At 48.3% G+C, this 62597-nt stretch overlaps 1 long non-coding RNA gene across 1 annotated transcript; it reads right to left on the minus strand.

Moving 5' to 3' along the window:
* Positions 1 to 1184: 1184 nt before the first annotated feature.
* LOC113599412 (uncharacterized) lies at positions 1185 to 60729 on the minus strand. The gene is made up of 3 exons (XR_008294043.1): positions 60380 to 60729; positions 21382 to 21512; positions 1185 to 1908 (listed from the first exon to the last, which is right to left on the minus strand). It is a non-coding gene; the product is annotated as an uncharacterized LOC113599412 (long non-coding RNA).
* Positions 60730 to 62597: the final 1868 nt, after the last annotated feature.

Genomic DNA, 62597 nt, shown 5'->3' on the forward strand with positions numbered 1-62597 from the left:
TCTGGCTTGAAGAACACCCTAACACCAAAATTCTCCATAATTGGAATCCCAGTCATCTGTATTTTTTGACCCTCCAGGGAAGGAGCCACATCTCACACAAAAAAATCCTCGCAGGTGCACAATAGGGCCAGGACTCCTCACTGAAGATGACAGAAGCCAACAGTAGGCACCTTCTGCAGCAAAGGAAGACTATTTGACAGCTCACAGCACCAATGGGGAGAAGCCGGCTCAAAAGCAGGTAGAAATCCAGGAATCCAGGAGTCTGAGTAGAACATAGCTGTGGCCACTCCTGGAGCCACGGCCTCCATCTGCAGCCCCCATGGCCACCAAGATGAATTCTGACCTGTCCCCACCTCTGGGCATCACTCAATCCCGAAGTCACTGCACGGAGCAATAGCTGCATGATTGACTGAGCATGGGCCACATGGCCATTCACATGGACACCTGACCCCTTCCCTTTCTGTACTGGCAAGCAGTGAGGGGGGGGGGGCGGGAATGGCTTTCCTTCCCACCTAGCCTCCAAATCGGAAGAGTATTCGGATACTAGGCATTCCCAGAAGACAAATATCTACCGTATACCTCCTTGATCTTTATGACTTCATCTGACTTCCACAACAACCCTGAGAAGGTAGCAGAGCAGAACTTCTTCCCCATCTTACCAACAAGGAAACTGGGGCTCAGAGAGAGTAACTAACTTGCCGCACTGATGTTAGGGGGACAGATGAGCTCTTTCTGCTACTCAGAACCACCTGTTTGTGGTTTGATGCTCTAAAATATTGACAATGAATGTCTCTCATTTGAGCAATGAGTTATTGGAAGAAGATCAACTATCCCAATCATCAGATACAGTACTTCATAAACTTACTGATTTGCACATCATTTGTCTGATTTTGGTTGTTGTTAATACGTTTCCCTCCTGGAGAAAATACTCTGCACGGCGAGCTCATCTGTTCTGCCATTCGATGCATTAACACCTCAATGCGTGGACTAAAACTTAGAGGTGAAAAATCTGGCCCTTCCAGCCAAGACCAAATATCATTTATCTTAACCTTGCATATTAGGAAGACTTTTAAAATGCAACTTTGAAATACATTGGAAACAAAGGTGTTCCATCCCATTGTTTAGATGACTCTCTTTGTTCATTCAGCTGCCATAACAAAATAGCACAGACTGGGTGGTTGATAAACAACAGAAGTTTATTTTTCTCGCAGTTCTGGAGGCCAAAAGTCCAAGATTGAGGCTCCAACATGGTCGTGTTCTGGTGAGGGCCCCCTTCCCGGTTCATGGCCATTGCCTTCTCACGGTGTCCTCACGTGATGGAAGTGCAGAGGGAGCTCTCTCAGACCTTTTTTGTGAGACGCTAACCCCATCCCGAGGGAATGCTCTCATGGCCTAATCACCCCAAGGGCCCCCACCTCTTAATATCATCACACTGGGGCTTAGGGTTATAACATATGAATTGATGGGGGACACAAACATTCAGACCATAGCAGAGAGCAAATCTTCAAGGAAAAAGTTGGAGCTTGTGAAATTTTAGAGCCGTGCTAAATCTCAGAGGCGGCTTGCTCCCTCTACTCTGCCTTCTTCTGGACTTCAAGCAGACTGGGAGGGGTCCAGGGTAGAGGATCCAGGGAACCTCTCTGGTGGAAAAATCTTGGAGCAAGGTTGCTAGCAGAGGATGAAGGCTTGGTCTCCAGACGAAAGGACACTTTGGCATGGACTAAACCACAGCCATTAAGGGCGCCTGGGTGGCTCAGTCGATTGAGCATCTGATTGTTGATTTTGGCTCAGGTCATGATCCCAGAGTTGTGGGATCAAGCCCCGTGTTTGGGCTCCATGCTGAGTGTGCAGCCTCCTTAGGATTCTCTCTTTCCCTCTGGCCCTTTTGCCTGCTCACACACCCTCTCTCTAAAATAAAATTAAAAAAAAAAAAACTGTTCTCAAAAAATAAATAAAAATTTTTAAAAAATAAAACATAATCCATTAATATTTCATCTCCTTTAATCACCAGCATAGTGGGTGATGAACATCCTTGCCTAATTCTGAACCAAATTCTAGCTTTCAGCCCCAAGAGTTTAGTGAAATTTAACAATCAGAAATGGAGCGTGGATCCAGGATGTCTGAGGCACACATTTTTTACAATAAAATTAATTGTAAGTAATTATATATTCTCACTTATGTTTGTATATGTGTAGGGGGAAAAATGTAGACTATAATGCATAGTATTGTCATTTCCAGGAGTAGTAGGATTATAAGGGAACTTCACTTTCTACATTAAAAATTTTTCTGGGGTTTGAGTTATTTTCAATGAGCAAGTATTTCTGTTGTCATCAGGAAAAACAAACACACAATAAAGATAAATGTCATCTTTAAACGGTGGTTTTCCAACCTGTCAAACCAAGCTGATATGGGCACATTGAAAGATCTCTTACCACAATATGGCCACATCAACATGGCGACATCCAAGAGCTCCCTTGGGGTCACAGAAGGCATTGAACAACATTCTGACCCCCACCCTCCTGTCAAGCTGTGGTCACTGGCTCATCCCCCTGACTTGTCCCAAGCTTACTGGGACCCCAGGAGGAAGCCCTTGGGCAATATTTTTAGCTGGAAGTCTTAAAATCTCAATGGATCCAAATGGATCCACGAATGGAACCAAGATAGCTGTCATCAGGGCAAAAAGCCCATCCTCTGTGATCATTTCACCACATTCCGGGGACTCTATAGAGAAATGTGTATAATGTATAAATAATAGAAGGCTGAGGTTGGGGGAAGAATCAGGGAGTTCCTAATGACCTGACCAGAAGATGAATGAGGGAAGAAATAAGGTGAATGTGAAGTGATCTAATTCTGGATGGTTATTAGAATTATGAGCAAACTGCCCCAGGCTTTTAAGTCAAGTCATATTGCTACAGAGTTACTGTTTGCAGATGCACAACAGGAAGGGAGAAGCTTTTCATGCTCCCGCATCTCGGCCGAAATGTCAAGAATGTTGTCCAGTTTAAAAACTGACTTAATAACATTAGTGTCTCCTGCCTGAGCCGGTCACAGACCTTCGTGGTGCAAAATGTCAGCACGCAATTTCTCTCACCCAGACAACGCATGTTTGTCTCCAAGTCACACAGGAAGGTAGGTGTCAGCCGAAGGAGGTGGGTAACAGCCTAAAGGTGTGTCAAGCCCCAGGCCTCTGCTCCAGGCCCCCAGTGGAAGGGGTTGGCAGGGGGTAGGGAGAAATGCCAGCTGTCTGAACAATTCAGGGGTCTGCCCCTCCTCCTCAGGCAGAGACAAAGGCCGAGGGATGCAGGGCTGGTGCCCAATCCACCTGTCTGCACACCACCCACCCCCAGAGCCAAGTTGTGGGTAAGAGGCTAGGATGTCAAGGCCACAAAAAGGCTCCCAGAGCCAGCAAGGACAGAACTGGGGACCAGAGATAAGAGCAAATATGTGAGGGGCCTCCTGTCCCCAGCACTGGGGACAGCTGTGACAAAAACCAACAACAACAACCTGTCCCTACCCTCCTAAGCCTCATAGCCTGTAAGGAAGGGGAAAACCAACAGGACACAAATACTACAAATAAAAATATGTGGTAGCAGCTCCAAGGAAAAGAGAGGATATTCTGAGAAGTCACGGCCAGGGAACGTACTGAAGACTGGGGATAAGAATTCCTCAGGGAAGTGGCTTTGCATGGGAACCTAGGACGGGGAGGAATTCAGTATTGCAGGCCTAAGGAATGGCACGTGTCAAGGCCCTGGACTAGAAAAGCCTTTCAGACAATCAGGGAATAGAAAGGAAAGCAGTGCGACTGGAGCATTGTGGGCAAGGGCAGGAGCAGCCCGGGCAGGGCTGCCGGGGCCCAGGAGGCAGCACAGGGTGCAAATGCCAAGAGCCTGTGCTTTGGAACCCAGAGGTGGGTTCAAATCCTGACTCTACCAGCAACTAGCTGTGCGATCTGGAGTAAGTGACTTTACCTCTCTGAGCCAAATTCTTCAAACACACAAAAGGGGAGAATAATCCCTGTGTCTCAGGGTCAATGTCAGGATTCTGTGTAAGATGCAAGAAGTGCCTTTTTGGCACATTAATGGCCCAGAGTAAATATTCAATGGATGAAAGTTAGTGTTGATGCTGACACCATCCGATGGTTTGGGAGTGGCCGGACTGTATCTTTCCGTTGTGCCAGCTGCCCTGGTATAACTTCCTAATGCTCACTCTGACCCCTAACGTCCCAGCCCAAGCCCTGTGTCTTTGATAGAACTGTCACTTTCAGTTATTCTGCAGGTCAATCTCCTGTTCATTTCTTCTCCCTCTGCTTCATACCTGGGCCCACTGGGGCTCCCACCTGCACAGCATCCCTCCTGCTTCTGGCCCCAGCAGCAATCCGGGCTGTTTCAGGCAGCCCCAGCCACCTCTAGAGCTGGCATAAAGCCAGAGCCACAGCCCTGATTCCAGTGGCTCAGCCATGATCGCTGGGCTCCACAGCTGCTCAGAGGTTCAGGAGTCCGGACCACCTCCTGCCCCGCCCCACTCCACACTGGCCCCTCTCAGGCCTCAGAGACCTGGCTGTTGCCTGGCCTAGAACCTCAAGGTTTCCTGTCCCAGCACTGTGATTACATACTGGTGGCCTGGGCCTGGCGCCTGCTTAAATCCTTCCTACCTGCCTCCTGCTCAAGGGCCACAGCACAGTAACATCTCATAGGGTCACAGCCACCTACAGGAGCCCCCACCACTACCTGCCTTCCTGCCACCCAACCCACTAGCCTTCCCAGGACCACGGGGACCAGTGTCCCATAAGCACTGGTCCACACTTCGGACCAAGGCTTCGGGTCACCTGGCCACTTGGCCTGGGCCCAGATGCCCCCTCACTAGCCATGCCTTTGCCTAAATCCTATCCCCGTACATCATCCCTGAGCCCACCTGAGTCCGAAGAACACAGTGGATTTCTACATTGGCATTCTCCCTTTCTCCACAGCCCTCTTCCAAATCCAGAGCTCATCCTCTTAAGGACATCACTGTGAAAACCCAATCCAACTCTGCAGAAGAGACTCCTGGGAAAAATAGTTTTTAAAACCATAGATTTTAGGGTGCCTGGGTGGCTCAGTTGGTTGAGCATCCAACTCTTGGTCTTGGCTCAGGTCATTATCTCAGGGTTGTGGGATCAAGCCCCATGTTGGGCTCTGCACTAAATGTGGAGCCTGCTTGGGATCCTCTCTCTCTCTCTCTCTCTAAAAAAACATAGATTTTTCTTATAGCTAAATCTGTTGAGCATGCACCAACTGCAGCTTATATGCCTTACTTGTATCATCTTGGTTAATCCTTATTTTAAAAAAAACAAAAAAACAAAAAAACCTCTGAGGTAGGTACCACTATTAGCCTCATTTTACAGACAAGAAAACTGCAACTCAGAGAAGGCAAGCTACTTTCCCAGAATCACACAGCTAATAGGTGGGATGCTGAGATTCACTCCCAGGGCCATCTGACTTCAAAGCACACACTCTCGACCACGATACCACACTACTTTCCCATCATCAGAGACACCAGCCACCCCAGACACAATGCCACTTGGCCCATCTCTGTGCAGCTAGAAGAGTGAGGCTCCGAGAAAGAACTTGAATTCTTGAGGCCACACAACTAGTGGCAAAGCCTAGATGTTTCCAGGCTCACCAGCCCAGGGCTCTGTTATCCACATCAATGATTCCAGCGGTGCAGGGTAAGCAAAGTATATATGGCCAATGATGGTGGCCTCCAGGGTCAGAGAAATACTTTAAGACTTAGACAGAGTAGGGGTGCCTGGGTGGCTTAGTCAGTTTAGCGTCAGACTTCGGCTCAGGTCATGATCTTCACAGTTTATGAGTTCGAGCCCCACGTCAGGCTCTGTGCTAACAGCTCAGAGCCTGGAGCCTGCTTTGGACTCTGTGTCTCCCTCTCTGTCTGCCCCTCCCCTGCTCACTCTCTGTCCATCTCTGTCTCTCAAAAATAAATAAAAATGTTAAAAAAATTTTTCTTAATGTCTATGAAAAGATTTAGACAGAGTAACTGATGTCCACAGCTATGCTAAATTGAAAAAAAGAGTTGGGGCGCCTGGGTAGCTCAGTTGGTTGAGCATCCAACTTCAGCTCAGGTCATGATCTCGTGGTTTGTGGGTTTGAGCCCCGCATTGGGCTCACTGCTGTCAGCACAGAGCCGGCTTCAGATCCTCTGTCCCTCTCTCTCTGCCCTTCCCCCACTTGCACTCTCTCTTAAAAATAAACATTTAAAAAAGAAAAAAGAGTTAAGCTCTGCTCAGAGATATCCTGGGGAGACGAGGGTATCACTTCCAGAGTGTTCCTGCTTTGAAAGCCCAGTGTTGGCCCTTTAGAGGGTCCTGAAGGTTCCAGTAAACTCAGAAACGCTGCTGTGTGTCCCGACACAGGGTGTGGCTGGACTGAGCAGCTCACAGTCCATCTCTTGGAGCCCAATTCTTGCCTCTCTCTTACTCCATTTTTCAGAGCCCGGGAATGGGAGTCCAGAGGCCTATATTTTGGTCAACGCCAGTGATGACAGTAATCGGCTCCTCTCCTAAGCCCCTTTCGCAACACTGGCCCCACTCACAGCCCTAGAAGGGTCAGCCTATGGTGCCATGTATTCCACTGTGCTCCATAGCTGATTGGCCACAGACGGACACCTGACTCAAGAAGGCCCAATGTGGATTATCTCCTGAGATTTTTGGATGAGGTCCCAGAGCCTGTGGTGTTAGCTCCGGCAGTGGAGCTGAGAGGTCAGGAGACACAGGGCCCATGCTCCCACCGTTCTGAAAGAACCACAATGGGCTTTGTGCAGACAGACGTGTGACCAGAAGTCGGGCTGTGGAAAAAGAGAATGAAGACACCTTGCAGAATGAGACGTCATGAAGTCCCTCTCCAGTGGTGAAGCCCGGCAGGACAGCCTCACCATCCCCCACAAAAGCGTTGGACGATGCCTCCTATCTTCCCCAGCTGCCAGCACCCACACCCACCACAGACATGCCTTCAGTTCCAGAGTGGCCGCCCCTTGCTTCCAAACTGTTCGACCATCAAAACAAGGAAATCCTTTCTCATTAACCACTCCTTCCACACCTCTAGCCACAAGTCCGTTAGACCATGACCCACCCACCCATACACATCCCTTCTTTGTACCTAGCCAGACAGCTTTCCTGGGGCCTTGGCGGTAAGGTCTTCTTGAATCATCTGAGCCATTCTAGCTGTCTGGCTCACGGTGGTACAAGGAACAGCATTTGCAATAGACGTTTTCAGCTGCTTGGAATCTTTTCTTTTCCCAAATTGTCCCATTCCCCTGCTGGGACTGTCAATCATATGGCCCCACCTCCACAGCCCAGGATGGCCAATCAAAATGCCCCAATCCCGCTACTCAGTGACCCTGGGAGGGGTGGGCATGTGACCCAAGTAGGCCGACCCTCCCAGGTGCTGATGAGGAAGCCTGACGTACCCTAGGTAAAACAGAAAGGCACAATGCAAGTTTGGGAAGGAGGTTTCTCTTTCTTACATTAGCTATGCCCAGAAGGTGTCTTGGGGCAACATGGAAGGGGTGGGGGGCGGGAGGGAGGCATGTATTAGGACAGACCAAACTAGTTTGCAGGAAGACCTTAACCATGAAATCTCAGAGGCATAATACAATAAAGGTTTCTGTCTTACAAAGTACTTGACAGTCTCCCAAATTCTCCGTAGCAGAAGCAAAAACAAAGATAGCGCAGGTGCACCAGCTGGCCACCGCCTTAACCCCTAGTGACCTACGTCACTTCCCCTCAAAATCTATTGGCCAGAACTAGTCACGTGGCCTCCACCCACATACAAAGCAGGCTGGAAAATGTGTGAAGAGGGCTTATTCGAGGAGCAGCAACCGCTGGAAGCCCTATGAAATCAAAAACACCTTCAAATAGGACTTGAGTCGGAGTTCTCACTTCCTTTGAATTTTCTCCAAGGCCTCCAGTAGTGTGGCTTTTAATGGAGAGCCTCGCACCCAGGAGCCCCGGTGAACATTTTGTTTATCCTGCCCTGAGGAAAAATCACCCAGTTTGTCTCTGCAGCCACACCCCCCCCCAGGCAAGTTGTCCCACACCGAGGCACCGCCTCCTCCAGGACAGGGCCCCACAGCTCCCCCCACCGGCTCCCCCCACAGACCACCAGAGCCCTGGCCCCCTCCCGCAGCCCTGGGAGTCCTGGGGGCTGGGCCGCAGAACTACACCAAATCATCTAGGCCGAAGCATCCGTGAAAAAAAGGCCCTTCCTGAGCAATTAGGCCAACACAAACAAATTGGCCCAGAAAATCAAGGCTCCCACAAGCGCAGGGACTTGATCTTGAAGGAAGACAACATTTCCAGCCTTGTACCTCTTCATCAACACAATTATGCAGAGGCCTTTGCCGACAGTCCCCCTGCCAGTCTCTACCCAAGCCCCAGATACTGCTCAATTGGTAACAACCTAATTAGCGGAGGAAGGAGAGCAGGGAGGGAGCGGGGCCGTCACAGCCTCCTTTCCAGGAGGCTGCGCACCTTCAAAGGAGCCTTTCCAGGCAAGTGGAGGGCTCTCCTGAGCCGGGAGCTCAAGGTGAGAGGGAAATGGTGGCTCCGGCTTGTAAATCAGCACCGCCTAATGTAAACAGTGTACTCTTCCCGCTTCTAATGAGCCCATTTTCTCCCAGCTGGAAGGGGCCAGCACTGGCAGGGAGGCCTTTGATGTGATGCACTGGAAGCTTGATGCCTGCGCTGAGGTATTCTGTAACAGGCCGAGCCCTTTCATCTCGGCAAAGAGAGACACCCCTCACATGGCAGGCCCACCTGGAAGACAGGTCTTTTACAATAGCGATTCTGGAATCAGCTGTCGAAGGAAACCAGATGGTTTTGCTTTTACTCCTCTTGATCAAATTAGCCCGGAAGCTGTGTGGCTTCCTGGAGGCGGAGAGGGGTGGGTGCGGGTGGGGTAGGTGTGGGGGGGGGGCGGTGAGGGGAGGTCACAACGGAATAGCTTATGCAAATGTACTCATTTAGAGAACCACGAATGTTCTTAAGGAAATCATCTGACTAAATTAGGAAAAATTGTTTTTGATCAATGAGGAGACTTAGACCAAACTCCCCCCATTGACTGCACCGCTTCCCCCACCCCTTGGCTTGCCAGAGGGCACCCCAGGCCCCGGGGGATGGAGAGGCACCGAGGTGGGAGCAGGTGAGAGCCCTTCTCAGGCTGCCTCAGGAGACACGGAGGCCAGGAGACTGCACAGAGGTGGAGGTGTCACTGAAGAGCTGGGACTTCCCTGGCTCTCCTGCTGACACCGCACCTTCCACGTCCGCTTCCGCCTCCCTCTGCTTGGGACTCAGGGCTAGTGGGACTCAGCTCCCGTTGGACAGACCCCTGAGACTTTCCATGCTGTCCTCCCACGCCCCTCCTTTGGCCTCTTGCCCCAAGTAATCCTCTCTCTTCCCGGCCCCACATTCCCCATCATGCCCCAAAGCCAGACCTCTCCACGCAAGGCTGTGTTTCACCAGGAGACCTCCCGCCCTGCGTATCTCGTCTTCTCCCCACCACAACCCTAGAAAGTAAGCAGGGCCTCAGACACCGTGCACGGAGACTGCCCATGCCATACTTCTTGTTCATTTGTTTTGCACAAGAGGCTCAGAGGGGCTATGTAATCGGCCCAAGCGTGCCCAGATAGTAACTGCCAGAAAGAGTTGTAAACAGAGCCTGCCTTAAAGCTGCCAGTGAAAACCAGCAACATCCCCCTTCACCACCACCCTGCCCCCCACCTCCTAGCCCCCATGCTCTCACACCAGCTGTTCAGGCAGCAATGCCCTAGAAGCCAGGGCAGGGACCAAGGTGTTCATTCACTCAACAGTAGTGGGATGTTCCAGCAGATCCTAAGCAGGGCCTGGGGGAGTGATCAAGGACCCTCACACACACACACACACACACACACACACACACACATGCACGCGTGCGCGCGCGCGCGCACACACACACACACACACACACCTTTCCATCAACTGATTTACATAGCAGCGGAGGACACTTCTGGAAAAGGACTCCAAGACTGTCAGCACCTGGGGCATAACTATACAGGCGATCTGCAGGTGTGCCTAGGAGTCTGGAGCTTTGCCGAAGTCAAATCCCAAGGAGGGCCTATGGGGTCCTGGGAGAGAATCCACCCCAGGGAAGGGCCCAAGGACCAGGCAGGAGTGGTGTTTCTGGGTGGCTGCTTCTCCAGCCTGCCCCAGCCGGCCACCCAGCGGAGAGGGAGAGGCTGTGGGGCCAAAGACCACAGGAGGTGTAGAGGCTTGACGCCCAAGCACCCCTACTTTGGGGCCCCAAAAAGCAAAACACAACAAAGGAGACAAAATTCCCCACGATTGGCAGCAGAGTGACAGGTACGGTTCCAAGAGGGCAGGGATGGTGGCCTCCAGAGAAGAGCATGGGCACAGCCCAGAGCGGCACCCCTGCCTCGGAAGCGACAGGGTTGTGGCGGTCCATCCAGACGGAGGGGGCGGAGGCACAGCCATGGCCAGATGAAGCACTGCCAGGAGGTATAGGGGGGTGGGGGAGGCAGAAACAGTGGCTGTCACAGCGCTGTGGTTAGAAGAAGCCGGAGGGCATTGTGGGAATGCAGCATGACACTGCTGTCTGCTGACGCCCCTAGGGGTGTCAGAAAAGACAGGACCCGAGTTCTTGTTCTGCAGTCAGGGGCTGCGGGGCACAGGAAAGCCAGGCCTCCATGGTAAGGGGCCCTCATTTGTCCCCCGAAGGCTGGGAGGCCCATGGGATGTCCTCATTACCCAGCTGGTGCTGAACAGCCATTGCGGACCTACCCCTGCACCCAGGGCATACAGGCCTGAGGCCGGCACCATTCCTGCGCTCAAGGGGTCCCCAGCCTAGTGGAGGCGAAGATGAACCAAAAATTTTAGGAAATGCTCCCCAGTCTCTGCCGGAAGCACTGACCCTGAGAGAGCAGGACAGAGCAGTGCGTGCTACCTGGGTCAGGCAGAGGGGGGCTTCTGAGAGGCGGTGACATTCGAGTTGGGCCTTTATGTGAGTAGGAGTTCATGAGGTGAAGCTGGAGGAAGAAGCGGCCAGGCAGTGAGAAGACCCAAACAAAGGCCTGCAGCCGGGAGGGCACTTTCAGGGTTCCAGGGGAGCTGGAACACTAAGCGTCACGCCTGGCGAAGGGAGCAGGCGGCCGGTGGGCTGTGAGGCACCTCAGGCCATGCGGAGCCATCTGTGTTTTGTCCACACTCAGAACCCGAATACCCCCCACCTCTTCTCCCTCCTTTAGCAGTGGAGACCCCAGAAAAACACCCCGGCTCCTCATGACTGCATTCAGGACACCACTGACGGCAGGGACACCAGCGTGACCTGTTGTAGGCCCTGTGAGGTTTGAGGAAGAAAGGAAGGGAGACCAGGGCAGAGCTGCGCTGCGTATCTGCTCCTGCCTTCCAAGCCTGCCTCACTGCACGGACACCGGCACCCCCTCCACTCCCCCTGTGCAATCTCCAGACCCCTGAGAAGAGAGAAGATAAACAAACACCATATACAGCAAGGCAGCAGCTATCTGTCCCTTTGGTCAGATGAGGGAACCGAAAGCAGACAAGGAACGAATTTACTCCAAGTCATGTAGCGGATCTGAGGCCAGAACCCCAGGCTCCTGACCTCTGGTTAACCGTCTGTCCGCTAACCCAATCCACATCCCCCTAAGAGCTATGGGTTAGAGTCTGTCCTTTGACCGTCAGAAGCTCCCAGAACAAAATTCGCCTATGAAACAGGTACTAAAGGACACAGGGGTCACCCCAGCCCTCCCTCAACGCACAGACACGTACCATCTCAGCCACGGCGTCCACCTTTAGAAGAGCGGAAATGATCACAGCCCCTGCTGGTTACCAAGCGCTGGGCCAGCACTTTGCCAGCCCTGCCTCATTCTGTCCTCACGGCCATCCCAAATGGGGGGAACTGTTACTGATCCCATTTTCCAGATGACGGAAACAGGCTCTTCTCGCAGTGAGCGTAACTGGAATTATCACTTGGTACCACATCAGCCCAGTTCAGCGTTGAAGGTGAATGTGGCCTCTGGGAAGCCACGTGAACACAAGAAAGCCCGGGGGCGCCGAACCCAGGGAATGGGTCCTGGAATCCTACCAGGATTTTGAGCATTCAGCCAGCCCTGCAAACTGCTAGGGAGACAGCTCCTGCACTGCGGTCTCCAATTCCAGCTGCCCAATTAGTTGACTGTCCTCACTGTAACTCATCTGAACTCAGGTGACATATCGGCTGCTCCCACCCTAGGCCACACGCCCATCATTCCCCACCGGAATCGCGGCAGCAGCCACCTAACTTCTCTCTCTACCTCCTCCTACCACGACCCCTCACTTCGTCCATTCTCCAAAAGGCAACCGGGAGAAATCTGTTGAAGGCACACTTGATTGTGTCCCTGCTTAAAACCCTTTAATAAGTGGCCATTATTCTAGAAAATAATTGAACTCCTTCATATGACCCCAAGGGTCCTCTCTGATTGAGTCTTACACCTCTCCCATACAGCTAAAGTGCATTTCTTTCCATTGGTCTACATATGTCCCGCTCTCTCACCTCTGGACCTTTGCACATGCTGTTCACGCTACTCTGAACATCGTTCCCAACTCTCTACCAACTACTGTAATCCTGTAGGGCTCAGCTTAAATATCAGTACCCTTAAGTGGCCTTCCATAACCATCGCTCTCCCACCCTTGGTCTCAGATGAGCTCCCTGTTCTACCTTCTAGTTCCTGCATTTCCCTTGTGGAATCCTTACTGGCCTTGTTCTTAACTTCTTATATAGATCTATCTTCCTTGCTAGACTATAAGCCCCAGAAGGCAGAGACTGTGTCTGCCTTGCTCCTCACTGTAATGTGCCTCCCCTTTTCTCAATGAGCCAATGGAGACACTGAGACTGTCTTCAGTGACACTAAAGACAAATGGCACTTTTTTAATGTTTAATTTTCCGAGAGAGAGAGTGCGTGCGTGTGTGTGTGTGTGTGTGTGTGTGTGTGTGTGTGTGTGCATGGGCTGGGGAGGGGCAGAGGGAGAGGGAGAGAGAGAGAATCCCAAGCAGGCTCTGCACTGTCAGTACAGAGCCCCATGTGAGATCATGACCTGAGCCGAAATCAAGAGTCAGACGCTTAACTGACTGAGCCACCCAGGCGTCCCAATGATGCTTCATTTAATCTCACGGCAATGCTATGAGGTAGAGACCATCATTGGCGCCAGTTGAGGAATCTGAGAATCAGAGGGTGGAAACGACTTGTCCAAGGTCCCACAGCTAATAAGCGGCAGCAGTGAGAATTGAATTCAGGTCTGAGTCCAGTCTGGGCTTTTAACCTATACCATACGCTGCCTCCTGGGAAAACCCAACTGGATAGACAGACTGTAAGGATCTTCTGTGTGCAAGAGCAAGTTCACCAAGACATAAAATAAGTATGGAGCTGCCTCTCAGAAGTGGAAGGAGAAAAAGTTGAATTGTTACACCCTTAAAATATATTCACATAAAGCCCCAAGCAATCACTCTTAAGGAAGCCAAACCTCTTTCACCTGTTATCTGAGCCAGAGAAGGGAAGTAAAATTTTCACTTGTCAAGTGTGTAAGCTGGGAAGATAAGGAAGGTTAGAGATGAGTATGACCTCCAAGACGGGGGTGCACAGTGAGGGGAAATGAAGATTTCATCGTCTAAAATGTTTGGGTCCCAGAGAGGGAAGCGCCTTCCTCCTTCCATACCCAGGCGGTGTGCTCAAGGCAGCTCAAGGCAGCTGTGCTCAAGGCATAGTCCGCTTGGCCAGGGGGAATCAGGCCTCTCAGGATACAGATAGAAAGCAGAGACACTGGTAAGGTCTCTACATGTAGCAACATTTTCTGTTGTTCCTCAAATACGTGAGGCCTTTTAGGGTACATAGCAAGTCTGGGCATGGTGTGGCATTCTCTGTGGGTTCTCTGATGTCACCCCCCGTCCCTGGTTTATAGTTTGTTGGTTGGTTGGTTGGTTATAAGTGCATCAGGAGGTCACAAACTCAAGCAAGTGTATTTTGATTGACCTAAGCCAACTTAGGTCATTTTAACCCTCTGACCAATGGTTGTTTAGGAATGGGCATAGGATGCAGTTCTAGCCAATGAGACATAAGGGGGGAGGCTGCCCGAGGACCTCTGGGATCTTTGATCTCAAGGGGAGATGCCTAGCACAGCTGCAGCCTTCTTGTGACCACGAGGGAAATAGCTTACAAAAGAGTCCCTGATGAGGGCACTGAATGGCAAAAATAACCAGGTTTGAAACTCCCCTAACTCTAGGCTTCTTCTTATGAAACACTAAACTATGCATCTTCCCTAAACTTTTTTTGGTTGGGTCTTCTGTTCCTCATAGCTGAAAGTGACCTAACTGATTCATATTGCGGAAAAAGCACTGATCTTGGAGTTCAAACTGGTTCAAGTTCAAATCCCAGTTCTGGAGTATGACCTTGAGCAAGTCATCAGATCTCTCTGAGCTTCATCTTCCTCCTGTCTTCCTGTAGGAATACAGTTAAACTTATTCATGACAAATACTTATGGATACCTAGTCTGGAGGCTGCAAATATGAATGGCATGGTCCCTGCCCTAGGGGGGGTCAGTTGGTGCCCTGACATTTGCCCAGATAATTACCATCTCTCCTTTAATATATGACAGCATTGATTATTAGATGCTAATTACTAACTACTAATAAGAAAGGAAAAAATATTGCCAATGAAACTAAGGTACGATACTTTTTTATCACAGAAATATTTTATTCTTATCAAAAGAGCTCTATTCGACCTCATCAGATGTGGTTTTTTTTTAATTATATATCACTCTGGGGCATACACATAAAAAGAAAACCATAAGCAAAATTATGTGCTTATGGTCTCTAAACACATTCAGAGCCCAACCTTTCTGAATCACTTTTCTACTCAGAATGGTTTATGGCCAGGCTATTGTCATATAATGTCATCCTCTGACATCAAGAGCATAGATGATGGTGCGTTCCTTCAAAGAGAACTCCACTGCCATCTCTGGGATATTCTTCCCTGCTGCTGACATCCACTTTTACAAGTTCCAGTTCTGGACTTGTCTTGGTCTTACCAGAAGGTTGTCAACCGAAGATTTACAGACAAGAACCCAGACTCATATTCCTTCCTTGAATGGCCTCTAACTGGCTTATGACTTTTACACGGACAGGTGGATATGGTCAGGACAAGTCACAAAGAATAATGATCACTGTCCAGCATGCACAGGCAGTGGTAACCACATCACGACTCTTACTTCTCCAACAGTAACTATGACAGTGTCATGCCTGGTGAAAATGCATCCCGGGGCTCAGTTGGATAAGTGTCTGAGTCTTGATTTCAGCTCAGGTCATGATCTCACGGTTCGTGGGATCAAGCCCCACATCGGGCTCTGCGCTGACAGTGTGGAGCCTGCTTGGGATTCTGTCTCTCCCTCTCTCTCTGCCCCTCCCCTGTTCTCTTGCTCTCTCAAAATAAACAAATAAATAAACAAAAAAACAAACTTTAAGAAAATGCATCTTGATTTCAGAAATATGAACGTGTGGAAAATCTTAGAAGCAATGAACTCCAGTAGTTTGGTAATTGGGCTCTAGTGTGATCTGGGCTAACTAGACTTACACAATTCTAGAAGCTGAAGGAAAACCTACTCCTGTGGCAGAGGTAGCCTTTGAGCAGGAGCCCAAAGCATAAAGAGGAATGCACCATAAAGCCAGGGGAGGGCATCCTGGGCTGAGGGAACAGCCTGTGCCATAGATGGAAGCATGAAGAATCATGGGACACCTGGCAAATAGTCAAGACTTCGGTGAGTCTTACGTGGGAGGAAATTAATAAACTACAAGGGATGGTAAGATAATCACGTGATCAGATCTGCATCCTGGAGTGATCCCTCTGCAGAAGAGACAGACGCTTGGGACTGTGGTGGGGGAAGGGGGGCTGTCACATAATGAAGCTGGACCCAAGGTGGGGGCAGGGGAGGGGAGCCAATTTCTAAACATGGCCTCCAACCAACAACTCTTTGCACCCCTCTATGCACAAACTGCTCTTCATGTCAAGAGGTGGAGACTGATCCCCCTTCCTCGAATCTGGGTGGATATGTGACTTGCTTTGATCATAGAATTTGGCCCTAAGAGAGCTGGCACCTTCTACTTTTCCCTCTGGAAGCCAGTTGCCATGTAAAGAAACTCAAGGAAGACCACTGGCCGTCTTGGGCACCGGGATACCGCCACGTGAGTGACCTCTGTTACACTGGTGGGAGCAGAGCCACTCAGTTGGACCCGGTCAACCCACTGAATCAGGAGAAATAATAAATTCTCATTTTTAAGCCACTAGGTTTTGGTTTGCTTTGTCACATAGCAATAGCTAACTGACACCTGGAGGGATGGAGAGGTGGAGAAGGAGGGGGGAAATAATCATGAGGGTCAGGAGAAAAGACTTCATGAAAATTGTGTACGCGGAGTGTATGCACCGTGCCAGACCTGCAGCTAGGGCCTCTGTGTGGGTGGGGGGAGCAGGTGGGGAGCCCCCTAGAGTTGCTGCTGCAGACTTGGAGCAGAACCTGAGCCTCTGTATCTCGGAATGCACGGGCAATGTTAAAAGGCAAAATTCCTTGCTTCTGATGTGATTTGACAAACAGCTGCACACCCTCTCAGGGCAAGCTGCGGTTGAAGCCAGGGGCAGGGATTCTGCCTGGGGCTCCTGTGGGGTTCACGGTCCGGTTCCACAGAGAAATAAAAGAGATTTGGAGGAGGGAGAGAGCACACACAGTTGTAAGGGTCGAGATAGGCTTTGGGGAAGAAGAGAGCGTTTCGATTGTTCCTTCGAGGACAGAACATTTCCACAAGGGATGCTAGATGGAGAAAGCATTCTGGGAAGGGGGAACAGCAGGTGCAAAGGCACGGAGGTGGGCGGCGCACAGGGGCACGTGGGGAAACTGGGAGAGGTGAGATTGGGGCTCGCGGGGAGTGCAGTGGCTCCGCTGAGGCTCCCATGGGCTCCCTCACAGAGCAGGGTTTGCAGTTCTGCTCACGGCCATTACTTTTCCCTGTCACCCGGAGCCTTAGAATTGTCAAGAGTCTGGCCCACCCCACTATGGATCTTCCTCAACCTTACCTCAAACATCTGAAAACATCCCTGATCCATGCAGAGAGGGGGGGACTTGGGGTCAGGAGCCACGGCTTCTGGTCCAAACATTGTAACCTACTAGCTGTGTGACTTTGGCAAATTACTTAACTTCTCTGAGCTTCTGTGTTACTTGTAAAGTGGGAATCAATAGCATCACCTGCCTCACAAGTTGGTCGTAAGGATTAAATGAAATGAGGCGTGTGACTGTGACTTTTTTTACATGGCTTTTTTTTCTTACCCATTCCTTTTGGTTCTACACAAAGGAAGTCTATCTAAATAGTCCTGTGTTTTATTTTGGTTTGGGTGTTTTGTTTTGTTTTGTTTTGTCTTTTGCTTTTGGGGCTTTTTTTGTGCTAGGCCCTTTTCCCTCCCCACCTGGATGGGTGGGTTGAAGACAGGAACAGTCTTATGTAGCCCATTCTGTCCCTCTCTTACTCGTCAGGGTCTTCCAGCTGGCAGAGCAATGCATTCTGCCCCCCTCTCTGCCACCCCCAGTAACCCACGGTGCTCTAAGGCAGAGGAGCCTGCTGACAGGTCCATGGAAGTCAAGAGAGGATACAAAGGGTGAAGAGTGTTGTCATATGTTTGAGGGAGAACAGAAAATAGCTGGCATATCACCAGCAGGAGACTGGTTCAGTACATCATAGCATACATCGTGTTGAGAGGGGTGCCTGGGTGGCTCAGCCAGTTGGGCATCTGACTTCAGCTCATGTCACGATCTGGAGGTTTGTGAGTTCGAGCCCTGCATCGGGCTCTGTGCTGACAGCTCAGAGCCTGGAGCCTGCTTCAGATTCTGTGTCTCCTTCTCTCTCTACCCCTCCCCTGCTCATGCTCTGTCTCTCTCTCAAAATAAACAAAAACTTTTTTTTAAATAATAAAAAAAAAAAGACAGACTCACACAGGCAGCACAATCAGCTGCCCCTATAATAGAGACAAACGGCCTTGACGTCAACAACAGTTATGACGATCGCCATCACTGCTTACTGAGCAGTTACTATGTCCGAAAGCCTGGGCCAAGTGTTCTGTGCATATCCACACACTGAATCCGTGCAATAGGCATCAGAAGTATATTTTATTATCCTCTTTCTTCAGATAAGGAAATGGGGCACATGAGCTTAAGTAATTTTCCCAGAGACATGCAGGCAGAGAGCTGGAACTTGACCCCAGGCTACCTAAGTCTGAAGTCTTTGCCCTTTTTGTTTGGAGGGACTGTCCATAAGGGCACATCTGTGAACCTGCACAGGAGGGAAAGAAAGGTCTGGCTGTAATGCAAGGATGTGAAACAGACTCAAAGTCAGCCGCATAGAGACTTCCAAAACCGTGATGAGCTCCCTCTTGATGGAACAGCCACTCAGACACTTAGTCCTGGTAGATAGCACGACATAATGGAAAATCAACTGGCCTGAACTCAGCCTGGAGTCCCATGAAACAGTTGTGTGACCCCAGGAGGATCCGCCTCCTTTCTGGGCCTCAACTTCTTCCTCTGTGAAGTGAGGGTATAAGGCAGGTTGACTTGGGCAGAGCCCCTTCCAGCTCTAATATGCTGAGATTCTAAGGGGCTCTGACACCCCAAGTCTCCGCTGAGTTGTGGTTCTGCTCCCCCTGAGTGGAGGGGAGCCCCGATCTGCCCAGCAGAGTGCACCCTTAGCCCATGGGCAGTGGTTCTCGCTCAGAAACGAGGTTCCGGTCTGAAAACAACACAACTGTGTCCACCGGCAGACGTCCCTGGCTCCGCTCCCGGGCCTGGCCGGGTCCAGGAGACAGTCAGACATGGACACATTGATACATACTAAACTCTTGCCCTAAAATCTCTGTGATGCCTGAGGGTGAACTCACATCAGCCCCACTTTGAGGACAGAACAGTAAAGGAAATGGAGGGACATTGGGCAGCTGAGAACACAGAAGTGACGCTCCCGTGTAGGAGGGCTCTCCCAGCATGGCCTCCTGCAGCCCCACTGCCCCCCAAAGGCTGCATATCACAAACACTTGCGACTTTCTGCACAAACACCTTCTCTCTGGCTGGAAGCAGCCCTCAACTGATGACGGAGACAATACCCAGTTTCCTTAGCCAGGAAGCGAGATAGCTCTGAGACATGGGCAGACTGTCTTCCAGAGTTCCCAGGGGGCTCAGGCTCCAGGTGCCCACAGTGGAATTGGCCATCCTTCCCCTTCCCTGTCCCCCACCCATGTTTCCTGGGATCAGCTCCTGAATAAACTACTGGGACTTGAATCCCTGTTTGGGGACTTGGTAATGGGGCAACTGACTAAGTGAAACTACACTTCCCAGAATTCCATTTCCTGGATGTTTCCGGCCAATGTGGGCCACAGAGGAATTCTTGCAGAAGACTGGGAGGGCAGCAGGGAAGCCACAGCCATTTTGGAGCTCGCACACTCTGTGACTGGGCCCCGTTGGCATAAGGTCCACACCTGCTGCACTCTCCCTGGACCTCCCCTCAGCTTCTCTGACCACCAGCTCATGCACACATGTTCAGCGCTGTGATACGGGGCCCTGGCTTCTGCAGGACACCCCACACCATCAGGGGCAACAAGAACCGACCCCAACTTCCCAGAGTTCTCATAGGGTTCCAGCTCATTTCTGCTGTCCCTTACTCTCCATCCATCCTCCCTTCCCGTCTGCCTGCTGGATTTCAGCCTCCAGTATCAGGCACAGCGATCACAGCCTTACAGAGACTCCCACAATGTGTGAGGTCCGGTCGGTCCTTATAATAATTCCCTTAAATGTGGGTATGTATTGCTCCAGAAGAAAAATCAGAGACAAAGTGTGTCAGAATCCAGGCAAACCCCCACTAGGAGATGCATTTTGTGTTTCGCTTCTTCGCGGTGACAGGTGCACCTCTCCGACAGGCTTCACCCATACACCTTGTCTCAGATTCTGCTTCTGGGGGAACCCAAACCCAGACAGCCAGGAACTCCCAGGATATATTGGGATGAATCGGTTAGACCTGGAGTCCCCACAGGTGAACTGAGACAGAGCCAGGGACATAGCACCCTCAGGACAATATTGGGATGCCATCTTGACCCCGCCCCCCTGGCTGGCAGGGCCCATCTGCTATACAACCAAGCTTTATACTCACACCTCACATTTCCTCCTGTTCTAAGAAGACAACACTGGCACACTCTCGAGCACCCAACAAGAAATATTTCTGTGAAAATGTCAACAGCATTATCACTTTCTTTCTAAGTGGTGGCATATTCCCTAGTGCTCACCATCAAGAACCTTGGTGCAGAATCAGCCTGTTCTCCAGGGTTGAATCAGAAACCGAGTTCCAAAGAGTTAGAAAGAGCCACACAAACCCTCCATCCAGTGAAAAGAGTTAAAGGCTCAGCTGGAAGCAGGCTGGGGTTTTCTGGGCATTCTTAGAGGTCGGGACCCATGAAGCTTGGGAATCCTTTCAAGCACCGTCTCTAAGCAAGGCAGTTTGTTCCCTCCTCAGCTTTGTCACGGGGCTCTGCACAAACACGCACTGGCCCAATTACCCCCAGGCCATGTAACACTGCTCCAATTGACCCTGAGCTCCCCAAGAGCAAGATGCTGATGGCAAGCCACAATCCCTGGCCCCCCAAGGCAATGCATGGGGGATCATAGTGAAGGAGACCAAAGGAAAGGTGCTCTTATGGTCCCCGAACACTGACCCTGGAAGAACACTCTGAAAACTTCTCCAACCTCTTCCTTGTGCAGATAAGGAAACTGACACCCAAGAAGGAGAAAGTTATATGCAAACTATGATCTCCTTGAAGCAGGAATGATGGCTTGTTAGTCTCTGCTTTCTCAGAACCAGCACTGGACCCAACACAGAGTAGGCATCAATCATTGATAAATAAATAAAGGAAGGAAGGGAGGGAGGGGAGAAGGAAGGAAGGGAGGGAGGAATTCATCTAGTCATAATAAACCTAGAACTGGAGGCCGCCCAGCTGGCTCAATGGGTAGAGCATACAACTCGATCTCAGGGCTGTAGGTATGAGCCCCACACTGGGTGTAGAGATGACTTAAAAATAAAATTAAAAATAAATAGAAATAAATAAACAAACCAAGAACTGGAAGTCAAACCTCCTGACTACCAGGTCCTTCCTCTCCCTTCATGCCTCCCCCAGCCCACCCTCAAGCTCACGTCTGATCAAAAATACAATTGCGCTTCCATTGATTACCCACAATCCTCTTGGAATATTCACCCAGAATCCCCTTGGGTTGCTCACCCAGATTCCTGGCTCCTCATCTGGGAAAGTAGAACTTTTGGGACAGCGATCAAAGGCATTTTAAGGGCAAAGGCGTGAAAATCCTGGTTGCTAAGGCAGCTTTTCCAAGCCCATCGGCCGAGAGTCTCCAGCTGTGAAAAGGAGCATAGAATTAAGACAGCTTTCAGTCCTCACCACCACCTCCAGCCCTGCGTTCCCCACATAATGGTCAATGGGAGATATTAGCATCTAAATTATTTTAAGGAGATGTAATAAGATTCACCCAGCAGGCCATTAATGACGAAAGAGATTATTACTGGAAAAAATCCAAGACTGACTTTGAGCAGAGTTGGTTCATCTAAATGACCCTTTCCCTGCACCTCAGATGATCCTGGTCCCCAGAGATTATACAGATTTGAAAAAGTAACTGCCAAGGAACACGCTCACGTTTATGCAAGAGGATCTTACGAAAGGAATCTCTAGAGAATTAGGGTCAGGCGTGCATAGCAGTGAGATAAATGGGATGTTCCCTGAATCGTAAGAATCCTCTGTGGCAGAATTTACAGGAAGCATCTCCAGTCTCCATATTTGGCAGGCGTCCAGCCAGAGTTGTCAAGTATTAGATTAATTTTAATTCAATGCAAAAAACCACATTAGTGTAGTGTTGCAATTGAGAGTTGAAACATACAAAAGCCAAGAGTCCTTGAAGTGAATCATTCCAAAGCCTGAGCATCATTTCAAGCGTCCATCAAAAAAAGCACATTCTTCAGAGCATTCCCCAGCTATCTGCCACCTTCAAATCGTACTACTTAGCCAGGTAAATGGGCCACTTGGCAGTGACCTGAGGATGGAGCTGGTGATAAGTGTTACTCCGCAGGTCCTGGTCACAGGAGTTAAAGTTCAAACTCCTTGGCGCAGCATTCAAGACCTTCCGCGAGCTAGTTTCAAATGCCCTCCATAACCTCATCTTTCAGTACCACCTTCCATGGTTTGCAGGCTGCAGCCACGCCAGCCCTTTGATGACCACTGGTAATCTTCCTGCCACATTTCACCTGCTCTGTTCACTCAGTGTGCTCCACTCAGAGCCCTGGGAGAGAGAAGCCCCACGCACCATCCACTGCAAGGTGGGGCTTACCTCCCAGCCTCTGCTTATTGTCGAGGAGGAAGGGAGCTCCTGACACAGAGGACACAGGCCACTAGCTAACCATCAGCAAATCAGATTTCTCTTGAAAATTGGAACTAAGAGACACAAGTGACAGTTAGTAGGCAGACAGTCTTGAGCCCGCAAACGGAGAAGACATTTTGAGGCAAGGTACAATGATGAGCAAGCGAAGAGTCACCTCACAGAGAGAGCAACACAAGAACCACAGGATGGAGATGGAGAAAGGATGGGTCTGGCTTCCTGCCTCTCTTTCAAGACCCCTCCCCAGGCCTGCTGCTGTTGGGGCCTGTGAGATGTCCCATCTCCTGATGATTATTTCTCTCACAAACCATCCTGAGCGAGTGGCTTTCGTGGGATCCATGGATTCTCACTGGGAACACGAAAGAGCAGACCCCTCGATGTAGGTAATGCCAGTCATCCAACTGGTCACCCAGTGGATGCTTATATGGATGGCCCATATACCACCCCCTGCAAACCTACATCCAGCAGTACCCCTCCAGCCTTTTCTGCTGAGATGGCCTCACCCCTGGCAGGAAGCCCTGTGGACGGTATATTAGTCAGAGTTCTCTGGAGAAGCACAAAGTCAACCATTACAGGTGGTATCTATTTTTAAATGTCCCTGCTACATGGGACATAGGCTCCTGGTCACACCCCTCTGGCCTGTGGAAGCTCAGTGTGGTCACAGCCACTCCTACCAGCCTTACAGCTGTAAATTATGTTTAAGCTCATGCTGATCACCACTGCACTGTGTCTCAAACTCCAGGGGCAATGTAAGGTCTTCTTTTTAGACTTAGGCTTAGGATAATCCCCCCCCCACACACACACACATATATACACACACCCCACTCTATGGATGGGGTCACTGGGGAGAAATGCCATAGCATTTGAAAAACGTTTTCAGGAGAACGATTTCTTGATTGTCTTAGAGCATATGCCAAAATGGGGTACCATCTTGGCACCCTCTTATACTAGCTCTGGTGGTTGCTATGTATTATAAGACCTCCACCAGTGGCCATGCCTCTGGGCCTTTGCTTATGCCCACCTTCAACCAAGAATGTCCTCTTTTCTCTTCTCTTTTCTCAACCCCCATGAAACCAGGTACCATGTGAAAGCAAAGCAAAAAAAGAGAAACCTGAGCTTGCATTCCTCGCTCCCAAAGTCAAAGCCCTGCAGTTACCCAGGCCAGCCCCCTTAGATGACAATTTGGAGACCATCTGTTCTATCAGCATTCCACCTGTGGTCTCAGCCCCACCAACAAGCAGCTTACCAAAGTATTCCTACGTTGTCCTCTTCCCAAGAGGATTTCAAGAAGATGCGATTTTTCTCCATCACTTTCCAGTTCCAGTGATGCCCCTTATACAGCTGCCATCTGCCCTGCTGCCCCCCCCCCCCCATAATCCAGTTCTGAGTGCCTGCGTGGGGAGGGCTGGCCTGACCCAGCTGGACCTTATGGTGCCCAGGGGAGCTCGGGGAAGCCTCACTCGAGACTCTGGAACACCGGAAGTAGGGATGAATTCAACAGAAGCCATGAGGAAAACTGAGGTCCAGAGAGCCAGGCAAGCTATGACTTCAAGAGAGGCTGGGAGAGGGTGGGCTGAGCTCAGGGGCCTGTCTGTTTCCTCTGTGCAGAAACAAGAGGGATGTCAAAGGTCACCAAATCCAAGCTTTGGGACTCTCTAAAGCCTCACTTGACTCCTCCAGTGACCAGAAAAGGAAGAAGGCACTCACATCTACTGAGACGCACAATATGCCAAGGACAGGACTAGGTGCCTTATACACGGTGCCCAAGCACAGGTCCCCACAGCTCTGTGGTGTTCATTCCATTGTCACTGTTAACCTCACAGGACAGAGTTCAAACTGTGGCCCGGAGGGATTAAATGAATTGCCCATGAACACTCAGCTGAAGCCAGGATTGGACTCCAAAGCCCACACTCTTCTCCACTGCACCCTAAGATTTTTTTTAATTAAATATTTATTAAGCAACCACTGTGTGTTAAGCTTTGCATTGGACATCTCCACTTGTAGTCATCACGTGCAATCTTCTTGGCCACCTGCAAGATTAGCATCATCAGTCTCATTTTACAGACGAGGAACCAAGGCCCAGAAAAACCAAGCGCTTTGTCTAGGTAGTAACCCACACCCGTTAACCAAGTCCAGCACTCCCTGCATGGTTCCCGAGCTGCTGGGAAGCAGTTCACTACCTCACAGTAGACCAGCCTCAACTGGAGAAGCTCTGACAGAAAACCACAGAAGTCTTGGGACAGAGATTATATGGCCCTCAGCCCACGCAGGTGGGTGTTAGATTCCAAGACTTAGAAGAATCTGATGGCACAGAGATATGCCCATTCTTATTTTTCTTAATGTTTATTTATTTTTGAGAGAGAGAGAGAGAGCAATCAGGAGAGGGCAGATAGAGAGGAAGACAGATTCCAAGGCAGTCTTCGGGCTCTGGGCTGTCAGCCCAGAGCCCAATCAATGCAGGGCTCAAACTTCTGAACTGTGAGATCACAACTTGAGCTGAAGTCGGACACTTAACCAACTGAGCCACCCAGGCACCCTGAGATATGCCCATTCTTAAACCAGCATTCCAGACAGGAAGGAGTATGTGGTCACCACAAGCGATATGCAGCTGTTATGGGACAGGCGAAGGCCTGAAGCAAGTCAGTTTCCTTACTTGGGTCCCATTTCTCTCATCTGTGTAAGAGTGCAGTGATCACAGGACGGCAAGTAGCCAACAAACATGCCCCATTCTTTCTTTCCACATCCAAGCCAGACATTGCTAATTGAGTACCACATCATCGCTCCAACACAGCCGTCCAATCTTTCTTAACACAGTGTTCCCAGCAATTGTTACAGACTATTTATTCGACTATGAAACTATTTGCCAGTCCTAGATACACTCTATATTTCCAAATGTAAATAGAAGCATACAACATACCCACCTTTCCGCCAGTGATGGCCGGCCACATCCCTCTCACATGGAAGCACTCTGACTCTGACCCTTCTGCCTCCCACATTCACTTAAAAGGATGACTGTAATTACATTGAGCCCACTCAAACAATCCACGATAATCCCCCCATCTCAGGATCCTTAATTTATTTATGTTTTATTTTTTAATGTTTATTTATTTTTGAGAGAGAGAGAGACAGAGCGTGAGCAAGGGAGGAGCAGAGAGAGAGAGAGAGAGAGAGAGACAGAATCTGAAGAGGCTCTAGGCTCCGAGCTGTCAGCACAGAGCCCAACGTGGGGCTCAGTCTCATGAACCGTGAGATCATGACTTGGGCTGAAGCTGGAAGCTTAACTGACTGAGCCACCCAGGCGCCCCAGGATCCTTAATTTAATCGCATCTGTAATGTCCCTCCTGCCACATAAGACAATATTTTCACAGGTCCTGGGGGTTAAAACGTAGACATCTTTGGGGGCCACTAATTTGCCCATTACAGGTATCTCATGGGATCGTGTCTAAGGATTAGATAAAATCATTCATGTAAGCAGTTTAAGCCCAATGGCCAGCAACTTGGTAAACCCTCAATAGATACTAACTATCGTTACTGCTATACTCCCAACCTCCAGCCTATACCTACTGCAAATAAGTGTTCATGAGATCATATTGCTGATACTGTCATTGGACCTCCTGGCGCTGTACCTTACCATCCCCCCACCATGGCATTTGTCATGCTATATTGTACTTAGCTGGTTACATGCCTCTTCCCCCATCTCTTCAAGGAGAGCAACGCCAAGGAGGCAGCACTGGCCTCCCACAGGGCCTGCCATAAAGTGAGTTCCCAGAACACGTGCCAGGAAAGGCTGAGTAAGGGCTAGACCCCCTGGTGCTCAGGGGGTGGGCATAGTGTTGGGAGGTGGAAACTGGGGCTCTGATTCTCAAGACAAAGGTGGGGGCCACCATCCAACCTTCACTGGCAGCCTGGGATTAGCCACCGTCAGTCCTCTGAGCTTGGCTGGGGAGGCTGAGTGGCATGACCCCTCCCTTTTCTGCTCCCCGCTAAGATATCAACCTTCCGGAGGAAATGTTCAACACAAACAATTAACCTGCATGCGCAGGAGCCGTGCTTGGAGCAGAGCAGGAGCTTGGTCTGCGTTTGTTTCTTTGTCCAAATGCATGACTGGGTTGTCAGCCACTGGCCTGGAAAATTTCTGTTTAGCAACATCATTCTCTTCTGTTGAGAGAAACAGCCTGGGGCAGAGACCTGACATACCTTTGCTCTCTGAGCTCCACTTGATGGGTCTTCATGCAACCCAAGAGCAAGGGTTGAAATTAGGAACCAGGAATATTTTAACTCTTTCCTTTTGCAATGATAGGGGTGTGGGGCAAACTAATGTATTGAGTGGTTACGTTGTGAGTATTGTTGGGCTCCATCTAATCGTGCCATGAAGGCGGCCAGGTCCTTCAGTGCCCCCTTTCCTCGGGGAGCTTTGTTTGACCACAAGAGGTCCAGAAAGGGGGCAGAAATTTACCTGCAAAACAATCCCCTTCCTGGCTTTTGTTAAACCCTAAATTCTGTTTGGGGCAGAGGGATGGGGATTGTAGTGCATTTTTTTGTTTTTTTGTTTTTTGTTTTTTTAGAGAGAAAGCGCAAGCTGGGGAGGGGGCAGAGGCAGAAAGGGAGTGAATCTTAAGCAGGCTCAACACTCACAGCAGAGCTCGATCCCATGACCCTGGGATCATGACCTGAGCTGAAATCAAGAGTCAGACACTCAACCAACTGAGCCACCCAGGTGCCCCTAAATCCTGAATTCTTTGAGGAAAAGAGACTATAACTATCTCCCTGTCCACATTATCCAGCTTCCTCTCTTTCCAGTCCCCCTACCCAAGGTACATGTGCACGCACAGGCACACACACAGACATGCATGTACATGTGTGCATATGTGTGTGCACAGCCACATGTGCATGCACATAGGTGTGCACACACACTAGTCCACGTGTGTGTATATGCATATGTGTGCATATGCATGTTCGAGTGGGTGTGCCTCTATGAACACATAACCCGGCGTGACATACCCACACATACACACGTGCACGTGCCCACTACACTCTAGTCATATTGAGTTCCTGAACTCATCATGCTTCCTTCTCTCACACCTCACACTGCCCAAACCACTGGGGCTTTGTACCTGTTGCGTCCTCTTTATGGAGCATACTTTACCCTTCACCCCTTGGTCCCTAGCTCGCTCTCTCTCTCTCTCTCTCTCCACCCCCCCACCCCCGTCTCCTGCCAGATCTACACTTGACATCTCAGTACTCAGTGCTATAAAGGCCTGTTTACTCATTTACTCATTCTGCCTGAGCAACAAAATACACAAGTCCATTTTGTTCACCTGTGTGTTCCTAATACCTAGCATGGGCCTGTTGTGACCATCTGTGAAATGAAAGGGTGAGTGGATGCATGGATGGATGGATGGATGGATGGATGGATGGATGGATGGATGAATACGAATAAAAGCAAATCATTAGTGGGGCGCCTGGGTGGCTCAGTCGGTTGAGCGTCCGACTTCAGCTCAGGTCACGATCTCGCGGTCCGTGAGTTCAAGCCCCGCATCGGGCTCTGGGCTGATGGCTCAGAGCCTGGAGCCTGCTTCCGATTCTGTGTCTCCCTCTCTCTCTGCCCCTCCCCCGTTCATGCTCTGTCTCTCTCTGTCTCAAAAATAAGTAAATGTTAAAAAAAAATTAAAAAAAAAAAAGAAAAGAAAAAAAGCAAATCACTAGCTCATACCCAGGGTTACCCCAGGGAAATTGTTTGAACCACAGTCCCCTCTAAAACCCCCAAGATTTTTGTCTATGCCCCCCAAATGGCTATGATTTTTCCCTATGCACTGCCTTGGGGCTCTTGGGGCAGATTCAGGATAAGGAATTAGGGGTTACCTCATAGTTTAACTATGATCTAGAAATGCCTTCAAGATCTCCAAATAATTAACATGCCATCAGGCTGGCCTGGTCCTCTCATGGACATTTCGAAGCACAGTGACTCGAAGTGAAAGCCCATTGCTGATAGCATATCAGGGAAATCTCCATGAGATACAGTGCCTTGTCCCAGTCCAAACTGATGGTCATGCCAAGCTGAGAGATAACGGGATGAGGGCTCCCAGGAGGAGCTGGTGGCTGAGGACAGGGATGAAAAATAGCTGCTTCCAGCTGGTTTTGGTGTTGGTTTGTTCTGAGATAGAACAAATGAGGTTTCCGCCCTTGGAAAAGCACCGTTCAGAGTGTTCTCTGAAGAGAGACCGGGAGGGGCAGGCATAACCTGAATCACTTGTAAAACTTACACCACTGTCCACCTCCCACCCCCCACCCCCGACAATGCCACCTCCCTGCCTTCCCTGCACCAACCCCACCCTGTGCATCCGACACCTGAGCAAACTCAGAACACCAGCCTCAAGGCTTCGTTTTCTTCTCCACCCTTCCATCCCCAAATGTGCTCCTCTTCCTGGGTCCCCGCTGGTGAATGACGCCACCACCCACCCCTCACAGGTCACAGACCTCAGCCTGCCCCAGTCTCTCCCCCTCCCCCACCCCACCGCTCCCCCACCCCAAAAGCAACAAGTCCTGTCTGTCCTTCCCGTGATAATTCCCTGCGTGCTCCTCACTCTCCACCCCGTGCCCACCCTGGGGCAGCCTCATCGTTCCCATCTGAACTATTGGGAAAGCATCTCGTAGGTGCTTCCATTTTTGTTTTTATTTATTTATTTTTATTGTTTAATATATGAAATTTATTGTCAAATTGGTTTCCATACAACACCCAGTGCTCATCCCAAAAGATGCCCTCTTCAATACCCATCGCCCACCCTTCCCTCCCTCCCACCCCCCATCAACCCTCAGTTTGTTCTCAGTTGGTGCTTCCATTTTTAGCCTCTTCCCAACTCAATTCACCTCCCGCGAAGTCAGCTTTCCCATACACACTCACTCCCTCGGGCAAAGCATCTCTCGAGCACCTACTAGGCACCGCACACCTTGTTCGGTGACAAGAATATCAAAGCAAACAAGACACAGAGCTGCGTCTACTGCTCTCCTGGTGATGGCTCTCCACCGCCTCACCGTGGAGCCCATGCTCCTCAGAACCCAGGCCAGAACTCCCACGATGAGGCCACAGGGTGACCTCTTTGGCCACAGCTCCCTCCAAGAACCCAAAGGCTCAGCCATCACAAGACAACTCACTGGTCCCCAGGCCAAGCACTGTCCTGCCCCCCGCGCCTTTCTTCCTCCCATTTCTGTCTTGCTTTTCCCCTTCTGAAAATCCTTCCCGTTCTCCAATGAGAAATGGCTCAAATGACATTTCTTCCGTGGAGTTGCCATAATTCCCCAGGTTGGAACTAATCACCCAATTCTCTTCGCTTCCAAAGCAGAGCTCTAATACCAGCATTGTAACATTTATTTCGTCCAGGTTTATGGTTTAGGTAATGAGGTGGGGAAATTATTATCTAGCGGCTGATGCCAGAATTTCTCTTAGGGAGGAAAATGTTGTCCTTTGGGAAAATACCTTGAACTCTAGCCCCCCAGGTCCCTCCCTTAGGGTTCACAGATTCAGGAGGGAGGGGTGAAGAGTTCTTACCTGTGTTCCGGGGGGCGGGGAGGGGAGGGAGGGTCCTCCTGTTCACTGCTTCCCCCCCCCCCCCCAGGGTCCTCTCTGAGGAGGGGGCACAGAGCAGAGACATGAATGGAATGAAAGAATTCTGGGGGAAGGGCACTGCAGGTGGATGGAACATGGAGTAAGGTGCTGGGTGAAGCAGCATGATGCTTGCTGGGAACAAGAACCTGTCACCAGCATGTCATTGTCTTGGGGGCATGAGAACCTGCTTAGGGCCACCTGTAGATCCTGTCTCCAGGAGATACACATGAGCACAGGTGTGCGTGGCAAATATTGCTCTGAATTCCAGGAGGTTCACAGACCTTCTGAAGCTAGTCATAAAAATCGAGCGGGGAGGAAGCGAGTGAGTACGTGGACCCCAGGTCAAGAATGGCTGTGCCGAATCACAAAGGCGAGGCAGGAGATGAAGCTGGAACCACAGGCCAGAAACTAGTGGACACCGAATGTCACATCAGGGGGCTGGGGCTCGGCTGTGAGTAGGAGGGGCTGCTGTCAATATGGGTCATGAAAGCCATCACAGGATGTCTGCTGTGAGACTAAGGGACAGGTACGGATGAGACCGTGAGGGGAAGCAAGAATGGAGCAAAAGAGGACAAACTGAAGAGGCACCTAAAAGACGGATTGTATTCAATTCCTACAGCAGCTCTAATAACTGACCACACATTCTTGATGGCTTAACACAACACGAATTCATTCCCTCAGAGCTCTGGGGAACAGAAGTCCGAAGTCAGTTCCACGAGGCTAAGGGCAAGATGTCAGTAGGGCTGGTTCCTTCTGGAGGCTCTATGGAAGAATCCATTTCCTTGCCTTTTCTAGAAGCTTCCCTGAGGAAAGTTGAGGCATAGGGGCCTTCACTGGTCTCCCTGAAGATCCCTCTTTGGCCTCACTGGACAGTCATATTCTCACCCACTTCCCAGATCCCATGGTGTTTCTGTATCAACCACCTGCCCAACCTGCCAGGTCCCCCAGGGCTCCAATCACACTGACAAGGCCCCTCCCACTGTGGGCAGCCACCAACAGACAGTCCTTCCAGATCCAGGACCAACTAGGTCTACTCTGACCCCAGCCTCCAGTCTCAGCCCCAGCCCCACCTCTCCCCAGCTGAGGCAGCAAATGTCTGTCCTGCCTGACCTGGCTCCCTCCAGAATTCTAAGACAGAAAGGAAAAATGGGGAGGAGGAAAAAGACACAATCTCTTTTTACCCTTCGTTCTTCTCAATTGTTTGGAAATTAGACTTTTATCATAAATCTTTGTAACTACTGAGAGGGTAGTGGTTAAGAACCCAGGTGCTGATGTAAGACATCTGGGTTCAGATCTGACTCTACTCACAAGCCAGGTGACTCTGGGTGAACTGTTTTACCTCTCTGTAGCTCAGTTTTCTTATCTCTATAAATAGGAGAATACCAACAAAAATATACCAAGTGCTTCTCACAGTGCCTGTTACACCAGTGCAATAGTTAAAAGATGTAGTCAATCTGGTTTTCAATCCCAACTCCATTACCTATTAGCTATGCAGTTTTAGGCAAATCGCTTAACATCTCTGTGCCTCAATTTTCTCACCTAGCAGTGGGGCTGATGTTCACCACTGTATCTACCTCATAGAGTTATGAGGAGGGGTGCCTGGGTGGCTCAGTCAATTAAGTGTCCAACGCTTAATCTCGGCTCAAGTCATGATCTCACTGTTGGTAAATTCAAGCCCTGCATCAGACTCTCTTGCTTGGGATTCTCTCTTTCCCTCTTTTTCTGGTTCTCTCTCTCTCTCTCTCTCTCTCAAAAAAAAAAAAAAAGAAAGAAAAAACCTTTAAAAAAAAAGAGTTATTATGAGGAATAGATGAGTTAGTGTAACTAAATCACTTAGACCAGTGCCTGGAACAGAGTAAGCGCTGTGTAAATATTACCAGTTATTATTACTTAATAAGTGAATATTAGCTATTAATATAAATATACATTGTGTGGTTATTTAACATAAATAAGATCATACTGTCAATACATCCTGCAACCCATGTTTTTGGTTTGTTTATTTTTAGAGAGAGGGAGTGCAAACAGGACAAGAGGCAGAGGGAGAGAGAAAAAATCTTAAGCAGGCTCCAGGTTAAGCACAGAGCCTGACACAGAGCTCGATCCTACAACCCTGAGATGTTGACCTGAGCCAAAATGAAGAGTTAGACGCTCAACCGACTGAGCCACCCAGGCACCCTTGCAACCTGTGTGTTTTACTTAACAATGTGTCTTGCATTTCTTGGATGCATTTTCACATCAATATTTAAAGATGTATCTTACTCTTTTTTAAACCACTGTAGCACTGGCTACTGACCATAAGAGGGAAGTACCCAGCTTGTTTAACTATACCTCTGTTTGGTGAGTACTTAGGTTGTTCCAAAGTTTTTGCTTTTATAAACCATGTTGCAGTGACCATCTTCGCTCTCTGATTATTCCATAAGTATTGTTCTGGGAAAGATAACTACAGGTGGCATGGGCAAGTTGCAGGGTGTGCATTTTTATTTTATTTTATTTCTTCTTTGCATTTCCACCTTTTTTATTGAGGTATATGTAATTGGCATATAACATTAGTTTCAGGTGTACGACATAATGACTGAATATTTGGATACGCTGTGAAATGGTAACCACACTAAGTCTACTTTCCTCCTGACATCATATAAAGTTACATAATATGCAATCCAATATTGTTAACTAAAGTTACCAGGTGGTACAGCACCTCCCCATATCTTATTTCTTTTATAACTGGAAATCTGTACCTCTTGGTCCCCTTCTCCTATTTTGCTTACACCCTCCCATCCCCCTACCCCACCCCCAGCAATCACCAATCTATTCTCTGCATCTATGCGTTTGGTTTGGCTTTTTTTGTTTGTTCATTGGTTTTGTTTTTTAGATTCCACATAAAGTGAAATAATACAGTATTTGTCTTTCTCTGTCTGACTTATTTCACCTAGCATAATAATACCCTCAAGGTCCATCCATGTTGTCACAAATGATAAGATTTCATTCTTTTATATGGCTAAGTAATTTTAAGTGTGTGTGTGTGTGTGTGTGTGTGTGTGTGTGTGTGTGTGTGTGTACATTCTAAAACTCTACATTTTTTAGATGAATCAGTCAGTTGAGTGTCTGACTCTTGATTTTGGCTCAGGTCATGATCTCACAGTTCATGAAATCCGAGCCCTGCATTGGGTTCTGCACCGACAGCGCAAAGCCTGCTTAGGATTCTCTCTCTCCCTCTCTCTCTCTGCCCCTCCTGTGCTTGTGTACACGTGTCTGTGCACTCTCTCTCTCAAAACAGATAGATAAACATTTAAATAATAATAATAATAAAATAAAACTCTACATTTTTATTCCCACTCTCCCACATTTGTTTTTGATGTCACATTTTACATCTTTTATTCTGTGTATACCCTTTAATTGCTGTATTTACAGTTATTTTTTTAAATTTTTAATGTTTTTTTTTTTTTTTTAGAGAGAGAGAGACAGACTGTGAGCCAGGGAAGGAGTAGAGAAAGAAGGAGACACAGAATCTGAAGCAAGATCCAGCCTCCAGTTTCTGGGTTGTCAGCACAGAGCTCGACACGGGGCTCAAACCCATGAACTGCAAGCTCATGACCTGAGCTGAAGCTGGACACTTAACTGACTGAGCCACCCAGGCACCCCTGTAGCTATAGTTATTTTTATTACTTTTGTATGCTAGCTTTATAAGTGATTAGTCCACTATCTTTACTATATATTTTACCTTTGCCAGTGAGATTTTTACTTTCATATATATTTTTTTGTTACTACTTACTGCCCTTTCTTTTCAGCTTAAAGAAGTCCCTTTAACATTTCCTATAAGGCTGCTTTAGTGATCATATGCTCCTTGGGTCTTTGTTTATCTGGAAAACTTTTTTTCTCTCCTTCAATTCTGAATGATAACCTTGCTGGGTAGAGTATTCTTGATTGTAAGTCTTGCTTTCAGCACTTCGAATACATCATGTCACTCCCTTCTGGCCTACAAAGTTTCTGCTAAAAAATCTGCTGATTATTTTATTGGTTTCCCTTGTATGTTATAAGTTGTTTTTCTCTTTTTGCTTTTAAGATTCTTTGACTTTGACATTTTAATGATGTGTCTTAGTATGATTCTCTTTGGGTTCATTTTATTTGCAACTCTGGGCTTCCTGGATCTGGATGTCTTGTTTTCTTCCCCAGGTTAAGGAAGTTTGCACACATCATTTCTTCAAATAAGTGTCCTGTCTCTTTCTGTCTCTTCTCCTTCTGGGCCCCTATTATGCAAATGTGGTTTCATTTGATGTTGTTTATATGTCCCTTAAGCTATCTTCACTTTTCTTAATTCTTTTTTTCTTTTTATTGCTCTGTTTTGGGTGAGTTCCACTGCCCTGCCTTCCAGGTCACTGATCCCATATTCTGTTTCATCTAGTCTGCTGTTGCATCCCACCAGTGTATTTTTCATTTCAGTTATTGTATTCCTCAGCTCTGAGATTTATGTTTCCTACTTTCTTCTATTTTCCATCTCTTTGTTGAAGTTCTCTCTGTGTTCATTCTCCCAAGATCAATGAGCGTCTCTATGACCATTACCCTGAACTCTTTACCATGTAAATTACTTATCTCCATTTCATTAAGGTTTTTTCTGGAGTTTTATCTTATTCTTTCATTTGGAACATCTTCCTGTTTCCTCATTTTGCTTGACTCTCTGTGTCTGTTTCTATGCATTAGGTGAAATGGCTGTCTCTCCCAGTCTTAAAGGAGTGATCACAGGAAGACTGGGAATATGTTTCAGTCTGCTGTCTGTTCAGTGCCCTGTAGTGCTCCCTTGCCCAAAACTGTCTCTCCAGTTGCTTCAGTCCCATGGGGCCCAGAAATGCAAGCCCACTTGGCCATCAGAGCCAAGCATTCAAGGGACATCCCCTGTGTGGACTGCACGCACTTGTCAGCAGTGGTGGGGCCACGTCTGCCCACCAGGTTGGTGGAGCAACCTCACACGGGGGTGTACTGGGTCAGGGTGAGCCAGCCCACCAGGTTTGGAAGGGTGGGACCACAGGACAGAACTGGGCCAGGGGAAATGGCACTAGCAAGATAAAGGTAGAGTGCAAAAATGGTGTCCACTAGCAAAGTAGAAGAGAGAGTGCAAAAATGGAACCCACCAGAGCCTCCTTCCCCAGAGAGAGTTCCAACAGACCCCTGGCCCTCTGGCAGATACTTTAAACTTAGCCAATGAATCTCCTTCACATATGGTCTGGGCATTTTCCAACCTGCTACTTTTGTACGGGGTCCCAGGACAAGTGGGTCTGTGTCTGAGTCCTTCAGGAGCAGAGTCTCAGTTTCCTACAACCTCTTGGGTCTCCTGGATATAAGTCTCATTGGTTTTCAAAGCCGATGTTCAGCAAAGGGTTGGGGTGCCTAGTGTGGGGGTCAAATTCTCTTCTCAGGGATATGCACCATATTTGTGCATATGGGTGGGCACCCTCGTGCTTATGGGTCACTGCACTGGAAGTGGGGTCTTTAGCAAGACCATATCTCTGTCTTTTCTATTCATCTCAGTGTGGCCTTTTTATCCGTTGCTGTGGAGGAGCTACGCAGCTAGCTTTCAGGTCTTTTTCAGAGACAACTGTTCTAGACGTAGCTATGGATTTGGTGTGTCCACGGCAGAAGGTGAGTTCAGGGTCTTCCCACATCTCCAACTTCAGGATGTGTTGATTTTCAGCGGACGGAAGTGGAGGAAGAACACTCAAACCAAACAAGTCTCCAAAGAAACTAGATCCTTCTTCAACTGGCTGGCTGTAAGGGAAGGAAGACCTCTGGATTAGATCCTTCTTATGCCTTTTGGGATATTTTGTCTCCTCCAGATGCTCCCTAGGGAGCCAGGAAGAGCTGCCCCCAGTTGCACCATGCTCGTCATGCATTTCGATTTTTGATGGATGCTGCTAAGTGGTTCTCCAAAGAGGCTCAACCCGCTCGTATTACCCCCACAGTACATGAGAGCACTCATTTCCTCAACCCTTCCCAACACTACATATTTTACCTATTTTTGTAAATTTCTATCCGTGTTAAGGGGGTAAGAGAAAGTTCATTTTATTGAGCCCTTTCTCATGAGGTTGAGCATCTTTTCATGTGTTTATAGCCATTTGTATTTCTCTTCTGTGATCTGCCTGTTTATAGCTTTAATCTGATTTTCTGTTGGGTTATTTGTCTTTTTATTGATTTTTAGGACTTTGTGATTGATTAGATGTGGGGAATGGGGAATTAAAAGTCACACCTGGTCTTCAAGTTTGGGCAAACATGGAGACCATGGGGCCATTTGCTAGCGGGGAAGCACTGAGGGGACAGTGTCCAGGTGGGGCTATTGGTATATGGCTGGATAGAGACTGGGGCTGCACCCTCTGGGCTGCTGCCATATCCATCCCCCCCTTACACACATGGGGCTTCGCCCTAAGTGGGACCCTTGGCTTGGAGGGCTCCGGACCATCATTCACAAATAATCAATAGCAACTGAGTGCCCACCATGTGTCAGACACTCTCCTAAGCAGTGGGAACACGGCAGTGAACAGACAAGAATCCGGCTCTGGGTGAGTCTATATTTTACTTAGAGGCAGATAACCAAAGTAAACTATAAATAAGATAATTTCCGATAACGATAGGTGCCATAAGGTGACAAAACAGTAATATGATAGAAAGTACAGATGGGGAGCACCTTTGGTTGGGTGGTCAGAGGAAGACTTTCTGAGGAGACAACATTTGATTCTAGATCTGCATGATGAAAAGGGGCTCTGCCAAGATTTGGAGTAAGAGCATTCCAGAGACAATGGCAGGAGTCAAGGACTGAGCCAGGCTGAGGCTGCATATTACAGGTATGGAAAGAAGACTGGCACGGTTGGAGAGCAACAAATAGGAGGGTGGATGGGGAAAGGCAGTGTGAAAAGAAGTCGGAGAAATGGAGAAGGGCCAGATCAGGAAGAGGTCCTTGAAGCCATGGCCAAAAGCTTGGAGTTTATGAGAGACAGTCCTGATATGATCCATGCCTTAGAGCGCACTTCATAGAGAACGGATTATAGGGGAGCATGAAGAGACCAAGAAATCCTGGTTAGAAGCTACTGAGGTGGTCCAATGAGAGACAGTAGTTGTTTGGATGTGGGTAGTAACAATGGGGATGATGGGACGCCTGGGTGGCTCAGTCAGTTGGGCATCTGGCTCGATTTCAGTTCAGGTCGTGATCTCATGGTTTGTGAGGACAGTGAGGAGCCTGCTTGGGATTCTCTCTCTCCCTCTCTCTCTCTCTCTGCCCCTACCCTTCTTGTTACCACGCCCCCCTTCTCAAAATAAATAAACTTTAAAAAACAAACAAAACAATGGAGATGACAAGAAGTGGAAAATACACAGCTATCTTTTGGGTAGAGCCTACAGAACCTACCAATGGACAGGTGTAGTAAGCAAGAGCAAGCAAGGAATCAGAGGTGACTCCTCATGTTCTGGTCTGAGAAATTAAGCAAATGGTGGAATTAGATGGGGAAGATGGTGGGGGTGAGCATGAATGATTTGGGCAAGAGCAAGAGAATCAAATGTTTTAGTTCAGATATGTTAAGTCCAAGGTGGTTATCAGACATCCTGGGGGCACTGGGCCTCAGGGAAGAGTCCAGAGCTAAAGGTACAAATCTGAGCTTTCTGCAAACAAATGGAATACTGCATATTTATTGCTTTGTGGCTTGAAATCAACTATCCACCTTCTTCCCAAAAAGTACCCAGATCTCCTTTTTAATAATAGAATCCTCCTATCAACTCAGCAGGAGGCTAATTCCCAGTCCACTGCAGCCCTGATCTGAGGACTGAGCTGGGGAAGAGAGGGTCGGGTCATTGAAAACCTTGGCATCTTCACCCACTTCCCAAGGCAGGCATATGATTTAAGTTTGGCCTATCAGACCCTCATTCCTGATTCTTTAAAGCTCAAGCAAGTGCCTCAACGAAGGAAGGCGCATTCCAAGATCAAAGTCATGGTGGTGGCTAGTGTGTGTGAGGCTGAGACTCTCACCAAGGCCTGACCTTCACTACAGTTCCTACTACAAAGTCCCACGTCTTTTCCCAGCCTGGTCTCCCAGATCCCATGTAGGCTCCAATGGCCTTTCAGTAGATTTACTTTTTGCTCACAGCAGCCAGAGTTCCTTTCTGTTGCTCACAATCAGAAGCCCTGACTAATATATATAATATTTATAAGGTCACGTGGCTGGGGGCGCCTGGGTGGCTTGCTCATTTAAGTGTCCAACTTCACCTCAGGTCATGATCTCATGGCTCGTGGGTTCAAGCCCCGCGTCGGGCTCTGTGCTGACAGCTCAGAGCCTGGAACCTGCTTCGGATTCTATGTCTCCCTCTGTCTCTGCTCCCCCCCCCCCACCCCACACTCATGCTCTGTCTCTCTCTGTCTCCCAAAAATAAACATAAAAATTTTTTTTAAAAAGAGAGAGACACCAAGAGCTTTCTCCCTCTCTCTCTCCATGTACACATACTGACAAAGGGCCATGTGAAGACACAGCAAGAAGGTGGCCATCTACAACCCAGGGAGAGAGCCCTAGCCACACATCGACCCTGCTGGCACCGTGATGGTGGACTCTCCAGTCCCCAAAACAGTGAGAACTGTTGTGACAACTTCCTGTTGTTTAAGCCACTCGCTCTCTGGTGTTTTGTTATGAGAGCCCCAGCTAAGACAGAGACCAAAAGCTCCAGGGCACCAACACCTCCCAGTGGGGAAGGTATTACCGATCTCTTTAGTAGTTAACCCAGCCTGGAGCTTTTTCTCCCAAGAGCTGGGATGGCTCTCCTGGAGAAGGACCAAGATAAGGCCTCCTAAGTGGGGATCCTGGTGTGGCAGGAGATAGGATATTTCTTTTAAGAGCAGAACTGGGGTGGAAGATGAGAATAGTCATAAGGATTTGTTGTCACCAGTGTTGTCACCAGTGACTTAGCCCCGGGAGGTGATCTGTCACAGTGTAGAGAAAAAAGGCAATATTGCAGTGACGAAAAGGTTTAAAAAAAAAAAAAAAAAAAGCAAGGGGAGAAGGATATAGCCAGAAGGGAAGAGGAGCTTGTGAGATCCCAAACAGAGAAAATTTCCCCATAGCCATTCCTAGGGCAGAAGCTATATGGGAGTCAGATACCCATAACGTGAAACCACTTAGAGCACCCCGGGGCTGGACCAGCACCGATGACATTAGTCCCTGAAAATGCTCACCACCACCTCCCTCACCCCAAGTCCTTGCTCCTGCACCTGAGCCTCATTCCTCACCACCCTAGGAGCAAGGACATTGGCTACAGCAGGGGGGTAAGAGAGCAGGGTAGGGGAGTAGAGATCCAGGGGATGGGACCAGAGTCTGTGTGGTCTGGGATAGGGCCCATCCTAGGGGAGCACCCTGGGGCTGGAGGCTGGACAGATGGGCAGCACGGAGGGGACATGAATAAGGAAGAGGCGTTCCCACCTAGAGAGTATCTGTAAGTCGGATGTGTAACATCTGAAGTTTTCCAACTGTAGTTTTCAACTTTACTGTGGATCCAAATCACCCAAAATGCAGATTCCCCGGAATCTGTATTTTTCATAAGTCCCCCTCCCCACTGCCCAGCAGTTGAGACATCCCAACCTCAGCCAAAGTCTTCCAAAGGGGCATGTTTATCCTACGTTCTGCCTTCAGCAGGAGTTGCCGAGTTGGAAAGCATCATTTTCAACTGTCCCTTATGTTAAGAAGGAGGAGGAGAAAGAGGAGGAAAGAAGGGGAGAGGAGAGGAGAGGAGAGGAGAGGAGAGGAGAGGAGAGGAGAGGAGAGGAGAGGAAAGGAGAAAGGAATGAAAATTAAAAACTTCAAAAATTTTTTCAAGTCAGACTAGAGCTCCAGTGACTCTAACCTCTAACCCCCAAAAAAGCATCACAGCAGCTTTCAAGTGTCAATCCAAGTGCTGAGCCCCCTGAATTATCTAACCTTCAGCTTTAAAGAACCAGAGCAAAAAGGTCAGAAGGAAAACTACAGTACGTGGCAGGAAGTTTTTCTGCTTTGGATACTTGAAAGGTAGAAGACTTTCAGAGAGGGACACAGCCGAGAGAAGTCACCCATTTAAAATTAAAGATCCTCAGCCGAGCAAGCCAATTCTTTGAAACAGCTTACTTCTGACTTAATTTGACCTGTTATTGTTTAAATCATTAGGAGGAATCTTTGGAAAACACAGAATTGACCCCCTCACTCCCATGCTTCAAACCTTTTGTCAGCTCCCCAGCGTCTGGAACTGCATCCTCCAAAGTGTGACCTGCAGCAATGGCTGTTGGGCAAATAAAGGGCTCCTTGCTGCGAATAAGTTTGTAAAACACTGGGTGAAACCAAGTCAGACAGGTTTTCCTACAGGACTTGTCAGAGCCCTTATTATGCTAATGAGCGCCGGCCATTGCTGGGACTGTGATGTGTGCAGCCCTTCCATCCCTGACCTGACCGCCACGGAACCCTTGTTTCAGGACTATGATCCCATGGACCCTGTTTGGGACCAACCCCTTAGTCTGGCACTCAAGGCCTTCCACACCCAGCCCCAACCCCCGTTTCCACATGCGGCCACACGTGACGTCCTAATCGCACCAGTTACTTGCCCTTTACCAAGCCCTTGAAAGGCTTCAATGCCCTGCTCAGGCTGCGCCCACCACCACGGACACCTCTCCTCCTCCTCTTTGCCATCAAACTTGTACTCATGTTTCAGGCCCTTGCTCAAACACATGGCCTCGATGGACCTTCACCTGCTCCCTCCTGCAAAAGTTAACTGCTCCCCGTTCTGGGCTCTATCACAGAGCTGATCAACCTGCACTGTGATTAGCCCGAGTCTCTCTGTTATTAATTGAGAGCTTCAAAAAGGCTGGGAGTGTGAGCCGACTACGGAAATATGTGTTGGCAATATTAATAGCTTCCATCTGTTGGCACTTCCTAAGGCCAGGCATTATTGTAAGCTCGTGACATGCATTAACACATGTACTCCTCACAACGTCACTTGCTGGGTAAGTACAACTATTATCAATTATTATGATCCCTATCTTAGAGATGAGGAAGCTGAGACTCAGAGAAGTTACGGTGCCCAAAGTCACATGACCCGCGAGGGGCAGAGCAAGCAGGTACCCCTATGCTCTCGAGCACTGTGTCACTTGAGGGCAGCAGAGGCGAGCCAGAGTCCAGGGCTGGCTGACTCAGAAACTACATGAGGGCACCAAGAACTCAGTTCTTGGGGCGCCTGGGTGGCTCAGTCGGTTAAGCTTCCGACTTTGGCTCAGGTCATGGTCTCACAGTTTGTGGGTTCGAGCCCCGTGTCAGGCTCTGTGCTGACAGCTTGGAGCCTGGAGCCTGCTTCGGATTCTATGTCTCCCTCTCTCTGCCCCTCCCCCTGTTCGTGCTCTGTCTCTCTCTCTCTCAAAGATAAATAAACATTTAAACAAATTAAAAAAAAAAAAAAAAGAACTCAGGTTCTTTATATCTCTCTGCTGTGCCCTCTCAGTGAATCTGCCCTCGGGCTGGCTCCCCTCATGGTGCCAACACCACAGCAGCAACAGTCCCAGGCATCCGGGCAGACACAACAATCTCCAGAGGAAGAAAGGGCACATGGAGTAGAGAAGCTAGAAGCGTTGTCTCCGGAGACAAACAGTTTGACCTCCTAGGTGTATGACCCCAGGCAAGCTAAGAACATGCAAAGATACAGCAAAGATGGAATGGACTGTCTTAAAAGGAGCGCCCCATCTTCTCTCACCCCAGGTTTTTCCCTATAACATTCTTCCATCCCTTCTTGGCCTGACTTTTTTTTAGGAATCAGCTTCAACCTCACCTCCTCCAGGAAGCCTTCCCTGATGACACCCCCCAGGCTGGGTTCAATTTCCTTGCTGTGTGCCTCTGATCAGTCTGTCCTTGCCTCATTGTTGTACTCACCCCGCAATATTGAAACTACTTGTTTCATTGTCTGTCTTCCACACCAGGCTATGAGCTGAGGGAAAGCAGGGAGCGTGAACCTTGTCACCATCCCCAGTAACTGCTTCAGTGCCCACCACATGCAAGGGCCTTAAATAGTAGCTGCTGGGTGTTCCAGGAGAAGACATAAGGTCACTTAACTGAGGTATAGGAGCGCGAGCTTGGCAATTCAGTTCAGTCATCTTCAGGTGTTGAGGTGGACAATTCGGGCGCATCAGCTTGTCCTTGTTCAAGGGCATGGAGGAGCCTTGGCCTCGTGTCCAAAGAACAAGGTGAGCCATGTGCAAGAAAAATGGCTCCCTAGATTTTCCCCCAGAATCTGGGACAACCTTCTCAAAAGTATAGTGAAGAGTCAAGGGGCAGGGCGCCTGGGTGGCTCAGTCGGCTGAGCATCCGACATCAGCTCAGGTCATGGTCTCACGGTTCATGGGTTCGAGCCCCGCGTCGGGCTCTGTGCTGACAGCTCGGAGCCTGGAGTGTGCTCCAGATTCTGCGTCTCCCTCTCTCTCTGTTCCTCCCCTGCTCTCACTCTGTATGTCTCTCTCTCTCAAAAATAAATAGAGACTTATTTTTTTAAGAAATGTTTTTTAATAAAATTAAAAAAAAAACAGTCAAGGGGCAAAGTACAGACTCTTAAGTCATACAAACCCTAGAGGGTCAAGATCTGAATCTGCTGCTTCCCGGCCATGTTTTAGGGCAAGTGTCATCGTCTCTCTGGGCCTTAGTTTCTTCAACTGTAAAATGGGGTTAACAGAGATACTTCCTCCAAAGGCAGTTGTAAAGATTAAACAGCGTTCTATAGAAAGCCTGAAACATAGTCAACCGCCAATAAACACTGGCTGCTGTTGGCAGTGTGCACATTCGCAGTGACAAAGCAGCACAGAAGTGGTGGCCTGTTTTAGAACCGTATCTCTGGGCCTGGTCTCTGGAGCCCCAAAGAGATTCCCTGCTGGGAACGACATGGTGCACACAGGGTGGAAGGTTCACTGGCCGAGCATACCACTGCCTCTCAACAAAGATGAGCTCATGACGACGTAGACGAGGTCATCGACAACAGCTGAGAAATGCAGGGCAGCGGGCAGGGTCAAAGCCAAGCTCTCTGAGTAATAATGGCTAATTGCATATAGAGCTACGGAAGTGTTTTAGGAATAGAACTCTCCTCAATTTTTCCTCTAGGTCAGTTTTAGGAATCCCTGCTGCACAAGCTGTTAGAGAAGCTCGACAGCACATTGAAAGGGTATAGACAAGGGGTCAGGACACTTTGATTCTTGCCCCCGTTCTGCCCGAGGCTTGCTTCCCAACCTTGAACAGGCCCCTGCCCCGCTCTGGCCTCGTTAGCCTCGGCGACCTCGCAAGTGTCTCCGGGGCCTGCGGCAGGTCTCACAGGGCGGTGGCCAAGACAGCAGCCCTTCCCGGGTTCAAATCCCATCTCCACCACTTAGACACCGTCACCCTTAGCGGGTCATCTCCAATGTCCCTGAGCAAGTCTCGAGCTTGTTGTATCTCAACTGGGGATTGTAATTGTGCCTACTTCACAGGACCTACCTACCTCTGTTCTCCCACCAGCTCTTATGAGGATTAAAGGAGGTAATTACATAAAGCTCTTAGCCAGTCCCGGCACAGGAGCACTCGATCAGTGGTAGCTGTTATGATTATTTTGAGTCAGTAATTCTCTTGGCACTTTTGATGACAGTGAAGCCCGGGAAAACCTTGCACACACCGTGCATTTGACACAGGTGCATAAATCCCCTCCAAACAGGGACATCACAGCCCACAGGGTAGTGAGGGGCTCTGTCCCAGGGCTTTGTAGCTTTCCGCTTCACGCAGCCTCAAAGTGCCTTTGAACCAAACACCTTATCAAGGCCTTTGGCTCTGAGCCTCCGTCACGTTAGGCATTAGCTGCGCTCTGCTACTTAAACTGATGGCTGCTATTCCCAGCAGGAATAGACTCCACCTTAAAAAGAAAAAAAAAAAGTGCTTGTAGGGTTTGGGAAAGCGACAAGCCATACTTTGTCTCCATTACTAGTTTTCAATGTTTTCCTTTAAAAGGAAAAAGAAAAACTTTTGCTCTGCCAGTGGTTAAAAACCTGGGTGGGAGAACCAGACGTACTTGGATTTAAGTCCAGGCTCTCTCCCACTCACTACCCATGACTGAGCGCAAGTTACCTCATCCCGCCAAGGCTCCGCCGGAGCGCTTGTGAAAGAAATTGGAAATAGTACCTACCTCTTGGAGTGGCTGGTGGGATTATATGTGACGATGCAAGTAAAGCTCTTAGCATAATATCCAGTGTGCAGTAAGGACTTAATAAGAAGGGGACATTATTACTGTCACCAAGAAGAGCTAGTGGGGAGATGAATTCACAAATGATAAGGTGGGTGGCCGGTGGAGAATTCTCCTTATGTAACCCACCCATGATGGCGTTTAGCCAGGTGGTAAATGTTACCAAGCACGGACAACCTAAGTGGCTACTGCAGTCCCCACCTAATCTATTATACGATTGACCTACATATCATGTTTATTGTTTACTGTTTGTGTCGCCTCCCTAGAATGTAAGCTCCTCGAGGGCAGGGTCTTTGTGTCCTTTGTTCACTGATGCATCCCTAGCACCCAGCGCAGTGCCTGGCATATAGTAGGTGTTCAGTAAATATTTAAATAGCTGCTGAAGGAATGAATGAAAGTACTTTGGAACCTGGAGAAAGTTACAAATGTCTATAATGACTCATAGATAGTTGTTGGTAGGATTCTTTTGCACTCGCTGATTGAGTCTGCATTTAGCTGATAACCTGAGACACAGCCAGACACGCCTCAGACCTGAGGCAACGGCTCACTGCACGCTCCACCTCCAAGGCAAAACATGGCAATAGGTCACGGGGTCTTTGCATTTGGAGGTTCTTCCCCCTTCGGTCCTGTCCCTAAAAGGCTGTGTGTCACAGGGTCCTACCGTGGATTCTCTTCCCTCATGTTCTCCCTCCTGAGCCAGTCCCCTCCCCGGGTGTTAAATACCTCTCCCTGGGCTAGAGCCTCCGGGACCCCTTTGTCTCCACCCGGGGAAGCAAGCTGCTTCCCTGACTTTTCTGCCTGGATGAGCTGTACACAGGACCTGTGCCAAATGAAAACACGGGGCCCCTCGCTCCAACTTTATTGTGAATTTCAAGACCATGGCAGCAGAGCATTGAACCAAGTGCAGAACCCTTCTGAGCGCAGGGCGACTGCCCAGGTTGCTAACCCACAAAGCCAGCCTTGACTGCAGCCATGAAACCCAAACCAGTCTGAGGTTTAACTCGCCATCATTCTCCCATGCCAACACGCTCCTTCTCGTAAGTTCCTCATTCAAAGAACATCCCGCCATCCACCCGGTCAGCCGAGTTACAGTGTGCGACACTTCGCCTCAGCCCCGTCGCCAAAGTCTATGGAGTCCACTTCCCAGAGGCCTCTGCCATCTGTCTGCACAGCTCCTTTCTGCGGCTGCCCTAACCTGGGCCGACAGCCTCCTACCCACTCCTTGCCTCCCGTCTCCCACCGCCTCCAAGCCCTTCTGCAGATCACCGCACGGAGATCTTCCTGAAGCGCAAATCCTTACCATGAAGTCCACGCTCTTCGATGTGACAGAGAAGGCCCAGACGATGTGACCTGCTCCGGCGGCGTGTGGTAACCACGCCGAGCTTTGTCTAGATCCTTGCCACGTGCCATTCCTGGTGCCCGAAGCACCCCGGGGCTCCTACCGCTTTCCCCTTCAGTAGTTTCTTCCTGGAAAGCTTCCTTGACCCCCACACCCAGAGGGGGCCCCTCTCCTCCGGGCTCCATCGGCCCTTGTTCTTCCTCATCTCAGCATCGATCATGAGATGTCTAATCCCTGTTTGCTGGTCCAGTCCCTCAACAGGTGGTAAGCTACTGAGGGTGTCTCCGTGCTCCCCACCACATTCTGGAACCGGCACAGTGCCTGGCTATTTAAGGCCATTGTAGCTCTAACTGGGGCAGAGTCTAAGTAAGAAAATGGAGCGTGCTGACCTTCCAGCTGACAGACCAAAAATAAACAGCTAAACAAACAAGCTCCATCAACACACCTTCTGCAAAGTCTCTCTAGAAGGGGTAGGAGAGGGCGCCTGGGTGGCTCGGTTGGTTAGGCGTCCAAGGTCATGATCTCGCAGTCTGTGGGTTCTAGCCCCATGCCGGGCTCTGGGCTGACAGCTCAGAGCCTGGAGCCTGCTTCAGATTCTGTGTCTCCCTCGTTCTCTGTCCCTCCCCCCACCTACACCCTCTCTCTCTCTCTCAAAAATAAACATTAAAAAAAATTTTTTTAAAGATATGAGAGACACCAACCACACAAACTTGTGCATGCATTTATCATAGAGCAGGTGGGTACATATTTAACTCCAGGATGGGGATGGGCAGTCGGAGGGACAATCATACTTCGTTATTTCCTCTCCGATATTCAGCACCACCCCCCACACCCCACTCCTACTCTAAGCCTTTGGGGCAGGGCAGCTAGGACCATCTGGGGCACCACCGAGGCAAGCTCAGGCCTGCCTGAGGTCGGCTAAGTACCATCTTGTTACAGAAACAAGGAGGAGAACAGACTCCTGGACGAGAGGCAAACATTTGTGCTCCCTATGACTCCATTTTCTGGTATCCTGATCGTTTAAAAACTTAAAAAAGAGCAGGATGTCTTTTCTTTACCCGCATACCCAATCATCAAGAATGCTGAAACTGTTTATATCATTTTAGAGGAATAAGATAAGAAAACATCTTAAGAGGAAACATGACCCATACTTTAAAAGATGGACATCATATGCGGGAGAACATTCTGAATGAGATCAATATAAGCAAAGTTCACTGTATTTTAAATAGCAAGACTTAAGTAGGCTTTTATTCATAACGGCAATGGACAGTCCTTTAAATTATGCTGAAGCATCAGGGGGACAAAAGGAGCGAGAGAAGTTAAGTGATGGTCCGGAAAGCCTATCTGCCGGATCCTAAATGAAGCAAAATTGAAATGCATTTTTCCAGAAAGCTAAACAAATTATAAGTAGGAACAATTAGGTAATGACAATTCCGCTAGTAAAAATGCATATATATTTCTGCGTTCCTATTTATAACAGGGCTACAAGGTGTCAGTCCTCCGGTTACTGCCGCACGGAGGCCGAGCTTTAATTTAGGATAAAAATACTCAGGGAACGGGAGCAGGGACTTCGGTCTAGATAGAACGGTAACCCACAGTCAAGATTACCCAGCTAGTTCGTTCCAGATTTTGACCAGGAAGGCACCAGGGAATAAACAGTTCGCCCTGAGAAAGCGGGGATTCTGAACTGCCAAGGAATTGTTCCCATAGTCTAAAAATGCAAATATCGTTTTAGGAGCAACTGTGAGTTGTGTCATCGAAAGGCACCTCAGAGACATGTTTATTTCTTAAGGAAAAAAGAGAAAGAAAGAGAAAAAAACCAGGGAACTTTAGAGCTTCCGTTTGGACTTTTGAGACCGAGTTTACCAAGTAAATGCTCAGCACCATTTTACGGGGCTGCTGGTTAAAGATTCCATTTTGATTTTAATGGGGAGATCAGTGAAATCTCCAACCCAGGCCAGCTCCCACCTCCCCTCCTCCATCTACCAGGAGAACAAAGTATTGGAAGACGCGCGTCCCGGGGAGTCGTCGACATACGTGGATATTTCTAATTTACCGATAGAAAACTCTCCAGTTAAAAAAAAAAAAAAAAAAAAACAGGCCAGCTAGTAATCTATTTAAAACCACGGCTGACATGATAAATGAAACAGAATAAATGTATACAGAGACTGAGCCTCCCCGGGAACGCGGTGGGGGGACCTGAGCGCTTCTGCTGACAGCGACTTTCCCGTCAGTGGCCTGTCTCTCTTGGAGGCAGCTGTCAATCACGGGCCAGCCCGCGCTCCCGGGGGGGTTCATTGTGCCCGCAGACAGTTGTGGAATAACTGCTCCTAGGCGTCGGAGCAGCAGATGGAGTGTATCTGTCAATCATTGTCACTAATTATTAACTTCTGTCACTCAGAGCAAGGCAACATCTCGGCGCCTGATCCGCTGTGATTTGATCTGCCACGCCACCTCCGAGACAGACAGAGCAACCCTTCATTCGGGTCACACTTCCAGCACTTTGCTGGGTCAGCCGGCGTGACTCAGTGTTCTCGCCACCCCGCCCCCGACTGCCTGGCGCACGTGGGTGCGCACGGGCACGCGTGCTTCCCGAGGGCAGCCACCGTGAGGGGCCTCCTCCCGGGGCCCCGGGGCCGGGGGCGCTGCCGCTCATTAATTATTGAGGAAGGACAGTTGTATCTTGGCCGCTGGCAGAGACAGGGCCAAAGTGTAAAAGAAGACCAATTTGGAGGGTTTTCTTCTCTTCACACCACCCTGGGACCGGCGATTATCAGCCGAGTTCACATTGATTATATTCCTCTGATCTTTTCTCAACCCTCTGATTTTGGAGCTGGAGATGTGTCAGCCTGAATAATTAATTAAGGCATCTGTAGCAGGCTTTGCAAACAGGAGTTGCAACCTAAGGGGATATTTGCTACCCTGGGTTCAGAGAGCCTCTCCGTGACAAGACTGGGAAAGGGGCTTAGAGAGCTTCAAGGCCAAGCTCCCCCACAGTGGGACATGACCCGCCCGAGGTCACACAGCCCACTGCGCCAGCACCCCAGGGAAAGCTCTCGCCGGTGCACATACATGGAGCTCAGGAGCTCCTGGCTGCTGCACCCGCTGTCCTCCACCAGACCGCCTGGGCAGATGGACAAACGTCCCCTGGAGCGGCTGAACCAGAGTTGGCGGCCACCCACTCATGCTCTGGAGTCCAGACTGCTGGGTGCCATTGGATAAGTCACTTTCCCTCTCTGAGCCATGATTTCCTTATCTGCCAAACAAGGATACCTCTAGAACCTTCCTCAAAGGCAGGCTGCAACAGTTCAACGAGAACATTCCAGGTTAAAGTACCCAGCATGGTTCCTGCCCGGCACACTCGAAGGTCTCAATAAATAAAAGCCACGACGGTTCACACCAGATCAGTGCAGGGGCTGGTCTCATCTCAAAAAGTAAAAATTGGATTTTAAGATCCACTGGGAAATGCTCATCAATTATTATTTTTTTAAGTGCAAGTGACTATATTGACGTTAGCCAAGCTCTAAGCCTAACAAAGCTAGCTGTAGCTCCCATAACTAGGTCCTCAGGGGCCCGCTTTGGTGGATTGACAAGGATTTGTGGTAAGCATATCAATCGTTTATGTGTAAACAGTAATGCACCTGTGGCTGGGTCTCTTCAAAATCAGTTGTCCTCTTAGGCAACTAAAGCACTCCCCCTCACTTCGGTTGCCATTCCTATTTGCTTTCTCGACGGAAGGGGCTCTGGGGAGTTCTAGCCCAACCCTGATTAGAAAACAAAGCAAATTCCAAATTCTAAAATCACAAAATCTGACTGCATTTGCAAAAGCACCCCACCGGTTCCAGCACCTGCCGGGGATGCTCTAGGCCACCCAAGATGAAAAGCTGGTGCTTTCCCTAACCCCCAAAGATCCCACCAGACCCCCTGCTCCAGTTACAACGCCAGTGTAACAAATTACCCCCAAACAAGGTGGTATAAAACATTCATTTATTATGCTCTTGGGTTCCACGGGTCAGGAGTTCAGACAGAGCACTGTGGAGGTGGCTCCTGTCTGCTCCATGATCTTGAGCCCCAGGGCTCCTCAGTCATCTGTCTCCTTTGTAGCCCCTTCACATGATCTCTCCAGCACCCAATCAGCGCCAAGGTAGTCAGACTGCTTACACTGCAGCCCAGGTTCCCGATGGGCATGGGGAGGAGAGGCTGGGGAGGGAAGGGGAAGAAGAGGCAGGGAAAGGGAGGAGGAAGAGATGCCACCCGTCACCTTCTATGACCTAACGTCCCAAGTCAGGCAGCCTCACTTCATGCTGCCTTGATCGTACTCTGTTGATCAACGCAGTTGCAAAGCTCCGGCCAGTTTCAAGAGGAAAATCAAGCTCACATTGTAAGAAGAGCACGGGTCAGATGTATACTGGTGTAGCCATCTTTGGAAATCATAATCTGTCACACCTGCTACGAGCACTGTCCTGGAGGCTGGAAGCCAGACACACCATCGTCAGGGAAGGCTCGTGACTCCAGCTCTGGAGCTGGGTGAAAAACTGGGATCTGAGTTGAAGATCACACAGAGGACAGACACCCTGAGTGGGAAGAGGTCTTGAGGACGCTCCCTTGACATCACGCTCAGACTCTTCTGCACACCGTGGATTCGGTCACAGCCAATGCCTTTGCCGGCTTTTACCCTGCCAGTGCCTTGAGATGAGAGACACCCTCCAGTTCCTGGGATACGCCAATCTCCTCCTGCCTCAGGGCCTTGGTGTATTCCATTCCCCCCGCTAGGAATCCTCAGGGCCAACTGGGATGAAATGAATCACAGCATCATATCATGGTCACCTGGCAGAGCCCCACTGTACCCCAGCCTGTGGCTGCCAGCAGCCTTGCTGGAGGAGAACTCGGGTTTATCTGTTCTTTTCTCTACAGGCTCTCTATGGGTTCCTTCCAGCTCCCGGCCAATAAACAGTAAGACTTGCTGTCTAAACAACATCCGGTTCTGTGGAGTCTCCAGTTTTATGCCCCAAGTGTATTCACGCCCTCCTGCTCGGGTGACCAGACCTGGGGCTTCATGCAGACATTGTCCACTAGAACTTTCTGCGATGATGGAAATGTTCTGTGCTATCCAATTCAGTAGCCATGAGCCACCCATGGCTACTGGGTACTTAAAATGTGGCAGTGCAACTGAGGAGCTAAATTTTCATTTTAGCTGCTTTGATTAAATTGAACTTAAATTGGACGAGCACTGGGTGTTGTATGGAAACCAATTTGACAATAAATTTCATATTTAAAATAATAATAATAAAAATAAAAATAAATAAATAAATTGAACTTAAATTTAAGCAGCCACATGTGGCTAGGTGCTACCATATTGGACAGCAGAGATTTCCATTTTACAGCCCTTAGAGCAGATTCTAAGTCCTAAGGCAGAAAAGAGACTTTCAAAAGAGGTTGCTCAAGGACAACCCTACCGATGACAGGCTCACCTCTGTGCCTCCAGTCCCCATGGGTCCTGAACAGCTTGGACATCACTTAAAGAAGGGGAAAGAAGAAATTACAAAACGTAACCCTTCCCTACTGATTGCTCCATTCAATCCAGTCTTTTCTGAAAATTATATTCAGACTGCTTCTCTCGCTAAATATTAGAAGGTCGGGGAGCTGGAATTCAGCGTCAGAAATCCAACAGGCTTCTTCCCTGAGCATCCTCTCCATCATCCCAGCATCTGCCCAGAAAGCAGAAAACATCCCGGGCCAACTGTCTGTCCTTTAATTCTGAGAGACCAGACTGCAGGAGCCCCCCTGCAGGTGCCCCCCACCCCCCGCAGGTAGTGGAGCGTGCTACCAAAGGCATCTGAGAACACCAGGATGGGCCATCGACTTCATCTGAGGCTGACCGGGGCTCTAGGCAGAACTAATGGCTCAGTTATAGACCTCATTAGCCAGGTGGGATTTTAGCCTTTTCCTTACTGTGATTTGGGGCTGGGGCGGGGGGTGGGGGTCCTCCCTCTACTACTGAGTGGAAGGAATTCTGCAACAAGGTTAGATTACTGCCATTTCTGAGAGGGAACAAAAATCAATTAAAAAAAAAAAGAGTCAGGGAGAGGGTAACAAATGAATTTCTTCATCGTGTGTGCTGATCACTCAAGATAGGATTTTCCCCTTCGGGGAATACAGCAAAGAGTAACAGTACTTCTGGGGCATTTGATAAGGAAAAAAGTTCTCTCTCTGTGGCGATTAACGTTGCCATCTCCCACTTTTTCCTGCAAAAGGGGCTCAGAACTCTTCCATTCAGTCTCCAGCTTGATGTAGCCTCCTGGACTCCCCGACTCCCTCACTTCGGGGTGCTCAGCTGCGGGGAGGAACCAGCGTGCCAGGCTCACCGTGGACAAATGCATGCCCTTCAGACAACACAAATGCATTCTGTCCCTCCAGCAGACCTTTCTGGGGGAAAACCTGGCCATCATTCCCCCCGGATGAATCTCTTCCTAGAAGACAAGGAACGAACTCCCCGACACCAAGCCTCCCTGCCCCTCCCCCAGTACTTAGCCAGAAGCCTCTAGCACTGCAAGCAAGTCTCTCTGTGCTCTCATAACCTCTGACAACTCAGATCGCTAACCATATTTCCGTTGGAGAAACTTTTATAAAATATTACAATCAATTCAATTGCATTAACACATTTGAACCTCGAAGTTCAACACAGTGGAAAACACAATACTTCTCTATTATATCAGGTGTCTGGTCAGATATATATCACACGAAACTGAAACCAGAGGCACTGGGGGACCCTGTTTATCCCAACTTAGCAAGAGGAATTATCTGACAGTTGGAAATGAAAAACTACTAATAAACATTACGGTTTATTGAAAAGTTTAAACAATAAGATTAAGGGAACTTCTGCAATATTAAGAAATGTATATTATCCTACTTTACCTTGCTTGGGGAATTCCTCAAGGATTTATTATTCTGTTACACCACCAAAAAGCCTGTGTTATGTTAAGGGATTCTGCCTTCCTGCCTGCATTCCGCATGAATCTAAAATTAAGAGGCAATCTTTCTTTAGCACATTGTACTTCCCTAAATTAGGTTTCGTTTCCAGAGCAGAATTTGGAAGTCAGTGGGTTGTTTTTTTCCTCCGGGTACCGTTGGCCCCTAATAGTAAATGCTCTAGAGAAAAGAGTCCCCTGTCCTGTAGTGCTTTTGCTGTGGGCACTGAAATGCATACCTGTAAGGCCTCTGAGGATACTGGGAAGGGAAGCTAACCTCTAGGTCTGGAAGCCCAAGGTACAAAGAGAGGGAGAGGAGGCCCAGGCTGCTGCTGGAGGGGTCAGGCCTTTGGCCAGCCAGGAAAAATGAGGTCCTCTGGAAGCTGTGTTTTGGGCTTCCAGAAAGCAGCCTCCAAAATCCTCACAGATGGCAGCGAGTTGAGTGGCCTTGGCCCATAACAAATTCCTGCTTCCTGAATTCCCTTGTTCCCTGCTCTCACAGCTCACCTCTCAGAAGGTCTCCGCCTGGCCCCCAACGGCAGGCCAATTTCTCTCTCCAGGCATGAGGACTTTCAGGAGAGGCAGGCCAGAGTGTTGCTGTCCGGATCTAAAGCTCCAGATGGGAAAAGATGTCCAGCCAGCTAACAACCTCTCGAGACTCCCGATTCCTCCACCCTAAATAGGGGGGGTATTGATAATGTAACATAGGTGCAGTCCCAGCCTGGGGTTTACATACGTATCTACATACATGGGGACTTTTCAAGCCTTCCCAGGATGTGAGTTGAGTCCCCAGACTCACGTGCCTGTGGTCCAGATTCTGTTCCCCTTGATGTCTGTGTTCCGTCCCACATCCCCCCAGGTGCAAAACTCAGCCCCTTGACCAGAGTCCCCTGGAAATCTATGCACACCGAGCACTTGACGAGTTCCAGTAGAATTTATGAAGATTTGGGAGCGGCCTGAGAAGTGGGGAGAGGGAGGGGCCGCATCAGGCAGCACAAAGCGTGCCCCCACGCCGTCCCTCAGTCCAGCTTACGGAGCATCTCACAGCTGCCAAGCGGCCATGAGGATCCCACCACCCCAACGATGCCTCCTCTCCCAGGCACCCATGTCTTTGAATTGTTTCTGCACCCTGAATCATCCACACCTGCAGCCTCCCGGGGGGGGGGACAGCTTTAGGGATCGGGGCTGATGGTACAGCCAGATCTCCCTCCCATGCAGCTCATGGGACACTGCCAGTGGCTAGGATTTAAGGCTTCTCTCCTCCACATTGCTAATTAGCACCTGCAGAAGGTGATTCTATAATCCTGGTGGTGTTCGTGCCAGCCCAGCCCGAATAACAGGGTGCTTGGATCCAGATGGAGAGGATCCATGTGGAAGTCCGGGGCAAAGAGACGGGCATGATTTTCTCAAGGACACTTGACTCCTTAGATAGCCTCTAGAAATCTTTGTGTTTCCAAGTTCGGTTTACCGCCACTGCACAATGGGCAACATTCTCTGTCCATATTGGCTCTGGTTAGATATTCACTGGCATCTTTTATACTCCGAAACTCCAAACCAAAACTACTTTTGTCTCAGGATGGCTTTATCTCACCAACCTGCTCCTGGGGACTGTTTGATTCTTACCCCTCCCTCCCTTACAATCTAATTAACTACAGGCCTTTATGCCTCTTAAATGGCCCCCTCAGGTGGAGGTGTGAGGGCAGAGCTTGGCTCCCACAGGTTAGCTTGTTGAGGACTTGCTTTCATCCACTATGTTCATGTATGTTGGAAATGTCCCCAAATGCATTTTAATCTCCATCTGCCATTATAGGGAAATTTTCCCAAATTTTTTTATTATTACATCTTGTAGTTCTAGAATATAACGTTTAACCATCAAACCTCAAGACAGGCTTGTACATCAAGCTCCAAATCTTTCCTCTCTTGGAAATTTTTGCATCGTAAATCATCAGCTGAACACCCAAAAATGCAAAGGTTCGCACTGGTCCTCAACTGTGTTCTCTTTGTCCCCAGCACAATGGAATGAACACGCAAACCTGACTTTCCTCAGGCCCCCAGGCAGCTGCATTTCTAGCCTAAGGAAGGTCTTTTTGCCAAAGTGGACACTCCAATGATGCCTGCATATCTGATTTACAGAATTGGAGGGAAGTAGCCAATGAGGCCAAATATAACAGAAACCTCCCGCATCCACAGCAGGACCCACTCACAGTGACATGTGTCCCTGGCCCTGTAGCCATAGCCCCCAGATCATCTCTAAGGTGGAAACCTCTAAACCCAAGCACACTCTGTGCTTCGTGGGAAAGACAGGGGTGAGCTGCAAGGTGAGGCAGGTGCTAAAAACAAGGGTTCTTCTGGCTAAACGTCAGGAAAATCCTTCCTGCTTCACAGAATCTCTGGGTGAAAAGAAACAGCATTTTAGCCCATTATTGTACCCATTTCACAGATGGGAAAACTGAAGCACGGAAAAGCAGTTACCTGCCAGAGATCACACTATTGTATTATGGAATGTGTTAATTAGTTCTGTCTACCTTTTTTTTTTTTTAACGTTCATTTGTTTTTGAGAAAAAGAGAGGGCAAGTGGTGAGGAGCAGAGAGAGAGAGAGGGGACACAGGATCCAAAGCCAGCTCTGCACTAACAGCAGAGAGCCTGATGCGGCGCTTGAACTCACGAAGCGTGAGATCGTGACCTGAGCTGAAGTTGGATGCTGAACTGACTGAGCCACCCAGGTACCCAGTTCCATCCACCTTCGAAGACCTTTCCACTAGTTAATCACAGTCCCCCACCTCACTCTCCAGACACCCCCATCATCCACTGCCTGAATCCCTACCGCAGTGTCCATATCTAGTGGCCATCCTGCCTCTTCTCAAACACCTGCTCACACCCTTCCAAAGCATCCTCTGTCCCCCCTCCACCTCCCACGCTTTCTTGCCTCTTCAGTGGGGAGAGCCAGGAAGCCATCCACCCCCCCCCCCACCCTGCCGAGGCAGGATGATAAGAGGAAAGTCTTAAACCCAGCTTCTAAAAAAATTAACTAGCTGGGGCACCTGGGTGGCTCAGTGGGTTGAGCATCCGACTTTGGCTCAGGTCATGATCCCACCGTTTGTGGGTTAGGGCCCCACATCGGGCTCTCTGCTGACAGCTCAGAGCCTGGAGCCTGCTTCCAATTCTGTGTCTCCCTCTCTCTCCGTCCTCCCCTGTTCACACTCTGTGTCTCTGTCTCTCAAAAATAAATAAACATTTAAAAAAATGTTTTTAATTAACTAGAATCATTCGATACAGGAAGAAGAAAAAAAAAAAACAAAACAGAAAATCCAGCAACATCCAGGAACCTAGCCTGCTCCAGAGCACTCGTCAGCTTCACACCTTCAAGGAAAGCAGGGAGCAGGGCAAGGAAATGGGTGACAGAGAAGACGTCACGCCTGGTACCTAATCTCTGTGGGTCCGAGCAAGTCTGGCTGCACCCATCTGGAAGACGGCTCCTATCACCAACCCAGCTGAACTTCCCCGGGGAACTTGGGCTGGCTCTTCTCACATCCTCACCCTGTGTCTAGGGGAAACGATAAGAAAAAGCTGCTCCCAAGGAAAGGACACGAATTCTGTGGATTGACAGAGAACTGCAAGGGTTTGACTGATTCCACTTGACTGAGGGGTTAGAACCAGCTTCACCATCGTGTCTCCCACAAGCTTACTGTGTACCAGGCTCTCAGCTGGTACCCTCACCCGGCACTGCATCCATCCCCTAACTCCCCCTGGGAAGTAGATACTATTACTGTCCCCGTGTCATAGATGAGAACTTCTTTGTCTCTTTACCACGCCCCAGGCATTTGGCTCCTGGAGCCCCAGCTGCCCCCACGCTGCCAGAAAATGGCAGAGCTAGAATGTGGCCCCACCAGGGTTCGGAGCCTGTGCTCTTAACCAATAGCTGTGCTGCCCCAGCATATTGTGGCTACAGCATATTGTGTGATGACCACACAACGGGTAGTATGCCTGCTAGTAACGTTTATTTATTTTTTTATGCCAAAATCAACCAACCGACAGACAGAAAATCATACAGAAACCACAAGTCCAAAATCGCTGGGTCAGAGCCCAGGATGCTAAAAAAAAAAAAAAAAAAGCTTCTGAATCCATTTTCAAAGCCAGTATAACATTAAACACTCACAAAGGAAAAACCCAACATGAAGCTGGTTTGTCTTACTTACGAATAGTTAATAACAATCTAAATAGAAGACGAGCGACCAGAGTGCTGCCACATATTAGAAGGTCAGCATACAGGGCCACCTGGGTGGCTCAGTAGGTTGAGCATCCGACTTCGGCTCAGGTCATGATCTCACAGCTCTGAGTTTGAGCCCTGCATTGGGCTCACTGCAGTCAGCACAGAGCCCACTTCAGATCCTCTGTCTCCCTCTGTCTCTGCCCCTTCCCCACTTGCATTCTGTCTCTCAAAAATAAATAAATCTTTAAAAAAAAAAAAAAGAGGGGCGCCTGGGTGGCTCAGTCGGTTAAGCGTCCGACTTCAGCTCAGGTCATGATCTCGCGGTCCGTGAGTTCGAGCCCCGCGTCGGGCTCTGGGCTGATGGCTCAGAGCCTGGAGCCTGCTTCCGATTCTGTGTCTCCCTCTCTCTCTGCCCCTTCCCCATTCATGCTCTGTCTCTCTCTGTCTCAAAAATAAATAAACGTTAAAAAAAAATTTAAAAAAAAAAAAAAAAGAAAGAAAGAAAGCCAGCATACCATGACGACATGGAGTTCATCCCAGGAATGCAAGGCTGGTTCAATTTTAGAAAATCTGTTACTGTAATTCACTATAACAACAAATAAAAAATAATAATAAGGATCATCTTATAGATGCTAGAAAAGAATTTATACATTTCAACATTCTTTCCAGATTTTAAAAACAGAGAAAAAAAAAACCCTTAATAAAATAGGAATAGATGGGTATTTCATGAACATGATTTACACACCTTGGGCATCAAAACAAAATCCAGACCACACTGAGTGTTGACAAGGACACAGAGCAACCAGAACTCCCACACATTGTTTGTGGACATGCAAAACATGTGGAGAAAAGGTCTGGGGGCACCTGGGTGGCTGAGTCGGTTGACTGTCTGACTCTTGATTTTGGCTCAGGTCATGATCTCAGGGTTGTGGGATCAATCCCTACGTCAGGCTCCACACTGAGCATGGAGGCTGCCTGGGATTCTCTCTCTTTCCCTCTGCCCCTCTCCCCTGTTCACACACTCTCTCTCAAAAAAAAAAAAAAAAATTAAAAAGGGAGAAAATGTCTGTTACTTTCTTATAAAACTAAATATACACCAACCTTGCAATCCAGCAATCCTACTTCTAAGAATTTTCCCAAGAGAAATGAAAGCAAATATCCCAAAAAGACCTGTACATAAATGTTCATAATACTATTATTCATATTAGCCCCAAACCGGAAAGGACCAAACAACAGGATACTGGTTAAACAAATGGTGATATAGTCATATAATGCGTGTCTGAATCTGCTCAGGCCGCCATAACAAAATACCATAGACTGGGCAGTTTAAAGAAGTGAAATGTATTTTCTCATGGTCCTGGATGGAGGCTGAAAGTCCAAGAAGACAGTGCTAGCATGGTCAGGTTCTGGTGAGAGCTCTGTTGTTGGATTGCAAATGGCCGCCTTCTCCCTGCATGCTCACATGGAGGAGAGAGACAACAAGCTCTCTGGTGTCTGTTCTTATAAGGGCACTGATCCCATCAGACCAGGGTTCCACCTTAATGACCTCACCTAACCCTAATTGCCTCCCAAAGGCCCCATAGTCAAATACCGTCACATTGGGAGTTTGGGCTTCAACATGTGAATTTGGGGGGAGATGCAAACATTCAGTCCATACCAATGAAACAATATTCAACAATAAAAAGAACTGTTGATATCTGTGGCAACATGGATGAGTCTCAGAAACACGCTTTGTGAAAGAAGACTTACACAAGAGTACAATCCCTTTTATATCAAGTTCTAGAATCGGTAAAACTGATCTGTGGTGGAAAAAAAATCAGAACTGTGGCTGCCTGAGGTTGGGGGATAGGGACTGAATTGGGAAAGAGTACAACAGAACTTTCTGGAATGATAGCAATATTCTAAATCCTGATAAGAGTTTGGGTTACACAAGAACATGAATTTATCAAAACTCATAGAATGGCATACTTAAGATTTGCGCATTAAGTTGTATGTAAATTTTACCTCAAAAAAAAAAAAAAAAGCAAATATTGACCTCTGGTTAATGACATGTATGCTGAAATTTTTGGAGGTAAAGTGTACTGATGTCTTCAATTTACTTTGAAATGCATCAAAAATAAATAAATAAGATGGATTGATGGATAGAAGGGAAGGGTAGATGGATAAAAATGTAATAAAGCGAGTATAATGAAATGTTAATTGTAGCCAAGTAGGAGCTGGGAATGAGTGTTCCCTACGCAATTCTTTCAACTTTTCTGTATCTGAATTGTTCATAATAAAATGTTAGAGGAAAGAACCAACTTCATACTTCACAGTAAAATGCTAGAAGCCCTGCCATTAAAGTCAGAAATAAGTCAAGGATACTTTCTATCACCAGTATTATTTAATTTCTTTCTGAAAGTGCCAGCAAGGTTACAAACTCAAATGCCTTCAGGGGTCATGCAGGTAATTTTTAAAAGTGAAGATAATTAGGTTTTTAAAAACAGGGACTAGTTAGAGGCACCTGGGTGGCTCAGTCAGATGAGCATCTGATTTCAGCTCAGGGCATGATCTCGTGGTTCGTGGGTTCGAGCCCCGCGTCAGCCTCTATGCTGACAGCTCAGAGCCTGGAGCCTGCTTTGGATTCTGTGTCTCCCTCTCCCTCTCTGCCCCTCTCCCGCTCACGCTCTGTGTTTCTCTCTCTCAAAAATAAAAATTAAAAAATTAAATTAAATTTAAAAAATAGGGACTGGCTAAACTCTAGGATCAGGACCTATCTCAGGGCAGAGGCTCATGCGCTCCAGTGTATTTTTCCCGGCAGGAATACCAGCCCAGTGTTGTCTAACCACCTAAAATTTCAAGTGAAGCTGGAATTTCAGCTTTAATATATGGGCACAAACTCTCGATTTTTTTTAAAAGATGGTTGAATTATCTTGCAAATACAGAAAATACACCTGGTCCTACAGCAGTTAGTTTTCAACCTCCATTCTAGCAAATAGATAAGAATAAAAAGGAAAAAAGGAAAGGTAAACCCAAGAGAATCAACTAAAAATCTATTCAAAAATCCAAGAGCTTCAGTAAGGTGACTGATTACAGACGTAATACATAAAAATTGATAGCTTTCCTATACATAAACCACAAGCTATTAGAAAATACACAGGAAGGGAGGAAACCTCATTTATAATGGTAAAATAAAAGGAAATAAACCTAATAAGAAATGCACAGGATCTATGAGTAAAACATTAAAACTCTACTGAGGGTGTAACAGAAAGCATAGGCTAGGGGCACCTGGCTGGTCAGCTGGGACAGCGTGCAATTCTTGATTGCAGGGCTGTGAGTTCAAGCCCTATGTTGGGCATAGAGGAGAGAAAGAAAGGGGAGGGGTGGGAAAGGAGGGGGAAAGGAGGGAAGGAAGGAAGAGAGAAAAAGAGAGAAAGAATAGGCTAAACGTTGCAGAAACAACCACCACCAAAATCTCAGTGGCTTAACACAACACAAGCTTATTTTTCTCACCTGAACTCAGCTGTGTATCTGGGTGAGTGTTGGAGACAGTTGTCCTCCACGTGTGGCTCAGCAATAGGCTTGCCTTCATCCCGTGATGCCTCATGCTCCCACGATCACCAAAGCAAGGGAAGAGAACGCAGAGAACCACGCTTGGGTTTGTCACTGCCTCAGCCCCAAAGTGTCACATGTCACCTTTGCTCATATTTCACCAGCCAGAACCAGGTATGTAGCCCTGCCTGTACAAGAAGCTGCAAAACGTAGAAGGAATGAATTAAATACTTGCTGAGAATTTACTGCGCCTGCCCCAGAGTAAATGAAAGTCATAATGTGATCTTGATTTAAAAGACTCACGGAAGATATCAATTTTCCCTAAGTTAATGCTATAAGTGTAATATAATCCCAATTAAAGTACCAACAGGAGGGGAGGCTGGCTGGCTCAGTTGTGGAACATGTGACTCTTGATCTAGGGATGTTGAGTTCGAGCCCCACGTCGGGTGTAGAGAGGACTTAAAAATAAATAAATAAAGTACCAATGGATATTTCTTGGAACAAAACAAGTAAATCTTAAGTTCATGTGAAAAAAGAAACATGTAAGTATAGCCAGAAAAATTCTGGCAAAAGAAATAGTAACGGGTATGGGGACTAGCCCTACTACATATGAAAACATATTACAGAGAATCAGTAATTAAAATAATTTGGTACTGGGGGTGCCTGGCTGGCTCGGTCAGAAGAGCGTGTAACTCTTGATCTCAGAGTCATGAGTTCGATTCCCATGTTGGGTGTAGGGATAGATCACTTGAATAAATAAATAAAAACTTAAAAAAAAAAAAACAATTCAGTACCAAATCATGAATAGACAAACCAATCAATGGAAAGAATAGAGGGTCTAGAAATAAACACATATCGAAATTTGGTGTATTAAAAAAGCTGGCATTTCAAAACAATAAGGAAATTTTTTATTATTTTATAACTAGTGTTGGGACAGCTGGCTATGCATACTGAGGGGAAAAGTCAAATCCTGACCTCACTTCTTATACTAAAACGTATTCTGGATAGATAAAGGATCTAAATATTAAATAAAACTATAAAAATACAAAAGAAAACATGAAAAACATTTGAAATTTTGAAAAGATTTTAAGATCTAAGTGAGATACATGTTCCATGAATTATTTCAAAACTAACAAATATAACTACACAAAAGTTTGAAAATGTCTACCAGACAAAACAAATACAAAAGCAAAAGAAAATGGCAAACTGAGAGAAGGCTAATGTCCACATGATGTAAGAACTTTCAGAGATCGAGAAGATGTCCAACAACCCAATAGAAAAATGGTAAAAATAAATTAATTAAATATAAGAAAAAGAAAAATGGTGACAAACAAAAAAAAAGGAATAGACATCACTTTAAAACACCTGAAAAGATGTTCTGCTTCAATCATCATGAAATACCGCAACAGATTATTTTTCATCTATCAGATTGGCAAAAAAAAATTTAGTGTAACAATACCATTTGCAGGTGGAAACAAGAAGATGCCAACATATGCTCATGTACTGTCAACAGGAGTGTAAATTCGTGCAAGTTCTTTGAAGGACAAATTGGCAAGAAGTTGAAAATTTTCAACCTACGTGTCCTTTGATGCAGCGATCTTTTTGTGTTTTTTTTTATTTTTTTCAACGTTTATTTATTATTGAGAGACAGAGAGACACAGAGTGTGAGCAGGGGAGGGGGCAGAGAGAGGGGGAGACACAGAATCCGAAGCAGGCTCCACGCTCTGAGCTGTCAACACAGAGCCGGATGTGGGGCTCGAACTCACGAACCGCGAGATCATGACCTCAGTCGAAGTAAGATGTTTAATCAACTGAGCCACCCAGGCACCTCTGATACAGCGATGTGACCTCTAAGAATGTTTCCTACAGGAGGCGCCTGGGTGACTCAGTCGATTAAGCGACCAACTTCCTAAGCAACCGACTTCCGCTCAGGTCATGACCTTGCGGGTTCGTGAGTTTGAGCCCTGTATTGGGTTCTGTGCTGACAGCTCAGAGCCTGGAGCCTGCTTCGGATTCTGTGTCTCCTCTCTCTCTCTCTCTCTCTCTCTGCCCCTTCCCCACTCATGCACTGTCTCTCACTTGCTCTCAAAAATAAGTAAAACATTAAAAAAAATTAAAATTAAAGAATGTTTCCTACAAAATACACTCACAAACGTGTGCAAAAAGTACGTACGAGAAT

This window comes from Acinonyx jubatus, chromosome C1, assembly GCF_027475565.1.
Source record: "Acinonyx jubatus isolate Ajub_Pintada_27869175 chromosome C1, VMU_Ajub_asm_v1.0, whole genome shotgun sequence".
Lineage (NCBI taxonomy): Eukaryota > Metazoa > Chordata > Mammalia > Carnivora > Felidae > Acinonyx > Acinonyx jubatus.